Below are 71,463 nucleotides of genomic sequence, written 5' to 3'. Positions count from 1 at the left end.
CCACCATCTTCAGCTCTAGCTGCAGCTCATCCTCCTGCACCTTCCGCCATCTCTGCACCGCCTCCAACATCACCCCACCCCGTCCCTCCCCCAGCTTTAGCTGCAGCTCATCCTCCTGCACCTTCCGCCCTCTCTGCACCGCCTCCAACATCACCCCACCCTGTCCCTCCATCATCTTCAGCTCTAGCTGCAGCTCATCCTCCTGCACCTTCCACCCTCTCTGCACCGCCTCCAACGTCACCCCACCCCATCCCTCCACGATCTTCAGCTCTAGCTGCAGCACATCCTCCTGAACCTTCCGCCCTCTCTGCACCGCCTCCAACATCACCCCGCCCTGTCCCTCCATCATCTTCAGCTCTAGCAGCAGCTCATCCTCCTGCACCTTCCGCCCTCTCTGCACCGCCTCCAACGTCACCCCGCCCCGTCCCTCCACCATCTTCAGCTCTAGCTGCAGCTCATCCTCCTGCACCTTCTGCCCTCTCTGCACCGCCTCCAACATCACCCCTCCCCGTCCCTCCACCATCTTCAGCTCTAACTGCAGTTCATCCTCCTGCACCTTCCGCCCTCTCTGCACCGCCTCCAACATCACCCCACCCTGTCCCTCCACCATCTTCAGCTCTAGCTACAGCTCATCCTCCTGCACCTTCCGCCCTCTCTGCACCGCCTCCAACATCACCCCACCCCGTCCCTCCCCCATCTTCAGCTTTAGCTACAGCTCATCCTCCTGCACCTTCCGCCCTCTCTGCACCGCCTCCAACATCACCCCACCCCGTCCCTCCCCCATCTTCAGCTTTAGCTGCAGCTCATCCTCCTGCACCTTCCGCCCTCTCTGCACCGCCTCCAACATCACCCCACCCCGTCCCTCCACCATCTTCAGCTGTAGCTGCAGCTCCTCGTCCTGCACCTTCTGCCCTCTCTGCACCGCCTCCAACGTCACCCCGCCCCGTCCCTCCACCATCTTCAGCTCTAGCTGCAGCTCATCCTCCTGCACCTTCCGCCCTCTCTGCACCGCCTCCAACATCACCCCACCCCGTCCCTCCACCATCTTCAGCTGTAGCTGCAGCTCCTCGTCCTGCACCTTCCGCCCTCTCTGCACCGCCTCCAATGCCACTGCACTCCGTCCCTCAACCATCTTCAGCTTGAACTGCAGCTCATCCTCCTGCACCTTCCGCCCTCTCTGCACCGCCTCCAACGTCACACCACCTCATCCCTCCACCATCTTCAGCTCTAGCTGCAGCTCATCCTCCTGCACCTTCCGCCCTCTCTGCACCGCCTCCAACATCACCCCTCCCCGTCCCTCCACCATCTTCAGCTCTAGCTGCAGCTCATCCTCCTGCACCTTCCGCCCTCTCTGCACCGCCTCCAATGCCACTGCACTCCGTCCCTCAACCATCTTCAGCTTTAGCTGCAGCTCATCCTCCTGCACCTTCCGCCCTCTCTGTACCGCCTCCATCACCCCACCTTGTCCCATCTTCAGCTCCAGCTGCAGCTCATCCTCCTGCACCTTCCCCCCTCTCTGCACCGCCTCCAACGTCACTCCGCCCCATCCCTCAACCATCTTCAGCTCTAGCTGCAGCTCATCCCCCTGCACCTTCCGCCCTCTCTGCACCGCCTCCAACATCACCCCTCCCCGTCCCTCCACCATCTTCAGCTCTAGCTGCAGCTCATCCTTCTGCCCCTTCCGCCCTCTCTGCACCGCCTCCAACGTCACCCCGCCCCGTCCCTCTCCCATCTTCAGCTCGAGCTGCAGGTCATCCTCCTGCACCTTCCGCCCTCTCTGCACCGCCTCCAACATCACCCCTCCCCGTCCCTCCGCCATCTTCAGCTCTCGCTGCAGCTCATCCTCCTGCACCTTCTGCCCTCTCTGCACCGCCTCCAACGTCTCCCCGCCCCGTCCCTCCGCCATCTTCAGCTGTAGCTGCAGCTCATCCTCCTGCACCTTCCGCCCTCTCTGCACCGCCTCCAACGTCACCCCACCCCGTCCCTCCACCATCTTCAGCTCTAGCTGCAGCTCATCCTCCTGCACCTTCCGCCCTCTTTGCACCGCCTCCAACATCACCCCACCCCGTCCCTCCACCATCTTCAGCTCTAGCTGCAGCTCATCCTCCTGCACCTTCCGCCCTCTCTGCACTGCCTTCAAAATCACCCCACCCTGTCCCTCCACCATTTTCAGCTCTAGCTGCAGCTCATCCTCCTGCACCTTCCGCCCTCTCTGCACCGCCTCCAATGCCACTGCACTCCGTCCCTCAACCATCTTCAGCTCGAGCTGCAGCTCATCCTCCTGCACCTTCTGCCTTCTCTGCACAGCCTCCAACGTCACCCCGCCCCGTCCCTCTGCCATCTTCAGCTCTAGCTGCAGCTCATCCCCCTGCACCTTCTGCCCTCTCTGCACCGCCTCCAACATCACCACACCCCGTCCCTCCACCATCTTCAGCTCTCGCTGCAACTCATCCTTCTGCCCCTTCTGCCCTCTCTGCACCGCCTCCAACGTCTCCCCGCCCCGTCCCTCCGCCATCTTCAGCTCTAGCTGCAGCTCATCCTCCTGCACCTTCTGCCCTCTCTGCACCGCCTCCAATGCCACTGCACTCCGTCCCTCCACCATCTTCAGCTCTAGCTGCAGCTCATCCTCCTGCACCTTCCGCCCTCTCTGCACCGCCTCCAAGGTCACCCCACCCCATCCCTCCACCATCTTCAGCTCTAGCTGCAGCTCATCCTCCTGCACCTTCTGCTCTCTCTGCACCGCCTCCAACATCACCCCACCTGTCCCTCCACCATCTTCAGCTCTAGCTGCAGCTCATCCTCCTGCACCTTCCACCCTCTCTGCACCGCCTCCAATGCCACTGCACTCCGTCCCTCCACCATCTTCAGCTTGAGCTGCAGCTCATCCTCCTGCACCTTCTGCTCTCTCTGCACCGCCTCCAACGTCACCCCGCCCCGTCCCTCCGCCATCTTCAGCTCTAGCTGCAGCTCATCCCCCTGCACCTTCTGCCCTCTCTGCACCGCCTCCAACGTCACCCCGCCCAGTCCCTCCACCATCTTCAGCTCTAGCTGCAGCTCATCCTCCTGCACCTTCCGCCCTCTCTGCACCGCCTCCAACATCACCCCACCCTGTCCCTCCACCATCTTCAGCTCTAGCTGCAGCTCATCCACCTGCACCTTCTGCTCTCTCTGCACCGCCTCCAACGCCACCATACCCCGTTCTCCACCATCTTCAGCTGTAGCTGCAGCTCATCGTCCTGCACCTTCCGCCCTCTCTAAACCGCCTCCAATGCCACTGCACTCCGTCCCTCAGCCATCTTCAGCTCGAGCTGCAGCTCATCCTCCTGCACCTTCCGCCCTCTCTGCACCGCCTCCAACATCACCCCACCTCGTCCCTCCACCATCTTCAGCTCTAGCTGCAGCTCATCCTCCTGCACCTTCCCCCCTCTCTGCACCGCTCCAACTTCACTCCGCCCCGTCCCTCCACCACCTTCAGCTCTAGCTGCAGCTCACCCCCCTGCACCTTCCGCCCTCTCTGCACCGCCTCCAACGTCACCCCACCCTGTCCCTCCACCATCTTCAGCTCTAGCTGCAGCTCATCCTCCTGCACCTTCCGTCCTCTCTGCACCGCCTCCAACGCCACCATACCCCGTCCCTCCACCATCTTCAGCTCTAGCTGCAGCTCATCCTCCTGAACCTTCCGCCCTCTCTGCACCGCCTCCAACGTCACCCCACCCCGTCCCTCCCCATCTTCAGCTCTAGCTGCAGCTCATCCTCCTGCACCTTCTGCCCTCTCTGCACCGCCTCCAACATCACCCCGCCATCTTCAACTCTAGCTGCAGCTCATCCCCCTGCACCTTCCGCCCTCTCTGCACCGCCTCCAACGTCACCCCACCCCGTCCCTCCCCCAGCTTTAGCTGCAGCTCATCCTCCTGCACCTTCTGCCCTCTCTGCACCGCCTCCAACATCACCCCACCCTGTCCCTCCATCATCTTCAGCTCTAGCAGCAGCTCATCCTCCTGCACCTTCCGCCCTCTCTGCACCGCCTCCAACATCACCCCACCCTGTCCCTCCACCATCTTCAGCTCTAGCTACAGCTCATCCACCTGCACCTTCTGCTCTCTCTGCACCGCCTCCAACGCCACCATACCCCGTCCCTCCACCATCTTCAGCTGTAGCTGCAGCTCATCCTCCTGCACCTTCCGCCCTCTCTGCACCGCCTCCAACATCACCCCACTCCGTCCCTCCACCATCTTCAGCTCTAGCTGCAGCTCATCCTCCTGCACCTTCAGCCCTCTCTGCATCGCCTCCAACGTCACCCCGCCCAGTCCCTCCACCATCTTCAGCTCTAGCTGCAGCTCATCATCCTGCACCTTCCGCCCTCTCTGCATTGCCCCCAATGTCACCCCTCCCTGTCCGTCCGCCATCTTCAGCTCCAGCTGCAGCTCATCCTCCTGCACCTTCTGCCCTCTCTGCACCGCCTCCAACGTCACCCCACCCCGTCCCTCCACCATCTTCAGCTCTAGCTGCAGCTCATCCTCCTGCACCTTCTGCTCTCTCTGCACCGCCTCCGTCACCCCACCCCGTCCCTCCCCCATCTTCAGCTCTAGCAGCAGCTCATCCTCCTGCACCTTCCGCCCTCTCTGCACCGCCTCCAACGTCACCACACCCCGTCCCTCCTGCACCTCCCGCCCTCTCTGCACCACCTCCAACGTCACCCCACCCCATCCCTCCACCATCTTCAGCTCTAGCTGCAGCTCATCCTCCTGCACCTTCCGCCATCTCTGCACCGCCTCCAACATCACCCCACCCCGTCCCTCCCCCAGCTTTAGCTGCAGCTCATCCTTCTGCACCTTCTGCCCTCTCTGCACCGCCTCCAACATCACCCCACACTGTCCAACCATCATCTTCAGCTCTAGCAGCAGCTCATCCTCCTGCACCTTCCGCCCTCTCTGCACCGCCTCCAACATCACCCCACCCTGTCCCTCCACCATCTTCAGCTCTAGCTACAGCTCATCCACCTGCACCTTCTGCTCTCTCTGCACCGCCTCCAACGCCACCATACCCCGTCCCTCCACCATCTTCAGCTGTAGCTGCAGCTCATCCTCATGCACCTTCCGCCCTCTCTGCACCGCCTCCAACGTCACCCCACCCCTTCCCTTCGCCATCTTCAGCGCTAGCTGCAGCTCATCCTCCTGCACCTTCCGCCCTCTCTGCACCGCCTCCAACATCACCCCACCCCGTCCCTCCACCATCTTCAGCTCTAGCTGCAGCTCATCCTCCTGCACCTTCCGCCCTCTCTGCACCGCCTCCAACATCACCCCACCCCGTCCCTCCCCCATCTTCAGCTCTAGCTGCAGCTCATCCTCCTGCACCTTCCGCCTTCTCTGCACCGCCTCCAACGTCACCACACCCCGTCCCTCCACCATCTTCAGCTCTAGCTGCAGCTCATCCTCCTGCACCTTCCGCCCTCTCTGCATTGCCCCCAATGTCACCCCTCCCTGTCCGTCCGCCATCTTCAGCTCCAGCTGCAGCTCATCCTCCTGCACCTTCCGCCCTCTCTGCACCGCCTCCAATGCCACTGCACTCCGTCCCTCTGCCATCTTCAGCTCTAGCTGCAGCTCATCCTCCTGCACCTTCCGCCCACTCTGCACCGCCACCAACGTCACCCCTCCCCGTCCCTCCACCATCTTCACTCTAGCTGCAGCTCATCCTCCTGCACCTTCCGCCCTCTCTGCACCGCCTCCAACATCACCCCACCCCGTCCCTCCACCATCTTCAGCTCTAGCTGCAGCTCATCCTCCTGCACCTTCTGCTCTCTCTGCACCGCCTCCAACATCACCCCACCCCGTCCCTCCACCATCTTCAGCTCTAGCTGCAGCTCATCCTCCTGCACCTTCAGCCCTCTCTGCACCGCCTCCAACGTCACCCCGCCCCACCCTCCACCATCTTCAGCTCTAGCTGCAGCTCATCCTCCTGCACCTTCCACCCTCTCTGCACCGCCTCCAACGTCACTCCGCCCCGTCCCTCCTCAGCTCTAGCTGCAGCTCATCCTCCTGCACCTTCCCCCCTCTCTGCACCGCCTCCAACGTCACCATATCCCGTCCCTCCACCATCTTCAGCTCTAGCTGCAGCTCATCTCCTGCACCTTCCGCCCTCTCTGCACCGCCTCCAACGTCACCACACCCCGTCCCTCCTGCACCTCCCGCCCTCTCTGCACCGCCTCCAACGTCACCCCACCCCATCCCTCCACCATCTTCAGCTCTAGCTGCAGCTCATCCTCCTGCACCTTCCGCCATCTCTGCACCGCCTCCAACATCACCCCACCCCGTCCCTCCCCCAGCTTTAGCTGCAGCTCATCCTCCTGCACCTTCCGCCCTCTCTGCACCGCCTCCAACATCACCCCACCCTGTCCCTCCATCATCTTCAGCTCTAGCTGCAGCTCATCCTCCTGCACCTTCCACCCTCTCTGCACCGCCTCCAACGTCACCCCACCCCATCCCTCCACGATCTTCAGCTCTAGCTGCAGCGCATCCCCCTGAACCTTCCGCCCTCTCTGCACCGCCTCCAACATCACCCCGCCCTGTCCCTCCATCATCTTCAGCTCTAGCAGCAGCTCATCCTCCTGCACCTTCCGCCCTCTCTGCACCGCCTCCAACGTCACCCTGCCCCGTCCCTCCACCATCTTCAGCTCTAGCTGCAGCTCATCCTCCTGCACTTTCCGCCCTCTCTGCACCGCCTCCAATGCCACTGCACTCCGTCCCTCCACCATCTTCAGCTCTAGCTGCAGCTCATCCTCCTGCACCTTCCGCCATCTCTGCACCGCCTCGAACATCACCCCACCCCGTCCCTCCCCCAGCTTTAGCTGCAGCTCATCCTCCTGCACCTTCCGCCCTCTCTGCACCGCCTCCAACATCACCCCACCCTGTCCCTCCATCATCTTCAGCTCTAGCTGCAGCTCATCCTCCTGCACCTTCCACCCTCTCTGCACCGCCTCCAACGTCACCCCACCCCATCCCTCCACGATCTTCAGCTCTAGCTGCAGCGCATCCCCCTGAACCTTCCGCCCTCTCTGCACCGCCTCCAACATCACCCCGCCCTGTCCCTCCATCATCTTCAGCTCTAGCAGCAGCTCATCCTCCTGCACCTTCCGCCCTCTCTGCACCGCCTCCAACGTCACCCTGCCCCGTCCCTCCACCATCTTCAGCTCTAGCTGCAGCTCATCCTCCTGCACCTTCCGCCCTCTCTGCACCGCCTCCAATGCCACTGCACTCCGTCCCTCCACCATCTTCAGCTCTAGCTGCAGCTCATCCTCCTGCACCTTCCGCCATCTCTGCACCGCCTCGAACATCACCCCACCCCGTCCCTCCCCCAGCTTTAGCTGCAGCTCATCCTCCTGCACCTTCCGCCCTCTCTGCACCGCCTCCAACATCACCCCACCCTGTCCCTCCATCATCTTCAGCTCTAGCTGCAGCTCATCCTCCTGCACCTTCCGCCCTCTCTGCACCGCCTCCAATGCCACTGCACTCCGTCCCTCCACCATCTTCAGCTCTAGCTGCAGCTCATCCTCCTGCACCTTCCGCCATCTCTGCACCGCCTCGAACATCACCCCACCCCGTCCCTCCCCCAGCTTTAGCTGCAGCTCATCCTCCTGCACCTTCCGCCCTCTCTGCACCGCCTCCAACATCACCCCACCCTGTCCCTCCATCATCTTCAGCTCTAGCAGCAGCTCATCCTCCTGCACCTTCCGCCCTCTCTGCACCGCCTCCAACGTCACCCTGCCCCGTCCCTCCACCATCTTCAGCTCTAGCTGCAGCTCATCCTCCTGCACCTTCTGCTCTCTCTGCACCGCCTCCAACGCCACCATACCCCGTCCCTCCACCATCTTCAGCTGTAGCTGAAGCTCATCGTCCTGCACCTTCCGCCCTCTCTGCACCGCCTCCAACATCACCCCACCCCGTCCCTCTCCCATCTTCAGCTCTAGCTGCAGCTCATCCTCCTGCACCTTCCGCCCTCTCTGCACCGCCTCCAACGTCACCCCGCCCCATCCCTCCACCATCTTCAGCTCTAGCTGCAGCTCATCCTCCTGCACCTTCTGCCCTCTCTGCACCGCCTCCAACATCACCCCACCCCGTTCCCCAACATCTTCAGCTCTAGCTGCAGCTCATCCTCCTGCACCTTCCGCCCTCTCTGCACCGCCTCCAACGTCACCCCTCCCCATCACTCAACCATCTTCAGCTCTAGCTGCAGCTCATCCTCATGCACCTTCCGCCCTCTCTGCACCGCCTCCAACGTCACCCCACCTCATCCCTCCACCATCTTCAGCTCTAGCTGCAGCTCATCCTCCTGCACCTTCCGCCCTCTCTGCACCGCCTCCAACATCACCCCTCCCCGTCCCTCCACCATCTTCTGCTCTAGCTGCAGCTCATCCTCCTGCACCTTCCGCCCTCTCTGCATTGCCCCCAATGTCACCCCTCCCTGTCCGTCCGCCATCTTCAGCTCCAGCTGCAGCTCATCCTCCTGCACCTCCCGCCCTCTCTGCACCGCCTCCAATGCCACTGCACTCCGTCCCTCTGCCATCTTCAGCTCTAGCTGCAGCTCATCCTCCTGCACCTTCCGCCCTCTCTGCACCGCCTCCAATGCCACTGCACTCCGTCCCTCTGCCATCTTCAGCTCTAGCTGCAGCTCATCCTCCTGCACCTTCCGCCCTCTCTGCACCGCCACCAACGTCACCCCTCCCCGTCCCTCCACCATCTTCAACTCTAGCTGCAGCTCATCCTCATGCACCTTCCGCCCTCTCTGCACCGCCTCCAACATCACCCCACCCCGTCCCTCCACCATCTTCAGCTCTAGCTGCAGCTCATCCTCCTGCACCTTCTGCTCTCTCTGCACCGCCTCCAACATCACCCCACCCCGTCCCTCCACCATCTTCAGCTCTAGCTGCAGCTCATCCTCCTGCACCTTCAGCCCTCTCTGCACCGCCTCCAACGTCACTCCGCCCCGTCCCTCCTCAGCTCTAGCTGCAGCTCATCCTCCTGCACCTTCCCCCCTCTCTGCACCGCCTCCAACGTCACCCCACCCCGTCCGTCCACCATCTTCAGCTCTAGCTGCAGCTCATCCTCCTGCACCTTCCGCCCTCTCTGCACCGCCTCCAACATCACCACACCCCGTCCCTCCTGCACCTCCCGCCCTCTCTGCACCGCCTCCAACGTCACCCCACCCCATCCCTCCACCATCTTCAGCTCTAGCTGCAGCTCATCCTCCTGCACCTTCCGCCATCTCTGCACCGCCTCCAACATCACCCCACCCCGTCCCTCCCCCAGCTTTAGCTGCAGCTCATCCTCCTGCACCTTCCGCCCTCTCTGCACCGCCTCCAACATCACCCCACCCTGTCCCTCCATCATCTTCAGCTCTAGCTGCAGCTCATCCTCCTGCACCTTCCACCCTCTCTGCACCGCCTCCAACGTCACCCCACCCCATCCCTCCACGATCTTCAGCTCTAGCTGCAGCACATCCTCCTGAACCTTCCGCCCTCTCTGCACCGCCTCCAACATCACCCCGCCCTGTCCCTCCATCATCTTCAGCTCTAGCAGCAGCTCATCCTCCTGCACCTTCCGCCCTCTCTGCACCGCCTCCAACGTCACCCCGCCCCGTCCCTCCACCATCTTCAGCTCTAGCTGCAGCTCATCCTCCTGCACCTTCTGCCCTCTCTGCACCGCCTCCAACATCACCCCTCCCCGTCCCTCCACCATCTTCAGCTCTAACTGCAGTTCATCCTCCTGCACCTTCCGCCCTCTCTGCACCGCCTCCAACATCACCCCACCCTGTCCCTCCACCATCTTCAGCTCTAGCTACAGCTCATCCTCCTGCACCTTCCGCCCTCTCTGCACCGCCTCCAACATCACCCCACCCCGTCCCTCCCCCATCTTCAGCTTTAGCTACAGCTCATCCTCCTGCACCTTCCGCCCTCTCTGCACCGCCTCCAACATCACCCCACCCCGTCCCTCCCCCATCTTCAGCTTTAGCTGCAGCTCATCCTCCTGCACCTTCCGCCCTCTCTGCACCGCCTCCAACATCACCCCACCCCGTCCCTCCACCATCTTCAGCTGTAGCTGCAGCTCCTCGTCCTGCACCTTCTGCTCTCTCTGCACCGCCTCCAACGTCACCCCGCCCCGTCCCTCCACCATCTTCAGCTCTAGCTGCAGCTCATCCTCCTACACCTTCCGCCCTCTCTGCACCGCCTCCAACGTCACCCCGCCCCGTCCCTCCGCCATCTTCAGATTTAGCTGCAGCTCATCCTCCTGCACCTTCCACCCTCTCTGCACCGCCTCCAACGTCACACCACCTCATCCCTCCACCATCTTCAGCTCTAGCTGCAGCTCATCCTCCTGCACCTTCCGCCCTCTCTGCACCGCCTCCAACATCACCCCTCCCCGTCCCTCCACCATCTTCAGCTCTAGCTGCAGCTCATCCTCCTGCACCTTCCGCCCTCTCTGCACCGCCTCCAATGCCACTGCACTCCGTCCCTCAACCATCTTCAGCTTGAACTGCAGCTCATCCTCCTGCACCTTCCGCCCTCTCTGCACCGCCTCCAACGTCACACCACCTCATCCCTCCACCATCTTCAGCTCTAGCTGCAGCTCATCCTCCTGCACCTTCCGCCCTCTCTGCACCGCCTCCAACATCACCCCTCCCCGTCCCTCCACCATCTTCAGCTCTAGCTGCAGCTCATCCTCCTGCACCTTCCGCCCTCTCTGCACCGCCTCCAATGCCACTGCACTCCATCCCTCAACCATCTTCAGCTTTAGCTGCAGCTCATCCTCCTGCACCTTCCGCCCTCTCTGTACCGCCTCCATCACCCCACCCTGTCCCATCTTCAGCTCCAGCTGCAGCTCATCCTCCTGCACCTTCCCCCCTCTCTGCACCGCCTCCAACGTCACCCCGCCCCGTCCCTCTCCCATCTTCAGCTCGAGCTGCAGGTCATCCTCCTGCACCTTCCGCCCTCTCTGCACCGCCTCCAACATCACCACACCCCGTCCCTCCACCATCTTCAGCTCTAGCTGCAGCTCATCCTCCTGCACCTTCCGCCCTCTCTGCACCGCCTCCAACGTCACCCCACCCCGTCCCTCCCCATCTTCAGCTCCAGCTGCAGCTCATCCTCCTGCACCTTCCGCCCTCTCTGCACCGCCTCCAACGTCACCCCACCTCATCCCTCCACCATCTTCAGCTCTAGCTGCAGCTCATCCTCCTGCACCTTCCGCCCTCTCTGCACCGCCTCCAACATCACCCCTCCCCGTCCCTCCACCATCTTCAGCTCTAGCTCATGCTCCTGCACCTTCCGCCCTCTCTGCATTGCCCCCAATGTCACCCCTCCCTGTCCGTCCGCCATCTTCAGCTCCAGCTGCAGCTCATCCTCCTGCACCTCCCGCCCTCTCTGCACCGCCTCCAATGCCACTGCACTCCGTCCCTCTGCCATCTTCAGCTCTAGCTGCAGCTCATCCTCCTGCACCTTCCGCCCTCTCTGCACCGCCTCCAATGCCACTGCACTCCGTCCCTCTGCCATCTTCAGCTCTAGCTGCAGCTCATCCTCCTGCACCTTCCGCCCTCTCTGCACCGCCACCAACGTCACCCCTCCCCGTCCCTCCACCATCTTCAACTCTAGCTGCAGCTCATCCTCATGCACCTTTCGCCCTCTCTGCACCGCCTCCAACATCACCCCACCCGTCCCTCCACCATCTTCAGCTCTAGCTGCAGCTCATCCTCCTGCACCTTCTGCTCTCTCTGCACCGCCTCCAACATCACCCCACCCCGTCCCTCCACCATCTTCAGCTCTAGCTGCAGCTCATCCTCCTGCACCTTCAGCCCTCTCTGCACCGCCTCCAACGTCACTCCGCCCGTCCCTCCTCAGCTCTAGCTGCAGCTCATCCTCCTGCACCTTCCCCCCTCTCTGCACCGCCTCCAACGTCACCCCACCCCGTCCGTCCACCATCTTCAGCTCTAGCTGCAGCTCATCCTCCTGCACCTTCCGCCCTCTCTGCACCGCCTCCAACATCACCACACCCCGTCCCTCCTGCACCTCCCGCCCTCTCTGCACCGCCTCCAACGTCACCCCACCCCATCCCTCCACCATCTTCAGCTCTAGCTGCAGCTCATCCTCCTGCACCTTCCGCCATCTCTGCACCACCTCCAACATCACCCCACCCCGTCCCTCCCCCAGCTTTAGCTGCAGCTCATCCTCCTGCACCTTCCGCCCTCTCTGCACCGCCTCCAACATCACCCCACCCTGTCCCTCCATCATCTTCAGCTCTAGCTGCAGCTCATCCTCCTGCACCTTCCACCCTCTCTGCACCGCCTCCAACGTCACCCCACCCCATCCCTCCACGATCTTCAGCTCTAGCTGCAGCACATCCTCCTGAACCTTCCGCCCTCTCTGCACCGCCTCCAACGTCACCCCGCCCTGTCCCTCCATCATCTTCAGCTCTAGCAGCAGCTCATCCTCCTGCACCTTCCGCCCTCTCTGCACCGCCTCCAACGTCACCCCGCCCCGTCCCTCCACCATCTTCAGCTCTAGCTGCAGCTCATCCTCCTGCACCTTCTGCCCTCTCTGCACCGCCTCCAACATCACCCCTCCCCGTCCCTCCACCATCTTCAGCTCTAACTGCAGTTCATCCTCCTGCACCTTCCGCCCTCTCTGCACCGCCTCCAACATCACCCCACCCCGTCCCTCCACCATCTTCAGCTCTAACTGCAGTTCATCCTCCTGCACCTTCCGCCCTCTCTGCACCGCCTCCAACATCACCCCACCCTGTCCCTCCACCATCTTCAGCTCTAGCTACAGCTCATCCTCCTGCACCTTCCGCCCTCTCTGCACCGCCTCCAACATCACCCCACCCCGTCCCTCCCCCATCTTCAGCTTTAGCTGCAGCTCATCCTCCTGCACCTTCCGCCCTCTCTGCACCGCCTCCAACGTCACCCCACCCCGTCCCTCCCCCATCTTCAGCTTTAGCTGCAGCTCATCCTCCTGCACCTTCCGCCCTCTCTGCACCGCCTCCAACATCACCCCACCCCGTCCCTCCACCATCTTCAGCTGTAGCTGCAGCTCCTCGTCCTGCACCTTCTGCTCTCTCTGCACCGCCTCCAACGTCACCCCGCCCCGTCCCTCCACCATCTTCAGCTCTAGCTGCAGCTCATCCTCCTACACCTTCCGCCCTCTCTGCACCGCCTCCAACGTCACCCCGCCCCGTCCCTCCGCCATCTTCAGATTTAGCTGCAGCTCATCCTCCTGCACCTTCCACCCTCTCTGCACCGCCTCCAACGTCACACCACCTCATCCCTCCACCATCTTCAGCTCTAGCTGCAGCTCATCCTCCTGCACCTTCCGCCCTCTCTGCACCGCCTCCAACATCACCCCTCCCCGTCCCTCCACCATCTTCAGCTCTAGCTGCAGCTCATCCTCCTGCACCTTCCGCCCTCTCTGCACCGCCTCCAATGCCACTGCACTCCGTCCCTCAACCATCTTCAGCTTGAACTGCAGCTCATCCTCCTGCACCTTCCGCCCTCTCTGCACCGCCTCCAACGTCACACCACCTCATCCCTCCACCATCTTCAGCTCTAGCTGCAGCTCATCCTCCTGCACCTTCCGCCCTCTCTGCACCGCCTCCAACATCACCCCTCCCCGTCCCTCCACCATCTTCAGCTCTAGCTGCAGCTCATCCTCCTGCACCTTCCGCCCTCTCTGCACCGCCTCCAATGCCACTGCACTCCGTCCCTCAACCATCTTCAGCTTTAGCTGCAGCTCATCCTCCTGCACCTTCCGCCCTCTCTGTACCGCCTCCATCACCCCACCCTGTCCCATCTTCAGCTCCAGCTGCAGCTCATCCTCCTGCACCTTCCCCCCTCTCTGCACCGCCTCCAACGTCACTCCGCCCCATCCCTCAACCATCTTCAGCTCTAGCTGCAGCTCATCCCCCTGCACCTTCCGCCCTCTCTGCACCGCCTCCAACATCACCCCTCCCCGTCCCTCCACCATCTTCAGCTCTAGCTGCAGCTCATCCTTCTGCCCCTTCCGCCCTCTCTGCACCGCCTCCAACGTCACCCCGCCCCGTCCCTCTCCCATCTTCAGCTCGAGCTGCAGGTCATCCTCCTGCACCTTCCGCCCTCTCTGCACCGCCTCCAACATCACCCCTCCCCGTCCCTCCGCCATCTTCAGCTCTCGCTGCAGCTCATCCTCCTGCACCTTCTGCCCTCTCTGCACCGCCTCCAACGTCTCCCCGCCACGTCCCTCCGCCATCTTCAGCTGTAGCTGCAGCTCATCCTCCTGCACCTTCCGCCCTCTCTGCACCGCCTCCAACGTCACCCCACCCCGTCCCTCCACCATCTTCAGCTCTAGCTGCAGCTCATCCTCCTGCACCTTCCGCCCTCTTTGCACCGCCTCCAACATCACCCCACCCCGTCCCTCCACCATCTTCAGCTCTAGCTGCAGCTCATCCTCCTGCACCTTCCGCCCTCTCTGCACTGCCTCCAAAATCACCCCACCCTGTCCCTCCACCATTTTCAGCTCTAGCTGCAGCTCATCCTCCTGCACCTTCCGCCCTCTCTGCACCGCCTCCAATGCCACTGCACTCCGTCCCTCAACCATCTTCAGCTCGAGCTGCAGCTCATCCTCCTGCACCTTCTGCCTTCTCTGCACAGCCTCCAACGTCACCCCGCCCCGTCCCTCTGCCATCTTCAGCTCTAGCTGCAGCTCATCCCCCTGCACCTTCTGCCCTCTCTGCACCGCCTCCAACATCACCACACCCCGTCCCTCCACCATCTTCAGCTCTCGCTGCAACTCATCCTTCTGCCCCTTCTGCCCTGTCTGCACCGCCTCCAACGTCTCCCCGCCCCGTCCCTCCGCCATCTTCAGCTCTAGCTGCAGCTCATCCTCCTGCACCTTCTGCCCTCTCTGCACCGCCTCCAATGCCACTGCACTCCGTCCCTCCACCATCTTCAGCTCTAGCTGCAGCTCATCCTCCTGCACCTTCCGCCCTCTCTGCACCGCCTCCAAGGTCACCCCACCCCATCCCTCCACCATCTTCAGCTCTAGCTGCAGCTCATCCTCCTGCACCTTCTGCTCTCTCTGCACCGCCTCCAACATCACCCCACCCTGTCCCTCCACCATCTTCAGCTCTAGCTGCAGCTCATCCTCCTGCACCTTCCACCCTCTCTGCACCGCCTCCAATGCCACTGCACTCCGTCCCTCCACCATCTTCAGCTTGAGCTGCAGCTCATCCTCCTGCACCTTCTGCTCTCTCTGCACCGCCTCCAACGTCACCCCGTCCCTCCGCCATCTTCAGCTCTAGCTGCAGCTCATCCCCCTGCACCTTCTGCCCTCTCTGCACCGCCTCCAACGTCACCCCGCCCAGTCCCTCCACCATCTTCAGCTCTAGCTGCAGCTCATCCTCCTGCACCTTCCGCCCTCTCTGCACCGCCTCCAACATCACCCCACCCTGTCCCTCCACCATCTTCAGCTCTAGCTGCAGCTCATCCACCTGCACCTTCTGCTCTCTCTGCACCGCCTCCAACGCCACCATACCCCGTTCTCCACCATCTTCAGCTGTAGCTGCAGCTCATCGTCCTGCACCTTCCGCCCTCTCTAAACCGCCTCCAATGCCACTGCACTCCGTCCCTCAGCCATCTTCAGCTCGAGCTGCAGCTCATCCTCCTGCACCTTCCGCCCTCTCTGCACCGCCTCCAACATCACCCCACCTCGTCCCTCCACCATCTTCAGCTCTAGCTGCAGCTCATCCTCCTGCACCTTCCCCCCTCTCTGCACCGCTCCAACTTCACTCCGCCCCGTCCCTCCACCACCTTCAGTTCTAGCTGCAGCTCACCCCCCTGCACCTTCCGCCCTCTCTGCACCGCCTCCAACGTCACCCCACCCTGTCCCTCCACCATCTTCAGCTCTAGCTGCAGCTCATCCTCCTGCACCTTCCGCCCTCTCTGCACCGCCTCCAACGCCACCATACCCCGTCCCTCCACCATCTTCAGCTCTAGCTGCAGCTCATCCTCCTGAACCTTCCGCCCTCTCTGCACCGCCTCCAACGTCACCCCACCCCGTCCCTCCCCATCTTCAGCTCTAGCTGCAGCTCATCCTCCTGCACCTTCCGCCCTCTCTGCACCGCCTCCAACATCACCCCGCCATCTTCAACTCTAGCTGCAGCTCATCCCCCTGCACCTTCCGCCCTCTCTGCACCGCCTCCAACGTCACCCCACCCCGTCCCTCCCCCAGCTTTAGCTGCAGCTCATCCTCCTGCACCTTCTGCCCTCTCTGCACCGCCTCCAACATCACCCCACCCTGTCCCTCCATCATCTTCAGCTCTAGCAGCAGCTCATCCTCCTGCACCTTCCGCCCTCTCTGCACCGCCTCCAACATCACCCCACCCTGTCCCTCCACCATCTTCAGCTCTAGCTACAGCTCATCCACCTGCACCTTCTGCTCTCTCTGCACCGCCTCCAACGCCACCATACCCCGTCCCTCCACCATCTTCAGCTGTAGCTGCAGCTCATCCTCCTGCACCTTCCGCCCTCTCTGCACCGCCTCCAACATCACCCCACTCCGTCCCTCCACCATCTTCAGCTCTAGCTGCAGCTCATCCTCCTGCACCTTCAGCCCTCTCTGCATCGCCTCCAACGTCACCCCGCCCAGTCCCTCCACCATCTTCAGCTCTAGCTGCAGCTCATCATCCTGCACCTTCCGCCCTCTCTGCATTGCCCCCAATGTCACCCCTCCCTGTCCGTCCGCCATCTTCAGCTCCAGCTGCAGCTCATCCTCCTGCACCTTCTGCCCTCTCTGCACCGCCTCCAACGTCACCCCACCCCGTCCCTCCACCATCTTCAGCTCTAGCTGCAGCTCATCCTCCTGCACCTTCTGCTCTCTCTGCACCGCCTCCAACGTCACCCCACCCCGTCCCTCCCCCATCTTCAGCTCTAGCAGCAGCTCATCCTCCTGCACCTTCCGCCCTCTCTGCACCGCCTCCAACGTCACCACACCCCGTCCCTCCTGCACCTCCCGCCCTCTCTGCACCACCTCCAACGTCACCCCACCCCATCCCTCCACCATCTTCAGCTCTAGCTGCAGCTCATCCTCCTGCACCTTCCGCCATCTCTGCACCGCCTCCAACATCACCCCACCCCGTCCCTCCCCCAGCTTTAGCTGCAGCTCATCCTTCTGCACCTTCTGCCCTCTCTGCACCGCCTCCAACATCACCCCACACTGTCCAACCATCATCTTCAGCTCTAGCAGCAGCTCATCCTCCTGCACCTTCCGCCCTCTCTGCACCGCCTCCAACATCACCCCACCCTGTCCCTCCACCATCTTCAGCTCTAGCTACAGCTCATCCACCTGCACCTTCTGCTCTCTCTGCACCGCCTCCAACGCCACCATACCCCGTCCCTCCACCATCTTCAGCTGTAGCTGCAGCTCATCCTCATGCACCTTCCGCCCTCTCTGCACCGCCTCCAACGTCACCCCACCCCTTCCCTTCGCCATCTTCAGCGCTAGCTGCAGCTCATCCTCCTGCACCTTCCGCCCTCTCTGCACCGCCTCCAACATCACCCCACCCCGTCCCTCCACCATCTTCAGCTCTAGCTGCAGCTCATCCTCCTGCACCTTCCGCCCTCTCTGCACCGCCTCCAACATCACCCCACCCCGTCCCTCCCCCATCTTCAGCTCTAGCTGCAGCTCATCCTCCTGCACCTTCCGCCTTCTCTGCACCGCCTCCAACGTCACCACACCCCGTCCCTCCACCATCTTCAGCTCTAGCTGCAGCTCATCCTCCTGCACCTTCCGCCCTCTCTGCATTGCCCCCAATGTCACCCCTCCCTGTCCGTCCGCCATCTTCAGCTCCAGCTGCAGCTCATCCTCCTGCACCTTCCGCCCTCTCTGCACCGCCTCCAATGCCACTGCACTCCGTCCCTCTGCCATCTTCAGCTCTAGCTGCAGCTCATCCTCCTGCACCTTCCGCCCACTCTGCACCGCCACCAACGTCACCCCTCCCCGTCCCTCCACCATCTTCACTCTAGCTGCAGCTCATCCTCCTGCACCTTCCGCCCTCTCTGCACCGCCTCCAACATCACCCCACCCCGTCCCTCCACCATCTTCAGCTCTAGCTGCAGCTCATCCTCCTGCACCTTCTGCTCTCTCTGCACCGCCTCCAACATCACCCCACCCCGTCCCTCCACCATCTTCAGCTCTAGCTGCAGCTCATCCTCCTGCACCTTCAGCCCTCTCTGCACCGCCTCCAACGTCACCCCGCCCCACCCTCCACCATCTTCAGCTCTAGCTGCAGCTCATCCTCCTGCACCTTCCACCCTCTCTGCACCGCCTCCAACGTCACTCCGCCCCGTCCCTCCTCAGCTCTAGCTGCAGCTCATCCTCCTGCACCTTCCCCCCTCTCTGCACCGCCTCCAACGTCACCATATCCCGTCCCTCCACCATCTTCAGCTCTAGCTGCAGCTCATCCTCCTGCACCTTCCGCCCTCTCTGCACCGCCTCCAACGTCACCACACCCCGTCCCTCCTGCACCTCCCGCCCTCTCTGCACCGCCTCCAACGTCACCCCACCCCATCCCTCCACCATCTTCAGCTCTAGCTGCAGCTCATCCTCCTGCACCTTCCGCCATCTCTGCACCGCCTCCAACATCACCCCACCCCGTCCCTCCCCCAGCTTTAGCTGCAGCTCATCCTCCTGCACCTTCCGCCCTCTCTGCACCGCCTCCAACATCACCCCACCCTGTCCCTCCATCATCTTCAGCTCTAGCTGCAGCTCATCCTCCTGCACCTTCCACCCTCTCTGCACCGCCTCCAACGTCACCCCACCCCATCCCTCCACGATCTTCAGCTCTAGCTGCAGCGCATCCTCCTGAACCTTCCGCCCTCTCTGCACCGCCTCCAACATCACCCCGCCCTGTCCCTCCATCATCTTCAGCTCTAGCAGCAGCTCATCCTCCTGCACCTTCCGCCCTCTCTGCACCGCCTCCAACGTCACCCTGCCCCGTCCCTCCACCATCTTCAGCTCTAGCTGCAGCTCATCCTCCTGCACCTTCCGCCCTCTCTGCACCGCCTCCAACGTCACCCTGCCCCGTCCCTCCACCATCTTCAGCTCTAGCTGCAGCTCATCCTCCTGCACCTTCCGCCCTCTCTGCACCGCCTCCAATGCCACTGCACTCCGTCCCTCCACCATCTTCAGCTCTAGCTGCAGCTCATCCTCCTGCACCTTCCGCCATCTCTGCACCGCCTCCAACATCACCCCACCCCGTCCCTCCCCCAGCTTTAGCTGCAGCTCATCCTCCTGCACCTTCCGCCCTCTCTGCACCGCCTCCAACATCACCCCACCCTGTCCCTCCATCATCTTCAGCTCTAGCTGCAGCTCATCCTCCTGCACCTTCCACCCTCTCTGCACCGCCTCCAACGTCACCCCACCCCATCCCTCCACGATCTTCAGCTCTAGCTGCAGCGCATCCTCCTGAACCTTCCGCCCTCTCTGCACCGCCTCCAACATCACCCCGCCCTGTCCCTCCATCATCTTCAGCTCTAGGAGCAGCTCATCCTCCTGCACCTTCCGCCCTCTCTGCACCGCCTCCAACGTCACCCTGCCCCGTCCCTCCACCATCTTCAGCTCTAGCTGCAGCTCATCCTCCTGCACCTTCTGCTCTCTCTGCACCGCCTCCAACGCCACCATACCCCGTCCCTCCACCATCTTCAGCTGTAGCTGAAGCTCATCGTCCTGCACCTTCCGCCCTCTCTGCACCGCCTCCAACATCACCCCACCCCGTCCCTCTCCCATCTTCAGCTCTAGCTGCAGCTCATCCTCCTGCACCTTCCGCCCTCTCTGCACCGCCTCCAACGTCACCCCGCCCCATCCCTCCACCATCTTCAGCTCTAGCTGCAGCTCATCCTCCTGCACCTTCTGCCCTCTCTGCACCGCCTCCAACATCACCCCACCCCGTTCCCCAACATCTTCAGCTCTAGCTGCAGCTCATCCTCCTGCACCTTCCGCCCTCTCTGCACCGCCTCCAACGTCACCCCTCCCCATCACTCAACCATCTTCAGCTCTAGCTGCAGCTCATCCTCATGCACCTTCCGCCCTCTCTGCACCGCCTCCAACGTCACCCCACCCCTTCCCTTCGCCATCTTCAGCGCTAGCTGCAGCTCATCCTCCTGCACCTTCCGCCCTCTCTGCACTGCCTCCAACATCACCCCACCCCGTCCCTCCACCATCTTCAGCTCTAGCTGCAGCTCATCCTCCTGCACCTTCCGCCCTCTCTGTACCGCCTCCGTCACCCCACCCTGTCCCATCTTCAGCTCTAGCTGTAGCTCATCCTCCTGCACCTTCTGCCCTCTCTGCACCGCCTCCAACGTCACCCCGCCCGTCCCTCCGCCATCTTCAGCTCTAGCTGCAGCTCATCCTCCTGCACCTTCAGCCCTCTCTGCACCGCCTCCAACGTCACCCCGCCCGTCCCTCCGCCATCTTCAGATCTAGCTGCAGCTCATCCTCCTGCACCTTTCGCCCTCTCTGCACCGCCTCCAACGTCAACACACCCCGTCCCTCCACCATCTTCAGCTCTCGCTGCAGCTCATCCTTCTGCCCCTTCTGCCCTCTCTGCACCGCCTCCAACGTCACCCCGCCCAGTCCCTCCACCATCTTCAGCTCTAGCTGCAGCTCATCCTCCTGCACCTTCCGCCCTCTCTGCACCGCCTCCAACATCACCCCACCCTGTCCCTCCGCCATCTTCAGCTCTAGCTGCAGCTCATCCTCCTGCACCTTCCGCCCACTCTGCACCGCCTCCAACGTCACCCCGCCCAGTCCCTCCACCATCTTCAGCTCTAGCTGCAGCTCATCCTCCTGCACCTTCTGCCCTCTCTGCACCGCCTCCAACATCACCCCACCCCGTCCCTCTACCATCTTCAGCTCTAGCTGCAGCTCATCCTCCTGCACCTTCTGCTCTCTCTGCACCGCCTCCAACGTCACCCCACCCCGTCCCTCCACCATCTTCAGCTCTAGCTGCAGCTCATCCTCCTGCACCTTCCGCCCTCTCTGCACCGCCTCCAACGTCACCACACCCCGTCCCTCCTGCACCTCCCGCCCTCTCTGCACCGCCTCCAACGTCACCCCACCCCATCCCTCCACCATCTTCAGCTCTAGCTGCAGCTCATCCTCCTGCACCTTCCGCCATCTCTGCACCGCCTCCAACATCACCCCACCCCGTCCCTCCCCCAGCATTAGCTGCAGCTCATCCTCCTGCACCTTCTGCCCTCTCTGCACCGCCTCCAACATCACCCCACCCTGTCCCTCCATCATCTTCAGCTCTAGCAGCAGCTCATCCTCCTGCACCTTCCGCCCTCTCTGCACCGCCTCCAACATCACCCCACCCTGTCCCTCCACCATCTTCAGCTCTAGCTACAGCTCATCCTCCTGCACCTTCTGCTCTCTCTGCACCGCCTCCAACGCCACCATACCCCGTCCCTCCACCATCTTCAGCTGTAGCTGCAGCTCATCGTCCTGCACCTTCCGCCCTCTCTGCACCGCCTCCAACATCACCCCACCCTGTCCCTCCATCATCTTCAGCTCTAGCAGCAGCTCATCCTCCTGCACCTTCCGCCCTCTCTGCACCGCCTCCAACATCACCCCACCCTGTCCCTCCACCATCTTCAGCTCTAGCTACAGCTCATCCACCTGCACCTTCTGCTCTCTCTGCACCGCCTCCAACGCCACCATACCCCGTCCCTCCACCATCTTCAGCTGTAGCTGCAGCTCATCCTCATGCACCTTCCGCCCTCTCTGCACCGCCTCCAACGTCACCCCACCCCTTCCCTTCGCCATCTTCAGCGCTAACTGCAGCTCATCCTCCTGCACCTTCCGCCCTCTCTGCACCGCCTCCAACATCACCCCACCCCGTCCCTCCACCATCTTCAGCTCTAGCTGCAGCTCATCCTCCTGCACCTTCCGCCCTCTCTGCACCGCCTCCAACGTCACCCCGCCCCGTCCCTCCGCCATCTTCAGCTCTAGCTGCAGCTCATCCTCCTGCACCTTCCGCCCTCTCTGCACCGCCTCCAACGTCTCCCCGCCCCATCCCTCCACCATCTTCAGCTGTAGATGCAGCTCATCATCCTACACATTCTGCTCTCTCTGCACCGCCTCCAACGTCACCCCGCCTCGTCCCTCCACCATCTTCAGCTCTAGCTGCAGCTCATCCTCCTGCACCTTCCGCCCTCTCTGCACCGCCTCCAACGTCACCCCACCCCATCCCTCCACCATCTTCAGCTGTAGCTGCAGCTCATCCTCCTGCACCTTCCGCCCTCTCTGCACCGCCTCCAACATCACCCCACCCCGTCCCTCCACCATCTTCAGCTCATCCTCCTGCACCTTCCGCCCTCTCTGCACCGCCTCCAACATCACCCCACCCCGTCCCTCCACCATCTTCAGCTCTAGCTGCAGCTCATCCTCCTGCACCTCCCGCCCTCTCTGTACCGCCTCCGTCACCCCTCCCTGTCCCTCCGCCATCTTCAGCTCTAGCTGCAGCTCATCCTCCTGCACCTTCCGCCCTCTCTGCACCGCCTCCAATGTCACCCCTCCCTGTCCCTCCGCCATCTTCAGCTCCAGCTGTAGCTCATCCTCCCGCACCTTCTGCCCTCTCTGCACCGCCTCCAACGTCACCCCTCCCTGTCCCTCCGCCATCTTCAGCTCGAGCTGTAGCTCATCCTCCCGCACTTTCTGCCCTCTCTGCACCGCCTCCAACGTCACCCCACCCCGTCACCATCTTCAGCTCTAGCTGCAGCTCATCCTCCTGCACCTTCCGCCCTCTCTCCACCGCCTCCAACGTCACCCCACCCCGTCCCTCCACCATCTTCAGCTGTAGCTGCAGCTCATCGTCCTGCACCTTCCGCTTTCTCTGCACCGCCTCCAACATCACCCCGCCCCGTCCCTCCACCATCTTCAGTTGTAGCTGCAGCTCATCGTCCTGCACCTTCCGCTCTCTCTGCACCGCCTCCAGTGTCGCTCTGTCCCTCCACCATCTTCAGCTCTAGCTGCAGCTCATCCTCCTGCACCTTCCGCCCTCTCTGCACCGCCTCCAACATCACCCCTCCCCGTCCCTCCACCATCTTCAGCTTTAGCTGCAGCTCATCCTCCTGCACCTTCTGCCCTCTCTGCACCGCCTCCAACATCACCCCACCCCGTTCCCCAACATCTTCAGCTCTAGCTGCAGCTCATCCTTCTGCACCTTCCGCCCTCTCTGTACCGCCTCCAACGTCACCCCGATCTATCCGTCCGCCATCTTCAGCTCCCGTCGCAGCTCATCCTTCTGCACCTTCTGCCCTCTCTGCACCGTCCCTCCGCCATCTTCAGCTGTAGCTGCAACTCATCGTCCTGCACCTCCGCCCTCTCTGCACCGCCTCCAACATCACCCCACCCTACCCCTCCACCATCTTCAGCTCTAGCTGCAGCTCATCCTCCTGCACCTTCCGCCCTCTCTGCACCGCCTCCAACATCACCCCACCCTACCCCTCCACCATCTTCAGCTCTAGCTGCAGCTCATCCTCCTGCACCTTCCGCCCTCTCTGCACCGCCTCCAACGTCACCATACCCCGTCCCTCCACCATCTTCAGCTCTAGCTGCAGCTCATCCTCCTGCACCTTCCGCCCTCTCTGCACCGCCTCCAACATCACCCCACCCTACCCCTCCACCATCTTCAGCTCTAGCTGCAGCTCATCCTCCTGCACCTTCCGCCCTCTCTGCACCGCCTCCAACATCACCCCACCCTACCCCTCCACCATCTTCAGCTCTAGCTGCAGCTCATCCTCCTGCACCTTCCGCCCTCTCTGCACCGCCTCCCACGTCACCCCGCCCAGTCCCTCCACCATCTTCAGCTCTAGCTGCAGCTCATCCTCCTGCACCTTCCGCCCTCTCTGCACCGCCTCCAACGTCACCCCACCCTGTCCCTCCACCATCTTCAGCTCTAGCTGCAGCTCATCCTCCTGCATCTTCTGCCCTCTCTGCACCGCCTCCAACGTCACCCCACCCTGTCCCTCCACCATCTTCAGCTCTAGCTGCAGCTCATCCTCCTGCACCTTCCGCCCTCTCTGCACCGCCTCCAACGTCACCACACCCCGTCCCTCCACCATCTTCAGCTCTAGCTGCAGCTCATCCTCCTGCACCTTCCCCCTCTCTGCACCGCCTACAACGTCACTCCGCCCCGTCCCTCAACCATCTTCAGCTCTAGCTGCAGCTCATCCCCCTGCACCTTCCGCCCTCTCTGCACTGCCTCCAACGTCACCCCGCCATCTTCAGCTCTAGCTGCAGCTCATCCTCCTGCACCTTCCGCCCTCTCTACACCACCTCCAACGTCACCCCACCCCGTACCTCCACCATCTTCAGCTCTAGCTGCAGCTCATCCTCCTGCACCTTCCGCCCTCTCTACACCACCTCCAACGTCACCCCACCCCGTACCTCCACCATCTTCAGCTCTAGCTGCAGCTCATCCCCCTGCACCTTCCGCCCTCTCTACACCACCTCCAACGTCACATCACCCCGTACCTCCACCATCTTCAGCTCTAGCTGCAGCTCATCCTTCTGCCCCTTCCGCCCTCTCTGAACCTACTCCAACGTCTCCCCGCCCCGTACCTCCGCCATCTTCAGCTCTAGCTGCAGCTCATCCTCCTGCACCTTCTGCCCTCTATGCACCGCCTCCAACATCACCCCACCCCGTCCCTCCACCATCTTCAGCTCTAGCTGCAGCTCATCCTCCTGCACCTTCTGCTCTCTCTGCACCGCCTCCAACATCACCCCACCCCGTCCCTCCACCATCTTCAGCTCTAGCTGCAGCTCATCCTCCTGCACCTTCAGCCCTCTCTGCACCGCATCCAACATCACCCCACCCCGTCCCTCTCCCATCTTCAGCTCTAGCTGCAGCTCATCCTCCTGCACCTTCCGCCCTCTCTGCACCGCCTCCAACGTCACCCCGCCCCATCCCTCCACCATCTTCTGCTCTAGCTGCAGCTCATCCTCCTGCACCTTCCGCCCTCTCTGTACCGCCTCCGTCACCCCACCCTCTCCCATCTTCAGCTCTAGCTGCAGCTCATCCTCCTGCACCTTCCGCCCTCTCTGCACCGCCTCCAACGTCACCCCACCCCGTCCCTCCACCATCTTCAGCTCTAGCTGCAGCTCATCCTCCTGCACCTTCGCCCTCTCTACACCGCCTCCAACATCACCCCACCCCGTCCCTCCACCATCTTCAGCCCTAGCTGCAGCTCATCCTCCTGCACCTTCCCCCCTCTCTGCACCGCCTCCAACATCACCCCACCCCATCCCTCCACCATCTTCAGCTCTAGCTGCAGCTCATCCTCCTGAACCTTCTGCCCTCTCTGCACCGCCTCCAACATCACCCCACCCCGTTCCCCAACATCTTCAGCTCTAGCTGCAGCTCATCCTCCTGCACCTCCGCCCTCTCTGCACCGCCTCCAACATCACCCCACCCCGCCCCTCCACCATCTTCAGCTCCAGCTCATCCTCCTGCACCTTACGCCCTCTCTGCACCACCTCCAACGTCACCCCACCCCTTCCCTCCGCCATCTTCAGCTCTAGCTGCAGCTCATCCTCCTGCACCTTCCGCCCTCTCTGCACCGCCTCCAACGTCACCCCGCCCCGTCCCTCCGCCATCTTCAGCTCTAGCTGCAGCTCATCCTCCTGCACCTTCCGCCCTCTCTGCACCGCCTCCAACGTCACCCCGCCCCGTCCCTCCGCCATCTTCAGCTCTAGCTGCAGCTCATCCTCCTGCACCTCCCGCCCTCTCTGCACCGCCCCCAACATCACCCCACCCCGTCCCTCCACCATCTTCAGCTCTCGCTGCAGCTCATCCTCCTGCACCTTCCGCCCTCTCTGCACCGCCTCCAACGTCTCCCCGCCCCATCCCTCCACCATCTTCAGCTGTAGATGCAGCTCATCATCCTACACATTCTGCTCTCTCTGCACCGCCTCCAACGTCACCCCGCCTCGTCCCTCCACCATCTTCAGCTCTAGCTGCAGCTCATCCTCCTGCACCTTCCGCCCTCTCTGCACCGCCTCCAACGTCACCCCACCCCATCCCTCCACCATCTTCAGCTCTAGCTGCAGCTCATCCTCCTGCACCTTCCGCCCTCTCTGCACCGCCTCCAACATCACCCCACCCCGTCCCTCCACCATCTTCAGCTCTAGCTACAGCTCATCCACCTGCACCTTCTGCTCTCTCTTCACCGCCTCCAACGCCACCATACCCCGTCCCTCCACCATCTTCAGCTGTAGCTGCAGCTCATCCTCCTGCACCTTCCGCCCTCTCTGCACCGCCTCCAACATCACCCCACCCCGTCCCTCCACCATCTTCAGCTCATCCTCCTGCACCTTCCGCCCTCTCTGCACCGCCTCCAACATCACCACACCCCGTCCCTCCACCATCTTCAGCTCTAGCTGCAGCTCATCCTCCTGCACCTCCCGCCCTCTCTGTACCGCCTCCGTCACCCCTCCCTGTCCCTCCGCCATCTTCAGCTCTAGCTGCAGCTCATCCTCCTGCACCTTCCGCCCTCTCTGCACCGCCTCCAATGTCACCCCTCCCTGTCCCTCCGCCATCTTCAGCTCCAGCTGTAGCTCATCCTCCCGCACCTTCTGCCCTCTCTGCACCGCCTCCAACGTCACCCCGCCCCGTCCCTCCACCATCTTCAGCTCTAGCTGCAGCTCATCCTCCTGCACCGTCCACCCTCTCTGCACCGCCTCCAACGTCACCCCACCCCGTCACCATCTTCACCTCTAGCTGCAGCTCATCCTCCTGCACCTTCTGCCCTCTCTGCACCGCCTCCAACGTCACCCCACCCCGTCCCTCCACCATCTTCAGCTCTAGCTGCAGCTCATCCTCCTGCACCTTCCGCCCTCTCTGCACCGCCACCAACATCACCCCACCCCGTCCCTCCACCATCTTCAGCTGTAGCTGCAGCTCGTCGTCCTGCACCTTCCGCTTTCTCTGCACCGCCTCCAACATCACCCCGCCCCGTCCCTCCACCATCTTCAGTTGTAGCTGCAGCTCATCGTCCTGCACCTTCCGCTCTCTCTGCACCGCCTCCAACATCACCCCGCCCCGTCCCTCCACCATCTTCAGTTGTAGCTGCAGCTCATCGTCCTGCACCTTCCGCTCTCTCTGCACCGCCTCCAACATCACCCCGCCCCGTCCCTCCACCATCTTCAGTTGTAGCTGCAGCTCATCGTCCTGCACCTTCCGCTCTCTCTGCACCGCCTCCAGTGTCGCTCTGTCCCTCCACCATCTTCAGCCCTAGCTGCAGCTCATCCTCCTGCACCTTCCCCCCTCTCTGCACCGCCTCCAACATCACCCCACCCCATCCCTCCACCATCTTCAGCTCTAGCTGCAGCTCATCCTCCTGAACCTTCTGCCCTCTCTGCACCGCCTCCAACATCACGCCACCCCGTTCCCCAACATCTTCAGCTCTAGCTGCAGCTCATCCTCCTGCACCTCCGCCCTCTCTGCACCGCCTCCAACATCACCCCACCCCGCCCCTCCACCATCTTCAGCTCATCCTCCTGCACCTTACGCCCTCTCTGCACCACCTCCAACGTCACCCCACCCCTTCCCTCCGCCATCTTCAGCTCTAGCTGCAGCTCATCCTCCTGCACCTTCTGCCCTCTCTGCACCGCCTCCAACGTCACCCCGCCCCGTCCCTCCGCCATCTTCAGCTCTAGCTGCAGCTCATCCTCCTGCACCTTCCGCCCTCTCTGCACCGCCTCCAACGTCACCCCGCCCCGTCCCTCCGCCATCTTCAGCTCTAGCTGCAGCTCATCCTCCTGCACCTCCCGCCCTCTCTGCACCGCCCCCAACATCACCCCACCCCGTCCCTCCACCATCTTCAGCTCTCGCTGCAGCTCATCCTCCTGCACCTTCCGCCCTCTCTGCACCGCCTCCAACGTCTCCCCGCCCCATCCCTCCACCATCTTCAGCTGTAGATGCAGCTCATCATCCTACACATTCTGCTCTCTCTGCACCGCCTCCAACGTCACCCCGCCTCGTCCCTCCACCATCTTCAGCTCTAGCTGCAGCTCATCCTCCTGCACCTTCCGCCCTCTCTGCACCGCCTCCAACGTCACCCCACCCCATCCCTCCACCATCTTCAGCTCTAGCTGCAGCTCATCCTCCTGCACCTTCCGCCCTCTCTGCACCGCCTCCAACATCACCCCACCCCGTCCCTCCACCATCTTCAGCTCTAGCTACAGCTCATCCACCTGCACCTTCTGCTCTCTCTGCACCGCCTCCAACGCCACCATACCCCGTCCCTCCACCATCTTCAGCTGTAGCTGCAGCTCATCCTCCTGCACCTTCCGCCCTCTCTGCACCGCCTCCAACATCACCCCACCCCGTCCCTCCACCATCTTCAGCTCATCCTCCTGCACCTTCCGCCCTCTCTGCACCGCCTCCAACATCACCCCACCCCGTCCCTCCACCATCTTCAGCTCTAGCTGCAGCTCATCCTCCTGCACCTCCCGCCCTCTCTGTACCGCCTCCGTCACCCCTCCCTGTCCCTCCGCCATCTTCAGCTCTAGCTGCAGCTCATCCTCCTGCACCTTCCGCCCTCTCTGCACCGCCTCCAATGTCACCCCTCCCTGTCCCTCCGCCATCTTCAGCTCCAGCTGTAGCTCATCCTCCCGCACCTTCTGCCCTCTCTGCACCGCCTCCAACGTCACCCCGCCCCGTCCCTCCACCATCTTCAGCTCTAGCTGCAGCTCATCCTCCTGCACCGTCCACCCTCTCTGCACCGCCTCCAACGTCACCCCACCCCGTCACCATCTTCAGCTCTAGCTGCAGCTCATCCTCCTGCACCTTCCGCCCTCTCTGCATTGCCTCCAACGTCACCCCACCCCGTCCCTCCACCATCTTCAGCTGTAGCTGCAGCTCATCGTCCTGCACCTTCCGCTTTCTCTGCACCGCCTCCAACATCACCCCGCCCCGTCCCTCCACCATCTTCAGTTGTAGCTGCAGCTCATCGTCCTGCACCTTCCGCTCTCTCTGCACCGCCTCCAACATCACCCCGCCCCGTCCCTCCACCATCTTCAGTTGTAGCTGCAGCTCATCGTCCTGCACCTTCCGCTCTCTCTGCACCGCCTCCAGTGTCGCTCTGTCCCTCCACCATCTTCAGCTCTAGCTGCAGCTCATCCTCCTGCACCTTCCGCCCTCTCTGCACCGCCTCCAACATCACCCCTCCCCGTCCCTCCACCATCTTCAGCTTTAGCTGCAGCTCATCCTCCTGCACCTTCTGCCCTCTCTGCACCGCCTCCAACATCACCCCACCCCGTTCCCCAACATCTTCAGCTCTAGCTGCAGCTCATCCTTCTGCACCTTCCGCCCTCTCTGTACCGCCTCCAACGTCACCCCGATCTATCCGTCCGCCATCTTCAGCTCCCGTCGCAGCTCATCCTTCTGCACCTTCTGCCCTCTCTGCACCGTCCCTCCGCCATCTTCAGCTGTAGCTGCAACTCATCGTCCTGCACCTCCGCCCTCTCTGCACCGCCTCCAACATCACCCCACCCTACCCCTCCACCATCTTCAGCTCTAGCTGCAGCTCATCCTCCTGCACCTTCCGCCCTCTCTGCACCGCCTCCAACGTCACCATACCCCGTCCCTCCACCATCTTCAGCTCTAGCTGCAGCTCATCCTGCTGCACCTTCCGCCCTCTCTGCACCGCCTCCCACGTCACCCCGCCCAGTCCCTCCACCATCTTCAGCTCTAGCTGCAGCTCATCCTCCTGCACCTTCCGCCCTCTCTGCACCGCCTCCAACGTCACCCCACCCTGTCCCTCCACCATCTTCAGCTCTAGCTGCAGCTCATCCTCCTGCATCTTCTGCCCTCTCTGCACCGCCTCCAACGTCACCCCACCCTGTCCCTCCACCATCTTCAGCTCTAGCTGCAGCTCATCCTCCTGCACCTTCCGCCCTCTCTGCACCGCCTCCAACGTCACCACACCCCGTCCCTCCACCATCTTCAGCTCTAGCTGCAGCTCATCCTCCTGCACCTTCCCCCTCTCTGCACCGCCTACAACGTCACTCCGCCCCGTCCCTCAACCATCTTCAGCTCTAGCTGCAGCTCATCCCCCTGCACCTTCCGCCCTCTCTGCACTGCCTCCAACGTCACCCCGCCATCTTCAGCTCTAGCTGCAGCTCATCCTCCTGCACCTTCCGCCCTCTCTACACCACCTCCAACGTCACCCCACCCCGTACCTCCACCATCTTCAGCTCTAGCTGCAGCTCATCCTCCTGCACCTTCCGCCCTCTCTACACCACCTCCAACGTCACCCCACCCCGTACCTCCACCATCTTCAGCTCTAGCTGCAGCTCATCCCCCTGCACCTTCCGCCCTCTCTACACCACCTCCAACGTCACATCACCCCGTACCTCCACCATCTTCAGCTCTAGCTGCAGCTCATCCTTCTGCCCCTTCCGCCCTCTCTGAACCTACTCCAACGTCTCCCCGCCCCGTACCTCCGCCATCTTCAGCTCTAGCTGCAGCTCATCCTCCTGCACCTTCTGCCCTCTATGCACCGCCTCCAACATCACCCCACCCCGTCCCTCCACCATCTTCAGCTCTAGCTGCAGCTCATCCTCCTGCACCTTCTGCTCTCTCTGCACCGCCTCCAACATCACCCCACCCCGTCCCTCCACCATCTTCAGCTCTAGCTGCAGCTCATCCTCCTGCACCTTCAGCCCTCTCTGCACCGCATCCAACATCACCCCACCCCGTCCCTCTCCCATCTTCAGCTCTAGCTGCAGCTCATCCTCCTGCACCTTCCGCCCTCTCTGCACCGCCTCCAACGTCACCCCGCCCCATCCCTCCACCATCTTCTGCTCTAGCTGCAGCTCATCCTCCTGCACCTTCCGCCCTCTCTGTACCGCCTCCGTCACCCCACCCTCTCCCATCTTCAGCTCTAGCTGCAGCTCATCCTCCTGCACCTTCCGCCCTCTCTGCACCGCCTCCAACGTCACCCCACCCCGTCCCTCCACCATCTTCAGCTCTAGCTGCAGCTCATCCTCCTGCACCTTCGCCCTCTCTACACCGCCTCCAACATCACCCCACCCCGTCCCTCCACCATCTTCAGCCCTAGCTGCAGCTCATCCTCCTGCACCTTCCCCCCTCTCTGCACCGCCTCCAACATCACCCCACCCCATCCCTCCACCATCTTCAGCTCTAGCTGCAGCTCATCCTCCTGAACCTTCTGCCCTCTCTGCACCGCCTCCAACATCACCCCACCCCGTTCCCCAACATCTTCAGCTCTAGCTGCAGCTCATCCTCCTGCACCTCCGCCCTCTCTGCACCGCCTCCAACATCACCCCACCCCGCCCCTCCACCATCTTCAGCTCCAGCTCATCCTCCTGCACCTTACGCCCTCTCTGCACCACCTCCAACGTCACCCCACCCCTTCCCTCCGCCATCTTCAGCTCTAGCTGCAGCTCATCCTCCTGCACCTTCCGCCCTCTCTGCACCGCCTCCAACGTCACCCCGCCCCGTCCCTCCGCCATCTTCAGCTCTAGCTGCAGCTCATCCTCCTGCACCTTCCGCCCTCTCTGCACCGCCTCCAACGTCACCCCGCCCCGTCCCTCCGCCATCTTCAGCTCTAGCTGCAGCTCATCCTCCTGCACCTCCCGCCCTCTCTGCACCGCCCCCAACATCACCCCACCCCGTCCCTCCACCATCTTCAGCTCTCGCTGCAGCTCATCCTCCTGCACCTTCCGCCCTCTCTGCACCGCCTCCAACGTCTCCCCGCCCCATCCCTCCACCATCTTCAGCTGTAGATGCAGCTCATCATCCTACACATTCTGCTCTCTCTGCACCGCCTCCAACGTCACCCCGCCTCGTCCCTCCACCATCTTCAGCTCTAGCTGCAGCTCATCCTCCTGCACCTTCCGCCCTCTCTGCACCGCCTCCAACGTCACCCCACCCCATCCCTCCACCATCTTCAGCTCTAGCTGCAGCTCATCCTCCTGCACCTTCCGCCCTCTCTGCACCGCCTCCAACATCACCCCACCCCGTCCCTCCACCATCTTCAGCTCTAGCTACAGCTCATCCACCTGCACCTTCTGCTCTCTCTGCACCGCCTCCAACGCCACCATACCCCGTCCCTCCACCATCTTCAGCTGTAGCTGCAGCTCATCCTCCTGCACCTTCCGCCCTCTCTGCACCGCCTCCAACATCACCCCACCCCGTCCCTCCACCATCTTCAGCTCATCCTCCTGCACCTTCCGCCCTCTCTGCACCGCCTCCAACATCACCCCACCCCGTCCCTCCACCATCTTCAGCTCTAGCTGCAGCTCATCCTCCTGCACCTCCCGCCCTCTCTGTACCGCCTCCGTCACCCCTCCCTGTCCCTCCGCCATCTTCAGCTCTAGCTGCAGCTCATCCTCCTGCACCTTCCGCCCTCTCTGCACCGCCTCCAATGTCACCCCTCCCTGTCCCTCCGCCATCTTCAGCTCCAGCTGTAGCTCATCCTCCCGCACCTTCTGCCCTCTCTGCACCGCCTCCAACGTCACCCCGCCCCGTCCCTCCACCATCTTCAGCTCTAGCTGCAGCTCATCCTCCTGCACCGTCCACCCTCTCTGCACCGCCTCCAACGTCACCCCACCCCGTCACCATCTTCAGCTCTAGCTGCAGCTCATCCTCCTGCACCTTCTGCCCTCTCTGCACCGCCTCCAACGTCACCCCACCCCGTCCCTCTCCCATCTTCAGCTCTAGCTGCAGCTCATCCTCCTGCACCTTCCGCCCTCTCTGCACCGCCTCCAACGTCACCCCGCCCCGTCCCTCCGCCATCTTCAGCTCTAGCTGCAGCTCATCCTCCTGCACCTTCCGCCCTCTCTGCACCGCCTCCAACGTCACCCCACCCCGTCCCTCCACCATCTTCAGCTGTAGCTGCAGCTCATCGTCCTGCACCTTCCGCTTTCTCTGCACCGCCTCCAACATCACCCCGCCCCGTCCCTCCACCATCTTCAGTTGTAGCTGCAGCTCATCGTCCTGCACCTTCCGCTCTCTCTGCACCGCCTCCAACATCACCCCGCCCCGTCCCTCCACCATCTTCAGTTGTAGCTGCAGCTCATCGTCCTGCACCTTCCGCTCTCTCTGCACCGCCTCCAACATCACCCCGCCCCGTCCCTCCACCATCTTCAGTTGTAGCTGCAGCTCATCGTCCTGCACCTTCCGCTCTCTCTGCACCGCCTCCAGTGTCGCTCTGTCCCTCCACCATCTTCAGCCCTAGCTGCAGCTCATCCTCCTGCACCTTCCCCCCTCTCTGCACCGCCTCCAACATCACCCCACCCCATCCCTCCACCATCTTCAGCTCTAGCTGCAGCTCATCCTCCTGAACCTTCTGCCCTCTCTGCACCGCCTCCAACATCACCCCACCCCGTTCCCCAACATCTTCAGCTCTAGCTGCAGCTCATCCTCCTGCACCTCCGCCCTCTCTGCACCGCCTCCAACATCACCCCACCCCGCCCCTCCACCATCTTCAGCTCCAGCTCATCCTCCTGCACCTTACGCCCTCTCTGCACCACCTCCAACGTCACCCCACCCCTTCCCTCCGCCATCTTCAGCTCTAGCTGCAGCTCATCCTCCTGCACCTTCCGCCCTCTCTGCACCGCCTCCAACGTCACCCCGCCCCGTCCCTCCGCCATCTTCAGCTCTAGCTGCAGCTCATCCTCCTGCACCTTCCGCCCTCTCTGCACCGCCTCCAACGTCACCCCGCCCCGTCCCTCCGCCATCTTCAGCTCTAGCTGCAGCTCATCCTCCTGCACCTCCCGCCCTCTCTGCACCGCCCCCAACATCACCCCACCCCGTCCCTCCACCATCTTCAGCTCTCGCTGCAGCTCATCCTCCTGCACCTTCCGCCCTCTCTGCACCGCCTCCAACGTCTCCCCGCCCCATCCCTCCACCATCTTCAGCTGTAGATGCAGCTCATCATCCTACACATTCTGCTCTCTCTGCACCGCCTCCAACGTCACCCCGCCTCGTCCCTCCACTGTGGGTGCGATTTCTCGCCGTCCATAACCAGTACAAGAGGGACCCTGCAATAACTCAGACAGAAAAGAGCCAAGTTAACATTACTTTATTAATGCACAAGCATTCGCGAATGGGCAGCAAGTTCAAACGTCTCGCAAAGCAAGTCGTCAAAGTGCCGCCCTTTGCCCTGCACATCGTGGTCCTTTTATACCCATCTGTTTTACATTGTCATACATTGCTGCACATAGATTATGTCCACCACAAGGCGGTTCCTCCCAGTCATGACTTTGCATCAAGGTCAACAGTTCAACATCTGCTATTGTGGTTTCCTGTTATCTGTTATTCGCTCTCTCTCGTGCCCTTCTGTGTATCTCTGTGCACGAGGCTGTGCTTACTCATTCCTTCCCCACCCGTAATCTGCAGATAGTTTTAGCAGGCTCAACATGCTTCGACATACAGTGACCAAACACAATTCTTCTGTTAAAACAAGTTCTTGCCAGGTCAGCAGGTCTTAAATGTCGCTGTATAAAGAGAAGGCCTCTTCTTTTAACAAAGGGTACATTCTTTTAACACATATGGTGATTAGTACAAACTCCAAGTGTGAGCACAACATTACATATGTATGCGTACCTTCAATCCACCCTTTGCTCACACTTGAGCATCAATCTAAACCTTCCTAGCATAAGCAGATGGCAGGAAAGCAACATCATCACATACTGTATGTACCATAATCTTCTCCAGGCCTCCCATGTCAAAAAATTCCTGTTGTACGTGGCTTTTATCCATTGGATTTAGGCGCGTTATGCTGGAAGAACACATGGAAACACAGCACGACACACATACCGGGAAACATTGGATGCAGAGACAAATTCCTACAACTATTGCCGCTAGAACCAGTATAGGCGTAAGAAGTTGCCATCCAATTTCTTTCAGGAGCTTCATCCACCAGCTATCTCCTGACCCTTCCTCCTGGTGGATGCTATCCGCCACTTTATGCAGTTTGTTTACTCCATCCAGGATTCCTGTACTCCCTTCTGGTATGTAAACACAGCATTGGGATCCCACCAAAAAACAGACTCCGCCCCTTTCTGCAGTGAGTATGTCTAAGACATACCTATTTTGGAGAGCCACTAGCCGAATTGCTTTCATTTCATAAGTGATGTTTTCCATTAGGTCTGCAGATTCTTCGATTACGAACTCAAGGGCCCTGCTTAGCTTTTGGATTTCTTGACTGTTCATAAAGATGCCCGCTGGAGGAACCAGGACCCCCATCAGATCTATAAACGTTTCCCATCCTGTAGGTTGATACGTAGGAATTTTTGGGTTTACTGCTCGTTTATTTCTGCTGTGTATTTCTTTATGCAGAGTAGACGGGGCATATACCATCACAGCCGGCATTATTCTGGCTATGTAACATACCCCAACAAAATCTTTGGCTAACCACAAATAAGCCCTCTTGTTACAGACGTAGGCATGTCCTTCAATCTGTAACAATCCCTTTGTGTAGTTATTTAGATTCACCATTTGACTGCACCCCGAGATCATTCTTTGATTACCTCTTGCGCTCCTCTTAAAACATATATTCTTTGGCCTAAACTCTTGTGTGATGGTGATAGGGGGAGGAGGTTCTCTTACTATCTGTACCATAGCAGGTGCAAGCCCGATTCCCTCAGTTTTGATTTTATAGCGTATCTTTTCCTTTAGAAGGGTTTTGTTCTCTCCTCTAACATAACAAGCGGTATTTGGTATCATGTATTGCTGTGCTGACACTATTCTCATGTAAATTAATGTACACCCGGCATCCTCAGTAACTGGCGATGCGTACACTGGGATGCCTTCACTGCTATGTCGGGGCATGTGGGTGCAGATCCAGCAATCAGTTTTATTCACTACCCCATATGTTGTGTTTATTATCTTCACGTATTCATTTTTAGCATAGTCTTCCGGGTCGTGTTGGTCATAGGCATCTCGATTCCTGCTCTTGACCCAATCTGTTCTCCCTGTTTCATTTGACTCGGGCAATAGGTTCTTTAATTCATATCTAGATGGATGTTCCAGATACCAGAATATTATGGCAAATGCTATTAGTACTACTATCGTGCATACAGAAAACAAAATTTTGCCTCTTGTGGTACAAACTGGTATTTTCCTCTTACCTTCTGTGTTTGAGGAGCATACACTTATCCGTTCAGGGACTAAACCAGCATACACGGGTGTAGACATAGTTCAGTATATGGCTCAGTATACAGCGTATATCAGTTGCAACCTAGCGATATAGCAATATCCCCTATTTAAAGCACCAGTGTCCTTATTACTCTAATAGTGGTAGGTCTCACTGAAAACCTTCATCCGATCTGTCCCACGTCTCGCAGTGCCTGTCCCAGGAGGGGAACGCCGAAGGCCCTTCAGGCTACAAGCCCGTCGTCTTCAGTAAGGCACAATTCTGCTAAAACCAACAAGAGAGTCCAAATGTTCATCTCCCTAATGATCAAAGTTCAAAACAGTGTCCTTACACGTTGCTTGGCACATACACGTCACGGGATCGGAGGCGATGGGCACACCTGTCACTGGCATCTGGCAGTACACTTGCAACCTGCGGTTTGTCGGTTCCCTTTTCTGGAGGAATCAATAGTGGCAGCGTCTTCTTGACGTGATTCACGTGGTACCAGTGCGGTTTGCCATCAACTTTTACCGCAGTTTGTGTTGCGAGGAGCACCTGAAACGGGCCTCTCCATCTGGGTTGCAGTCCGCTGGTGTGATCGAAGGCTTTTATAACAACCCAGTCACCGGGCTGCACGTCGTGACCTTCTCCTATCAGAGGAGATGGAGCTACTGCGTTCACCTGTGCATTAATAGAAATCAGTCTATTAGTTAACCCAATACAGTACTGTTGTAATGCAGGCCATGCTTGCTCAGACAATCTCTTAGGTGATTTGGGGGTCCCAATACTTGGTGGGCGCCCCATAACAATTTCGAAAGGAGATAAACCATGTGTACGCTTAGGCATAGTACGCATACTCAATAATGCAATAGACAATGCATCCGGCCATTTCAGTCAAGGGCATCCAGTGTTTCAATATGCATTGTGCTGTGGAGGTGGCACTATTGTCCCGCAGGGGATATGCTTCCACCCATCCTGAGAACCCACATTTCATCACCAAACAGTAGGAATGTTTATTTACAGGCTCCAGCTGTATAAAGTCCATATACACCACCTCAAAAGGGCAGGTGGGTAACTTACTGTGGCCCGCCGGGGCCGGTACACCTTTCCCCACATTATATAAAACACATATTTCACATTGTTTTGCCCATTGGCGACAATACATTCCCAATCTTTTGTTGTACCACACAGTACTTAAAACTTCTTCCATAGTTCTTGCGTTAACGTGGGTTGGACCATGAGCCACGCTCACTATCACAGGTAAGTATGCGTCAGGTAGTACCCAGGTGTTCGTTTTGGTATGTGCCCATAGCCCATCTACCGTCTCCTCATATTGATCATCCTTGTGCCAAGATAGTCTTTCTTCAATGGTTGCATCTGCTTGGATTTCCTTTACGCGCTCCTTCGTCCCTTCCATAGTCACATCCCTCCCCACTATGAGCTGTCGGGCTTCCCACCGAGTGTCCCTTGTGGCAGCTAGTTTAGCCATCTGGTCAGCCAAAGAATTTCCCTGCGTGACATAATCCAGTGTTTTTTTATGCGCTGAGCACTTCACTACGGCCACCATTTTGGGCAGCGTAAGGGCTTGCAATAATTCAGCAATCAATCGGGCATGTTTAATAGTATCACCTTGAGAGGTTAAGAAGCCACGCTCTCCCCAGAGTTTACCAAAACTGGAAACCACCCCGTGCGCGTAGGCTGAATCAGTATAAATTGTCACTTTCATGCCGCTGCTTAACACTAATGCTCTAGTTAGCGCAATCAATTCTGCCGCCTGCGCCGATTTCTCACACACTTTCCCACTCTCAATCAACTGTTCCCCTGTAGTTACTGCATACCCTGCTGTTGTCTCCCCATTTGGCAGTTTGAAACAGGAACCATCACAGAATAATATACCCTCATTATCAACCAGCGGGGTGTCTTGCAGGTCTGCTCTACCCTTAGTGTGTTCTTCCATTTGAATCACACAATCATGCCTAATGTCATCAGGTGAGGTGGGCAAAGGAAGCAGTGTCGCTGGATTCAAAGTGTTACACCGTTCAATTTTTACATTACTGGCAAACAGGATCATCTCATACTGTGTGAGTCTAGCTGTAGTCAAATGCTGTGTATGCACTCTATTCAGAAGAACATCTACCGTATGTGGAACCTTTACTGTTACTTCACTCCCTAGGATGAAACCTGCACTTTGTTTTAGGGCTGTCGCTGCTGCAACTACTGCTCTCATGCATGGGGGTAGGCCTCGAGCTACTGAGTCCAGAGTGCTAGAAAAATATGCACATGGTCTCTGTTTACCCCCTTGTTCCTGTGTCAAGACTGACACAGCGCAACCTTCCTGTTCATCAACAAAAAGGCAAAATCTCTTAGTATAATCAGGTGTGCCTGTTTCCAGCTCCCGTGTCTACCAGACATCTCAAGTTTCGGTGGGGGCCGATCCTAATAGAGGCATAAGGCCCCCTTTGGTCTATAGGAACCTGCACCACTCCCGCTATCTCATTCCGGCATCCTCAGGACATATCGCTTGTGTTATCCTGAAAATCATTGTTATAGTATACCCCTTCTCCACATTCTTCACCCTGGCATACACCTTGTACTTGTGTCGTTTGTTGTGGCTGATACAGTAGATTGGGGGGAGGCGGGGCCGGCCAGGGAACATCCCCTCTTGCTTGTCCGTCAAAGGCATTGGGTTGAGGGGGTTTAAACATTCTATTGTCTTGGTTGCCGTACCCACCAGTCCTATTTCCTGGGGCAAATGTTGTCTGTGAAGGGGGCCGTACGCCCCTTCCTCTCCCACCACTCTGGGGACACTGGGATTTCCAGTGTCCGGGTCTCTTGCAGAAGGCACATACATCTTGGGGTAGCCCATCCCTCCTCCCATATAGCGCACCTCCTTGCACTGTACCTCTTCCTGTCCCTTGGCCCCCTATCATGTTGCTGCTATAGCCCTGTGACGGGCCGTTATTATTGTAGTTATACCTGCCTTGGGGCCCTTGATGCAACTGTTGCATCAACACTTTGGTTTTTAAATCCTTCTCTTGTCGTGCCTTTTGTTGTCCCTTCACTCTTTCCCCTCTTTCGTAATACCTAGCCATTTCGAGGAGATCCCGGGGGTTCCTAGTCATCCATGTACTTTCTGCCCTCCTAATGTTCTCCTGAATTGGCCCGTGGAGCCCCTCTACAAAGTTTGTGGCAAAGTACCGTTGGCCCGTTTCAGACCCTATCTCTAGCCCACTGTGCGCTTTGAATGCTGCTTCATAACGCAGAAAGTACTGTGCTACTTCCTCACTTGCACCCTGTATCACAGCGGACAGTTTCTCCACATTCACATCAAATGGGGGTAACACCTTTTCTAGAGCCCTCAGGACTGCCATGCCATGCCCCCTTAGGGGTTCAGGATATTCCTCATGCAGTTTTCTATTTTTGCTCGCATCCATTACATCTTTCCATTTTATTGTTTCATTGTCTTTGGCACGAAAGGGGGTCCATATTTCTTCTGGGACAATGGCTAACAATATGTTATCTACATCCTCTACGGTAAATAACCCTGGTCTGAATAACTTTCCCACTTCTTTGTAGAATCCTGCCGGGTCTATACGGGGGTCGGGGATGGACTTGGTGATATGCATTAATTCAATTCGGGATAAAGGGACATACACATAGGTGCGCATCATGTTACCAGTGGCTGCCTCTATGGTGGGTTGGCACTCTCTCATTGGCATTAATAGTAACTTTTCCATGTCTGTTTGTTCACTTACAAGGGCCTGCGCTGGTGGCGAAACAGAGGATTGATGACTAAGAGCTTTCTCTTTTATTTTTTTATAATCTTTTAATAGTTTCTCCACCTTAGCCATCCTCCATTCTTCCGCCCCTGAATCATCCACTCTTATATTAGGTAGCAGTTTCTTATCCAATTCAGTCCTAATCCTATTCCACTGGGACACATACCTAGGCTCCTTTTCCTCTTCTATATCATCCACCCTAATAAGAAGATATTTAATTACGTTTACTTGTATAGGCCAGCCAAGGCCCTCCATCAGACTCACCAGGGTGGACATGGACTGCGAGTGTATGGATGCTATCATACGATTAGCTACGTTTTGGCCCGCCTGGTCTGCATCTTTGAGTTTAGCCTCTCTTTCCCTCACCTCTCTTTCCCATGCCCTCTTTTCCTTCTCCCATTCAACACCGCCCCTTATGACTTCCGCTATTATGTCGGACATACATCCCCATAACTGAACACTGGACGCAGTCACTGGTAGTAACGCGACAGCGTCCTGATATGCTGAGGGCAGATCCGCAGTACTCTGTCCTCTCAATTTACAGTTACCCTCATGAAAGGTATATAGTTTAGTGGCCACTGTCCTAAATTCCAAAGGTGTCAAACGCCCCAATTGGTCCCGTAGGCTGTCATTGAGGGGTGTGCCATACAGCCCGGTCATAAGGATTTGCAAGTCTCCATCTCTATCCTTTTCTACAGTAGTCGTTCTCCTATGGTCTATCAACCTATCTGGGTCCCCATACTTCATTGGGAATTCCACCCTTTCACCCTCACTGTCTGCCGGTGGAGCTGTAGCTCCTGGAAACAATAATTCAGTCGTTGTTTGTTCTGCTTCTAGCCCTATCACATCTTCATATCGAGGCACCGGCACGGCAGGATACATACCCCCACTGTTCTTAATCATCATATGTCTATCCAACTGATCTAGCCTCTCACCCTTCTCTTTTATCTCTAGATCATGTAATTTTTGATTTACCGTTCTCTTCTGCTCCTTTGCTTTTTGTTTATTCTGAGCATTGCGCCTGCGCATTGCTTCTACCCTCCATAGTCGTATAGCCTCAAACTGTGCGGGTCTAACCCGTCTTTTTACTAACTCTATTTCTACTTTGGATATGCGGTCCACATCAAAGGACCCGGTGTCTGGCCATTTATGCTCAATCAAATCTTTTGTGTATTCGGACCATTCTTTTAAGAACAATGTTGAATTCAATCCATGTTTAATCAACATATCAAATGCAGGGGTTCCTTCAAGAGGGGCATAGTGTCTCTTGCCTATACCACTCTTGCTGGAAGCCGCTTGACCCATTTTGTTGGTATACCGCAATTGCCTAAAACACTCACCTTTCCCAAATATGCACCTATTGGCTAACAATAATAATACATCCTCCTGGCGTATCTAACATATCATATCATCATTTCAACATTACTTCTTCATAGACGGGCTTACCACCGTCCTCTTCACAAACCCTGAATCATTATTCCCTTATTCCATCATGCATCCGTCCATACCACTTATCTTAAGGGTCCCGCCAGAGTGTTCCGGACCCGAAGGGCGACAGCCTGCTGTTCCACCGCCGACGGAGCCGGAAAAACAAGGATGACGCGTTGGTTGCAATCAAAGGTGCGGATTCAGTTGTTGGGGCCCCGTGATCAATTCCTTCTCCGGTTCCGCCGCGGCGTTCCTCACCCAGTGACGGACTGTCGCTCCTTCGCGTCCCACTTCTGACACCAAAATTGTGGGTGCGATTTCTCGCCGTCCATAACCAGTACAAGAGGGACCCTGCAATAACTCAGACAGAAAAGAGCCAAGTTAACATTACTTTATTAATGCACAAGCATTCGCGAATGGGCAGCAAGTTCAAACGTCTCGCAAAGCAAGTCGTCAAAGTGCCGCCCTTTGCCCTGCACATCGTGGTCCTTTTATACCCATCTGTTTTACATTGTCATACATTGCTGCACATAGATTATGTCCACCACAAGGCGGTTCCTCCCAGTCATGACTTTGCATCAAGGTCAACAGTTCAACATCTGCTATTGTGGTTTCCTGTTATCTGTTATTCGCTCTCTCTCGTGCCCCTCTGTGTATCTCTGTGCACGAGGCTGTGCTTACTCATTCCTTCCCCACCCGTAATCTGCAGATAGTTTTAGCAGGCTCAACATGCTTCGACATACAGTGACCAAACACAATTCTTCTGTTAAAAACAAGTTCTTGCCAGGTCAGCAGGTCTCTTTCTAGTTTGCAATTGCTATTCATATATGGCCATTAAACGCCACCGTATAAAAGAGAAGGCCTCTTCTTTTAGCAAAAAGTACATTCTTTTAACGCATATGATGATTAGTACAAACTCCAAGTGTGAGCACAACATTACATATGTATGCGTACCTTCAATCCCCCATCTTCAGCTTTAGCTGCAGCTCATCCTCCTGCACCTTCCGCCCTCTCTGCACCGCCTCCAACGTCACCCCACCCCGTCCCTCCACCATCTTCAGCTGTAGCTGCAGCTCCTCGTCCTGCACCTTCCGCTCTCTCTGCACCGCCTCCAACGTCACCCCGCCCCGTCCCTCCACCATCTTCAGCTCTAGCTGCAGCTCATCCTCCTACACCTTCCGCCCTCTCTGCACCGCCTCCAACGTCACCCCGCCCCGTCCCTCCGCCATCTTCAGATTTAGCTGCAGCTCATCCTCCTGCACCTTCCACCCTCTCTGCACCGCCTCCAACGTCACACCACCTCGTCCCTCCACCATCTTCAGCTCTAGCTGCAGCTCATCCTCCTGCACCTTCCGCCCTCTCTGCACCGCCTCCAACATCACCCCTCCCCGTCCCTCCACCATCTTCAGCTCTAGCTGCAGCTCATCCTCCTGCACCTTCCGGCCTCTCTGCACCGCCTCCAATGCCACTGCACTCCGTCCCTCAACCATCTTCAGCTTGAACTGCAGCTCATCCTCCTGCACCTTCCGCCCTCTCTGCACCGCCTCCAACGTCACACCACCTCATCCCTCCACCATCTTCAGCTCTAGCTGCAGCTCATCCTCCTGCACCTTCCGCCCTCTCTGCTCCGCCTCCAACATCACCCCTCCCCGTCCCTCCACCATCTTCAGCTCTAGCTGCAGCTCATCCTCCTGCACCTTCCGCCCTCTCTGCACCGCCTCCAATGCCACTGCACTCCGTCCCTCAACCATCTTCAGCTTTAGCTGCAGCTCATCCTCCTGCACCTTCCGCCCTCTCTGTACCGCCTCCATCACCCCACCCTGTCCCATCTTCAGCTCCAGCTGCAGCTCATCCTCCTGCACCTTCCCCCCTCTCTGCACCGCCTCCAACGTCACTCCGCCCCATCCCTCAACCATCTTCAGCTCTAGCTGCAGCTCATCCCCCTGCACCTTCCGCCCTCTCTGCACCGCCTCCAACATCACCCCTCCCCGTCCCTCCACCATCTTCAGCTCTAGCTGCAGCTCATCCTTCTGCCCCTTCCGCCCTCTCTGCACCGCCTCCAACGTCACCCCGCCCCGTCCCTCTCCCATCTTCAGCTCGAGCTGCAGGTCATCCTCCTGCACCTTCCGCCCTCTCTGCACCGCCTCCAACATCACCCCTCCCCGTCCCTCCGCCATCTTCAGCTCTCGCTGCAGCTCATCCTCCTGCACCTTCTGCCCTCTCTGCACCGCCTCCAACGTCTCCCCGCCCCGTCCCTCCGCCATCTTCAGCTGTAGCTGCAGCTCATCCTCCTGCACCTTCCGCCCTCTCTGCACCGCCTCCAACGTCACCCCACCCCGTCCCTCCACCATCTTCAGCTCTAGCTGCAGCTCATCCTCCTGCACCTTCCGCCCTCTTTGCACCGCCTCCAACATCACCCCACCCCGTCCCTCCACCATCTTCAGCTCTAGCTGCAGCTCATCCTCCTGCACCTTCCGCCCTCTCTGCACTGCCTCCAAAATCACCCCACCCTGTCCCTCCACCATTTTCAGCTCTAGCTGCAGCTCATCCTCCTGCACCTTCCGCCCTCTCTGCACCGCCTCCAATGCCACTGCACTCCGTCCCTCAACCATCTTCAGCTCGAGCTGCAGCTCATCCTCCTGCACCTTCTGCCTTCTCTGCACAGCCTCCAACGTCACCCCGCCCCGTCCCTCCCCCAGCTTTAGCTGCAGCTCATCCTCCTGCACCTTCCGCCCTCTCTGCACCGCCTCCAACATCACCCCACCCTGTCCCTCCATCATCTTCAGCTCTAGCAGCAGCTCATCCTCCTGCACCTTCCGCCCTCTCTGCACCGCCTCCAACGTCACCCTGCCCCGTCCCTCCACCATCTTCAGCTCTAGCTGCAGCTCATCCTCCTGCACCTTCTGCTCTCTCTGCACCGCCTCCAACGCCACCATACCCCGTCCCTCCACCATCTTCAGCTGTAGCTGAAGCTCATCGTCCTGCACCTTCCGCCCTCTCTGCACCGCCTCCAACATCACCCCACCCCGTCCCTCTCCCATCTTCAGCTCTAGCTGCAGCTCATCCTCCTGCACCTTCCGCCCTCTCTGCACCGCCTCCAACGTCACCCCGCCCCATCCCTCCACCATCTTCAGCTCTAGCTGCAGCTCATCCTCCTGCACCTTCTGCCCTCTCTGCACCGCCTCCAACATCACCCCACCCCGTTCCCCAACATCTTCAGCTCTAGCTGCAGCTCATCCTCCTGCACCTTCCGCCCTCTCTGCACCGCCTCCAACGTCACCCCTCCCCATCACTCAACCATCTTCAGCTCTAGCTGCAGCTCATCCTCATGCACCTTCCGCCCTCTCTGCACCGCCTCCAACGTCACCCCACCCCTTCCCTTCGCCATCTTCAGCGCTAGCTGCAGCTCATCCTCCTGCACCTTCCGCCCTCTCTGCACTGCCTCCAACATCACCCCACCCCGTCCCTCCACCATCTTCAGCTCTAGCTGCAGCTCATCCTCCTGCACCTTCCGCCCTCTCTGTACCGCCTCCGTCACCCCACCCTGTCCCATCTTCAGCTCTAGCTGTAGCTCATCCTCCTGCACCTTCTGCCCTCTCTGCACCGCCTCCAACGTCACCCCGCCCGTCCCTCCGCCATCTTCAGCTCTAGCTGCAGCTCATCCTCCTGCACCTTCAGCCCTCTCTGCACCGCCTCCAACGTCACCCCGCCCGTCCCTCCGCCATCTTCAGATCTAGCTGCAGCTCATCCTCCTGCACCTTTCGCCCTCTCTGCACCGCCTCCAACGTCAACACACCCCGTCCCTCCACCATCTTCAGCTCTCGCTGCAGCTCATCCTTCTGCCCCTTCTGCCCTCTCTGCACCGCCTCCAACGTCACCCCGCCCAGTCCCTCCACCATCTTCAGCTCTAGCTGCAGCTCATCCTCCTGCACCTTCCGCCCTCTCTGCACCGCCTCCAACATCACCCCACCCTGTCCCTCCGCCATCTTCAGCTCTAGCTGCAGCTCATCCTCCTGCACCTTCCGCCCACTCTGCACCGCCTCCAACGTCACCCCGCCCAGTCCCTCCACCATCTTCAGCTCTAGCTGCAGCTCATCCTCCTGCACCTTCTGCCCTCTCTGCACCGCCTCCAACATCACCCCACCCCGTCCCTCTACCATCTTCAGCTCTAGCTGCAGCTCATCCTCCTGCACCTTCTGCTCTCTCTGCACCGCCTCCAACGTCACCCCACCCCGTCCCTCCACCATCTTCAGCTCTAGCTGCAGCTCATCCTCCTGCACCTTCCGCCCTCTCTGCACCGCCTCCAACGTCACCACACCCCGTCCCTCCTGCACCTCCCGCCCTCTCTGCACCGCCTCCAACGTCACCCCACCCCATCCCTCCACCATCTTCAGCTCTAGCTGCAGCTCATCCTCCTGCACCTTCCGCCATCTCTGCACCGCCTCCAACATCACCCCACCCCGTCCCTCCCCCAGCATTAGCTGCAGCTCATCCTCCTGCACCTTCTGCCCTCTCTGCACCGCCTCCAACATCACCCCACCCTGTCCCTCCATCATCTTCAGCTCTAGCAGCAGCTCATCCTCCTGCACCTTCCGCCCTCTCTGCACCGCCTCCAACATCACCCCACCCTGTCCCTCCACCATCTTCAGCTCTAGCTACAGCTCATCCTCCTGCACCTTCTGCTCTCTCTGCACCGCCTCCAACGCCACCATACCCCGTCCCTCCACCATCTTCAGCTGTAGCTGCAGCTCATCGTCCTGCACCTTCCGCCCTCTCTGCACCGCCTCCAACATCACCCCACCCTGTCCCTCCATCATCTTCAGCTCTAGCAGCAGCTCATCCTCCTGCACCTTCCGCCCTCTCTGCACCGCCTCCAACATCACCCCACCCTGTCCCTCCACCATCTTCAGCTCTAGCTACAGCTCATCCACCTGCACCTTCTGCTCTCTCTGCACCGCCTCCAACGCCACCATACCCCGTCCCTCCACCATCTTCAGCTGTAGCTGCAGCTCATCCTCATGCACCTTCCGCCCTCTCTGCACCGCCTCCAACGTCACCCCACCCCTTCCCTTCGCCATCTTCAGCGCTAACTGCAGCTCATCCTCCTGCACCTTCCGCCCTCTCTGCACCGCCTCCAACATCACCCCACCCCGTCCCTCCACCATCTTCAGCTCTAGCTGCAGCTCATCCTCCTGCACCTTCCGCCCTCTCTGCACCGCCTCCAACGTCACCCCGCCCCGTCCCTCCGCCATCTTCAGCTCTAGCTGCAGCTCATCCTCCTGCACCTCCCGCCCTCTCTGCACCGCCCCCAACATCACCCCACCCCGTCCCTCCACCATCTTCAGCTCTCGCTGCAGCTCATCCTCCTGCACCTTCCGCCCTCTCTGCACCGCCTCCAACGTCTCCCCGCCCCATCCCTCCACCATCTTCAGCTGTAGATGCAGCTCATCATCCTACACATTCTGCTCTCTCTGCACCGCCTCCAACGTCACCCCGCCTCGTCCCTCCACCATCTTCAGCTCTAGCTGCAGCTCATCCTCCTGCACCTTCCGCCCTCTCTGCACCGCCTCCAACGTCACCCCACCCCATCCCTCCACCATCTTCAGCTGTAGCTGCAGCTCATCCTCCTGCACCTTCCGCCCTCTCTGCACCGCCTCCAACATCACCCCACCCCGTCCCTCCACCATCTTCAGCTCATCCTCCTGCACCTTCCGCCCTCTCTGCACCGCCTCCAACATCACCCCACCCCGTCCCTCCACCATCTTCAGCTCTAGCTGCAGCTCATCCTCCTGCACCTCCCGCCCTCTCTGTACCGCCTCCGTCACCCCTCCCTGTCCCTCCGCCATCTTCAGCTCTAGCTGCAGCTCATCCTCCTGCACCTTCCGCCCTCTCTGCACCGCCTCCAATGTCACCCCTCCCTGTCCCTCCGCCATCTTCAGCTCCAGCTGTAGCTCATCCTCCCGCACCTTCTGCCCTCTCTGCACCGCCTCCAACGTCACCCCTCCCTGTCCCTCCGCCATCTTCAGCTCGAGCTGTAGCTCATCCTCCCGCACTTTCTGCCCTCTCTGCACCGCCTCCAACGTCACCCCACCCCGTCACCATCTTCAGCTCTAGCTGCAGCTCATCCTCCTGCACCTTCCGCCCTCTCTCCACCGCCTCCAACGTCACCCCACCCCGTCCCTCCACCATCTTCAGCTGTAGCTGCAGCTCATCGTCCTGCACCTTCCGCTTTCTCTGCACCGCCTCCAACATCACCCCGCCCCGTCCCTCCACCATCTTCAGTTGTAGCTGCAGCTCATCGTCCTGCACCTTCCGCTCTCTCTGCACCGCCTCCAGTGTCGCTCTGTCCCTCCACCATCTTCAGCTCTAGCTGCAGCTCATCCTCCTGCACCTTCCGCCCTCTCTGCACCGCCTCCAACATCACCCCTCCCCGTCCCTCCACCATCTTCAGCTTTAGCTGCAGCTCATCCTCCTGCACCTTCTGCCCTCTCTGCACCGCCTCCAACATCACCCCACCCCGTTCCCCAACATCTTCAGCTCTAGCTGCAGCTCATCCTTCTGCACCTTCCGCCCTCTCTGTACCGCCTCCAACGTCACCCCGATCTATCCGTCCGCCATCTTCAGCTCCCGTCGCAGCTCATCCTTCTGCACCTTCTGCCCTCTCTGCACCGTCCCTCCGCCATCTTCAGCTGTAGCTGCAACTCATCGTCCTGCACCTCCGCCCTCTCTGCACCGCCTCCAACATCACCCCACCCTACCCCTCCACCATCTTCAGCTCTAGCTGCAGCTCATCCTCCTGCACCTTCCGCCCTCTCTGCACCGCCTCCAACATCACCCCACCCTACCCCTCCACCATCTTCAGCTCTAGCTGCAGCTCATCCTCCTGCACCTTCCGCCCTCTCTGCACCGCCTCCAACGTCACCATACCCCGTCCCTCCACCATCTTCAGCTCTAGCTGCAGCTCATCCTCCTGCACCTTCCGCCCTCTCTGCACCGCCTCCAACATCACCCCACCCTACCCCTCCACCATCTTCAGCTCTAGCTGCAGCTCATCCTCCTGCACCTTCCGCCCTCTCTGCACCGCCTCCAACATCACCCCACCCTACCCCTCCACCATCTTCAGCTCTAGCTGCAGCTCATCCTCCTGCACCTTCCGCCCTCTCTGCACCGCCTCCCACGTCACCCCGCCCAGTCCCTCCACCATCTTCAGCTCTAGCTGCAGCTCATCCTCCTGCACCTTCCGCCCTCTCTGCACCGCCTCCAACGTCACCCCACCCTGTCCCTCCACCATCTTCAGCTCTAGCTGCAGCTCATCCTCCTGCATCTTCTGCCCTCTCTGCACCGCCTCCAACGTCACCCCACCCTGTCCCTCCACCATCTTCAGCTCTAGCTGCAGCTCATCCTCCTGCACCTTCCGCCCTCTCTGCACCGCCTCCAACGTCACCACACCCCGTCCCTCCACCATCTTCAGCTCTAGCTGCAGCTCATCCTCCTGCACCTTCCCCCTCTCTGCACCGCCTACAACGTCACTCCGCCCCGTCCCTCAACCATCTTCAGCTCTAGCTGCAGCTCATCCCCCTGCACCTTCCGCCCTCTCTGCACTGCCTCCAACGTCACCCCGCCATCTTCAGCTCTAGCTGCAGCTCATCCTCCTGCACCTTCCGCCCTCTCTACACCACCTCCAACGTCACCCCACCCCGTACCTCCACCATCTTCAGCTCTAGCTGCAGCTCATCCTCCTGCACCTTCCGCCCTCTCTACACCACCTCCAACGTCACCCCACCCCGTACCTCCACCATCTTCAGCTCTAGCTGCAGCTCATCCCCCTGCACCTTCCGCCCTCTCTACACCACCTCCAACGTCACATCACCCCGTACCTCCACCATCTTCAGCTCTAGCTGCAGCTCATCCTTCTGCCCCTTCCGCCCTCTCTGAACCTACTCCAACGTCTCCCCGCCCCGTACCTCCGCCATCTTCAGCTCTAGCTGCAGCTCATCCTCCTGCACCTTCTGCCCTCTATGCACCGCCTCCAACATCACCCCACCCCGTCCCTCCACCATCTTCAGCTCTAGCTGCAGCTCATCCTCCTGCACCTTCTGCTCTCTCTGCACCGCCTCCAACATCACCCCACCCCGTCCCTCCACCATCTTCAGCTCTAGCTGCAGCTCATCCTCCTGCACCTTCAGCCCTCTCTGCACCGCATCCAACATCACCCCACCCCGTCCCTCTCCCATCTTCAGCTCTAGCTGCAGCTCATCCTCCTGCACCTTCCGCCCTCTCTGCACCGCCTCCAACGTCACCCCGCCCCATCCCTCCACCATCTTCTGCTCTAGCTGCAGCTCATCCTCCTGCACCTTCCGCCCTCTCTGTACCGCCTCCGTCACCCCACCCTCTCCCATCTTCAGCTCTAGCTGCAGCTCATCCTCCTGCACCTTCCGCCCTCTCTGCACCGCCTCCAACGTCACCCCACCCCGTCCCTCCACCATCTTCAGCTCTAGCTGCAGCTCATCCTCCTGCACCTTCGCCCTCTCTACACCGCCTCCAACATCACCCCACCCCGTCCCTCCACCATCTTCAGCCCTAGCTGCAGCTCATCCTCCTGCACCTTCCCCCCTCTCTGCACCGCCTCCAACATCACCCCACCCCATCCCTCCACCATCTTCAGCTCTAGCTGCAGCTCATCCTCCTGAACCTTCTGCCCTCTCTGCACCGCCTCCAACATCACCCCACCCCGTTCCCCAACATCTTCAGCTCTAGCTGCAGCTCATCCTCCTGCACCTCCGCCCTCTCTGCACCGCCTCCAACATCACCCCACCCCGCCCCTCCACCATCTTCAGCTCCAGCTCATCCTCCTGCACCTTACGCCCTCTCTGCACCACCTCCAACGTCACCCCACCCCTTCCCTCCGCCATCTTCAGCTCTAGCTGCAGCTCATCCTCCTGCACCTTCCGCCCTCTCTGCACCGCCTCCAACGTCACCCCGCCCCGTCCCTCCGCCATCTTCAGCTCTAGCTGCAGCTCATCCTCCTGCACCTTCCGCCCTCTCTGCACCGCCTCCAACGTCACCCCGCCCCGTCCCTCCGCCATCTTCAGCTCTAGCTGCAGCTCATCCTCCTGCACCTCCCGCCCTCTCTGCACCGCCCCCAACATCACCCCACCCCGTCCCTCCACCATCTTCAGCTCTCGCTGCAGCTCATCCTCCTGCACCTTCCGCCCTCTCTGCACCGCCTCCAACGTCTCCCCGCCCCATCCCTCCACCATCTTCAGCTGTAGATGCAGCTCATCATCCTACACATTCTGCTCTCTCTGCACCGCCTCCAACGTCACCCCGCCTCGTCCCTCCACCATCTTCAGCTCTAGCTGCAGCTCATCCTCCTGCACCTTCCGCCCTCTCTGCACCGCCTCCAACGTCACCCCACCCCATCCCTCCACCATCTTCAGCTCTAGCTGCAGCTCATCCTCCTGCACCTTCCGCCCTCTCTGCACCGCCTCCAACATCACCCCACCCCGTCCCTCCACCATCTTCAGCTCTAGCTACAGCTCATCCACCTGCACCTTCTGCTCTCTCTTCACCGCCTCCAACGCCACCATACCCCGTCCCTCCACCATCTTCAGCTGTAGCTGCAGCTCATCCTCCTGCACCTTCCGCCCTCTCTGCACCGCCTCCAACATCACCCCACCCCGTCCCTCCACCATCTTCAGCTCATCCTCCTGCACCTTCCGCCCTCTCTGCACCGCCTCCAACATCACCACACCCCGTCCCTCCACCATCTTCAGCTCTAGCTGCAGCTCATCCTCCTGCACCTCCCGCCCTCTCTGTACCGCCTCCGTCACCCCTCCCTGTCCCTCCGCCATCTTCAGCTCCAGCTGTAGCTCATCCTCCCGCACCTTCTGCCCTCTCTGCACCGCCTCCAACGTCACCCCGCCCCGTCCCTCCACCATCTTCAGCTCTAGCTGCAGCTCATCCTCCTGCACCGTCCACCCTCTCTGCACCGCCTCCAACGTCACCCCACCCCGTCACCATCTTCACCTCTAGCTGCAGCTCATCCTCCTGCACCTTCTGCCCTCTCTGCACCGCCTCCAACGTCACCCCACCCCGTCCCTCCACCATCTTCAGCTCTAGCTGCAGCTCATCCTCCTGCACCTTCCGCCCTCTCTGCACCGCCACCAACATCACCCCACCCCGTCCCTCCACCATCTTCAGCTGTAGCTGCAGCTCGTCGTCCTGCACCTTCCGCTTTCTCTGCACCGCCTCCAACATCACCCCGCCCCGTCCCTCCACCATCTTCAGTTGTAGCTGCAGCTCATCGTCCTGCACCTTCCGCTCTCTCTGCACCGCCTCCAACATCACCCCGCCCCGTCCCTCCACCATCTTCAGTTGTAGCTGCAGCTCATCGTCCTGCACCTTCCGCTCTCTCTGCACCGCCTCCAACATCACCCCGCCCCGTCCCTCCACCATCTTCAGTTGTAGCTGCAGCTCATCGTCCTGCACCTTCCGCTCTCTCTGCACCGCCTCCAGTGTCGCTCTGTCCCTCCACCATCTTCAGCCCTAGCTGCAGCTCATCCTCCTGCACCTTCCCCCCTCTCTGCACCGCCTCCAACATCACCCCACCCCATCCCTCCACCATCTTCAGCTCTAGCTGCAGCTCATCCTCCTGAACCTTCTGCCCTCTCTGCACCGCCTCCAACATCACGCCACCCCGTTCCCCAACATCTTCAGCTCTAGCTGCAGCTCATCCTCCTGCACCTCCGCCCTCTCTGCACCGCCTCCAACATCACCCCACCCCGCCCCTCCACCATCTTCAGCTCATCCTCCTGCACCTTACGCCCTCTCTGCACCACCTCCAACGTCACCCCACCCCTTCCCTCCGCCATCTTCAGCTCTAGCTGCAGCTCATCCTCCTGCACCTTCCGCCCTCTCTGCACCGCCTCCAACGTCACCCCGCCCCGTCCCTCCGCCATCTTCAGCTCTAGCTGCAGCTCATCCTCCTGCACCTTCCGCCCTCTCTGCACCGCCTCCAACGTCACCCCGCCCCGTCCCTCCGCCATCTTCAGCTCTAGCTGCAGCTCATCCTCCTGCACCTCCCGCCCTCTCTGCACCGCCCCCAACATCACCCCACCCCGTCCCTCCACCATCTTCAGCTCTCGCTGCAGCTCATCCTCCTGCACCTTCCGCCCTCTCTGCACCGCCTCCAACGTCTCCCCGCCCCATCCCTCCACCATCTTCAGCTGTAGATGCAGCTCATCATCCTACACATTCTGCTCTCTCTGCACCGCCTCCAACGTCACCCCGCCTCGTCCCTCCACCATCTTCAGCTCTAGCTGCAGCTCATCCTCCTGCACCTTCCGCCCTCTCTGCACCGCCTCCAACGTCACCCCACCCCATCCCTCCACCATCTTCAGCTCTAGCTGCAGCTCATCCTCCTGCACCTTCCGCCCTCTCTGCACCGCCTCCAACATCACCCCACCCCGTCCCTCCACCATCTTCAGCTCTAGCTACAGCTCATCCACCTGCACCTTCTGCTCTCTCTGCACCGCCTCCAACGCCACCATACCCCGTCCCTCCACCATCTTCAGCTGTAGCTGCAGCTCATCCTCCTGCACCTTCCGCCCTCTCTGCACCGCCTCCAACATCACCCCACCCCGTCCCTCCACCATCTTCAGCTCATCCTCCTGCACCTTCCGCCCTCTCTGCACCGCCTCCAACATCACCCCACCCCGTCCCTCCACCATCTTCAGCTCTAGCTGCAGCTCATCCTCCTGCACCTCCCGCCCTCTCTGTACCGCCTCCGTCACCCCTCCCTGTCCCTCCGCCATCTTCAGCTCTAGCTGCAGCTCATCCTCCTGCACCTTCCGCCCTCTCTGCACCGCCTCCAATGTCACCCCTCCCTGTCCCTCCGCCATCTTCAGCTCCAGCTGTAGCTCATCCTCCCGCACCTTCTGCCCTCTCTGCACCGCCTCCAACGTCACCCCGCCCCGTCCCTCCACCATCTTCAGCTCTAGCTGCAGCTCATCCTCCTGCACCGTCCACCCTCTCTGCACCGCCTCCAACGTCACCCCACCCCGTCACCATCTTCAGCTCTAGCTGCAGCTCATCCTCCTGCACCTTCCGCCCTCTCTGCATTGCCTCCAACGTCACCCCACCCCGTCCCTCCACCATCTTCAGCTGTAGCTGCAGCTCATCGTCCTGCACCTTCCGCTTTCTCTGCACCGCCTCCAACATCACCCCGCCCCGTCCCTCCACCATCTTCAGTTGTAGCTGCAGCTCATCGTCCTGCACCTTCCGCTCTCTCTGCACCGCCTCCAACATCACCCCGCCCCGTCCCTCCACCATCTTCAGTTGTAGCTGCAGCTCATCGTCCTGCACCTTCCGCTCTCTCTGCACCGCCTCCAGTGTCGCTCTGTCCCTCCACCATCTTCAGCTCTAGCTGCAGCTCATCCTCCTGCACCTTCCGCCCTCTCTGCACCGCCTCCAACATCACCCCTCCCCGTCCCTCCACCATCTTCAGCTTTAGCTGCAGCTCATCCTCCTGCACCTTCTGCCCTCTCTGCACCGCCTCCAACATCACCCCACCCCGTTCCCCAACATCTTCAGCTCTAGCTGCAGCTCATCCTTCTGCACCTTCCGCCCTCTCTGTACCGCCTCCAACGTCACCCCGATCTATCCGTCCGCCATCTTCAGCTCCCGTCGCAGCTCATCCTTCTGCACCTTCTGCCCTCTCTGCACCGTCCCTCCGCCATCTTCAGCTGTAGCTGCAACTCATCGTCCTGCACCTCCGCCCTCTCTGCACCGCCTCCAACATCACCCCACCCTACCCCTCCACCATCTTCAGCTCTAGCTGCAGCTCATCCTCCTGCACCTTCCGCCCTCTCTGCACCGCCTCCAACGTCACCATACCCCGTCCCTCCACCATCTTCAGCTCTAGCTGCAGCTCATCCTGCTGCACCTTCCGCCCTCTCTGCACCGCCTCCCACGTCACCCCGCCCAGTCCCTCCACCATCTTCAGCTCTAGCTGCAGCTCATCCTCCTGCACCTTCCGCCCTCTCTGCACCGCCTCCAACGTCACCCCACCCTGTCCCTCCACCATCTTCAGCTCTAGCTGCAGCTCATCCTCCTGCATCTTCTGCCCTCTCTGCACCGCCTCCAACGTCACCCCACCCTGTCCCTCCACCATCTTCAGCTCTAGCTGCAGCTCATCCTCCTGCACCTTCCGCCCTCTCTGCACCGCCTCCAACGTCACCACACCCCGTCCATCCACCATCTTCAGCTCTAGCTGCAGCTCATCCTGCTGCACCTTCCGCCCTCTCTGCACCGCCTCCCACGTCACCCCGCCCAGTCCCTCCACCATCTTCAGCTCTAGCTGCAGCTCATCCTCCTGCACCTTCCGCCCTCTCTGCACCGCCTCCAACGTCACCCCACCCTGTCCCTCCACCATCTTCAGCTCTAGCTGCAGCTCATCCTCCTGCATCTTCTGCCCTCTCTGCACCGCCTCCAACGTCACCCCACCCTGTCCCTCCACCATCTTCAGCTCTAGCTGCAGCTCATCCTCCTGCACCTTCCGCCCTCTCTGCACCGCCTCCAACGTCACCACACCCCGTCCATCCACCATCTTCAGCTCTAGCTGCAGCTCATCCTCCTGCACCTTCCCCCTCTCTGCACCGCCTACAACGTCACTCCGCCCCGTCCCTCAACCATCTTCAGCTCTAGCTGCAGCTCATCCCCCTGCACCTTCCGCCCTCTCTGCACTGCCTCCAACGTCACCCCGCCATCTTCAGCTCTAGCTGCAGCTCATCCTCCTGCACCTTCCGCCCTCTCTACACCACCTCCAACGTCACCCCACCCCGTACCTCCACCATCTTCAGCTCTAGCTGCAGCTCATCCTCCTGCACCTTCCGCCCTCTCTACACCACCTCCAACGTCACCCCACCCCGTACCTCCACCATCTTCAGCTCTAGCTGCAGCTCATCCCCCTGCACCTTCCGCCCTCTCTACACCACCTCCAACGTCACATCACCCCGTACCTCCACCATCTTCAGCTCTAGCTGCAGCTCATCCTTCTGCCCCTTCCGCCCTCTCTGAACCTACTCCAACGTCTCCCCGCCCCGTACCTCCGCCATCTTCAGCTCTAGCTGCAGCTCATCCTCCTGCACCTTCTGCCCTCTATGCACCGCCTCCAACATCACCCCACCCCGTCCCTCCACCATCTTCAGCTCTAGCTGCAGCTCATCCTCCTGCACCTTCTGCTCTCTCTGCACCGCCTCCAACATCACCCCACCCCGTCCCTCCACCATCTTCAGCTCTAGCTGCAGCTCATCCTCCTGCACCTTCAGCCCTCTCTGCACCGCATCCAACATCACCCCACCCCGTCCCTCTCCCATCTTCAGCTCTAGCTGCAGCTCATCCTCCTGCACCTTCCGCCCTCTCTGCACCGCCTCCAACGTCACCCCGCCCCATCCCTCCACCATCTTCTGCTCTAGCTGCAGCTCATCCTCCTGCACCTTCCGCCCTCTCTGTACCGCCTCCGTCACCCCACCCTCTCCCATCTTCAGCTCTAGCTGCAGCTCATCCTCCTGCACCTTCCGCCCTCTCTGCACCGCCTCCAACGTCACCCCACCCCGTCCCTCCACCATCTTCAGCTCTAGCTGCAGCTCATCCTCCTGCACCTTCGCCCTCTCTACACCGCCTCCAACATCACCCCACCCCGTCCCTCCACCATCTTCAGCCCTAGCTGCAGCTCATCCTCCTGCACCTTCCCCCCTCTCTGCACCGCCTCCAACATCACCCCACCCCATCCCTCCACCATCTTCAGCTCTAGCTGCAGCTCATCCTCCTGAACCTTCTGCCCTCTCTGCACCGCCTCCAACATCACCCCACCCCGTTCCCCAACATCTTCAGCTCTAGCTGCAGCTCATCCTCCTGCACCTCCGCCCTCTCTGCACCGCCTCCAACATCACCCCACCCCGCCCCTCCACCATCTTCAGCTCCAGCTCATCCTCCTGCACCTTACGCCCTCTCTGCACCACCTCCAACGTCACCCCACCCCTTCCCTCCGCCATCTTCAGCTCTAGCTGCAGCTCATCCTCCTGCACCTTCCGCCCTCTCTGCACCGCCTCCAACGTCACCCCGCCCCGTCCCTCCGCCATCTTCAGCTCTAGCTGCAGCTCATCCTCCTGCACCTTCCGCCCTCTCTGCACCGCCTCCAACGTCACCCCGCCCCGTCCCTCCGCCATCTTCAGCTCTAGCTGCAGCTCATCCTCCTGCACCTCCCGCCCTCTCTGCACCGCCCCCAACATCACCCCACCCCGTCCCTCCACCATCTTCAGCTCTCGCTGCAGCTCATCCTCCTGCACCTTCCGCCCTCTCTGCACCGCCTCCAACGTCTCCCCGCCCCATCCCTCCACCATCTTCAGCTGTAGATGCAGCTCATCATCCTACACATTCTGCTCTCTCTGCACCGCCTCCAACGTCACCCCGCCTCGTCCCTCCACCATCTTCAGCTCTAGCTGCAGCTCATCCTCCTGCACCTTCCGCCCTCTCTGCACCGCCTCCAACGTCACCCCACCCCATCCCTCCACCATCTTCAGCTCTAGCTGCAGCTCATCCTCCTGCACCTTCCGCCCTCTCTGCACCGCCTCCAACATCACCCCACCCCGTCCCTCCACCATCTTCAGCTCTAGCTACAGCTCATCCACCTGCACCTTCTGCTCTCTCTGCACCGCCTCCAACGCCACCATACCCCGTCCCTCCACCATCTTCAGCTGTAGCTGCAGCTCATCCTCCTGCACCTTCCGCCCTCTCTGCACCGCCTCCAACATCACCCCACCCCGTCCCTCCACCATCTTCAGCTCATCCTCCTGCACCTTCCGCCCTCTCTGCACCGCCTCCAACATCACCCCACCCCGTCCCTCCACCATCTTCAGCTCTAGCTGCAGCTCATCCTCCTGCACCTCCCGCCCTCTCTGTACCGCCTCCGTCACCCCTCCCTGTCCCTCCGCCATCTTCAGCTCTAGCTGCAGCTCATCCTCCTGCACCTTCCGCCCTCTCTGCACCGCCTCCAATGTCACCCCTCCCTGTCCCTCCGCCATCTTCAGCTCCAGCTGTAGCTCATCCTCCCGCACCTTCTGCCCTCTCTGCACCGCCTCCAACGTCACCCCGCCCCGTCCCTCCACCATCTTCAGCTCTAGCTGCAGCTCATCCTCCTGCACCGTCCACCCTCTCTGCACCGCCTCCAACGTCACCCCACCCCGTCACCATCTTCAGCTCTAGCTGCAGCTCATCCTCCTGCACCTTCTGCCCTCTCTGCACCGCCTCCAACGTCACCCCACCCCGTCCCTCTCCCATCTTCAGCTCTAGCTGCAGCTCATCCTCCTGCACCTTCCGCCCTCTCTGCACCGCCTCCAACGTCACCCCGCCCCGTCCCTCCGCCATCTTCAGCTCTAGCTGCAGCTCATCCTCCTGCACCTTCCGCCCTCTCTGCACCGCCTCCAACGTCACCCCACCCCGTCCCTCCACCATCTTCAGCTGTAGCTGCAGCTCATCGTCCTGCACCTTCCGCTTTCTCTGCACCGCCTCCAACATCACCCCGCCCCGTCCCTCCACCATCTTCAGTTGTAGCTGCAGCTCATCGTCCTGCACCTTCCGCTCTCTCTGCACCGCCTCCAACATCACCCCGCCCCGTCCCTCCACCATCTTCAGTTGTAGCTGCAGCTCATCGTCCTGCACCTTCCGCTCTCTCTGCACCGCCTCCAACATCACCCCGCCCCGTCCCTCCACCATCTTCAGTTGTAGCTGCAGCTCATCGTCCTGCACCTTCCGCTCTCTCTGCACCGCCTCCAGTGTCGCTCTGTCCCTCCACCATCTTCAGCCCTAGCTGCAGCTCATCCTCCTGCACCTTCCCCCCTCTCTGCACCGCCTCCAACATCACCCCACCCCATCCCTCCACCATCTTCAGCTCTAGCTGCAGCTCATCCTCCTGAACCTTCTGCCCTCTCTGCACCGCCTCCAACATCACCCCACCCCGTTCCCCAACATCTTCAGCTCTAGCTGCAGCTCATCCTCCTGCACCTCCGCCCTCTCTGCACCGCCTCCAACATCACCCCACCCCGCCCCTCCACCATCTTCAGCTCCAGCTCATCCTCCTGCACCTTACGCCCTCTCTGCACCACCTCCAACGTCACCCCACCCCTTCCCTCCGCCATCTTCAGCTCTAGCTGCAGCTCATCCTCCTGCACCTTCCGCCCTCTCTGCACCGCCTCCAACGTCACCCCGCCCCGTCCCTCCGCCATCTTCAGCTCTAGCTGCAGCTCATCCTCCTGCACCTTCCGCCCTCTCTGCACCGCCTCCAACGTCACCCCGCCCCGTCCCTCCGCCATCTTCAGCTCTAGCTGCAGCTCATCCTCCTGCACCTCCCGCCCTCTCTGCACCGCCCCCAACATCACCCCACCCCGTCCCTCCACCATCTTCAGCTCTCGCTGCAGCTCATCCTCCTGCACCTTCCGCCCTCTCTGCACCGCCTCCAACGTCTCCCCGCCCCATCCCTCCACCATCTTCAGCTGTAGATGCAGCTCATCATCCTACACATTCTGCTCTCTCTGCACCGCCTCCAACGTCACCCCGCCTCGTCCCTCCACCATCTTCAGCTCTAGCTGCAGCTCATCCTCCTGCACCTTCCGCCCTCTCTGCACCGCCTCCAACGTCACCCCACCCCATCCCTCCACCATCTTCAGCTCTAGCTGCAGCTCATCCTCCTGCACCTTCCGCCCTCTCTGCACCGCCTCCAACATCACCCCACCCCGTCCCTCCACCATCTTCAGCTCTAGCTACAGCTCATCCACCTGCACCTTCTGCTCTCTCTGCACCGCCTCCAACGCCACCATACCCCGTCCCTCCACCATCTTCAGCTGTAGCTGCAGCTCATCCTCCTGCACCTTCCGCCCTCTCTGCACCGCCTCCAACATCACCCCACCCCGTCCCTCCACCATCTTCAGCTCATCCTCCTGCACCTTCCGCCCTCTCTGCACCGCCTCCAACATCACCCCACCCCGTCCCTCCACCATCTTCAGCTCTAGCTGCAGCTCATCCTCCTGCACCTCCCGCCCTCTCTGTACCGCCTCCGTCACCCCTCCCTGTCCCTCCGCCATCTTCAGCTCTAGCTGCAGCTCATCCTCCTGCACCTTCCGCCCTCTCTGCACCGCCTCCAATGTCACCCCTCCCTGTCCCTCCGCCATCTTCAGCTCCAGCTGTAGCTCATCCTCCGGCACCTTCTGCCCTCTCTGCACCGCCTCCAACGTCACCCCGCCCCGTCCCTCCACCATCTTCAGCTCTAGCTGCAGCTCATCCTCCTGCACCGTCCACCCTCTCTGCACCGCCTCCAACGTCACCCCACCCCGTCACCATCTTCAGCTCTAGCTGCAGCTCATCCTCCTGCACCTTCTGCCCTCTCTGCACCGCCTCCAACGTCACCCCACCCCGTCCCTCTCCCATCTTCAGCTCTAGCTGCAGCTCATCCTCCTGCACCTTCCGCCCTCTCTGCACCGCCTCCAACGTCACCCCGCCCCGTCCCTCCGCCATCTTCAGCTCTAGCTGCAGCTCATCCTCCTGCACCTTCCGCCCTCTCTGCACCGCCTCCAACGTCACCCCACCCCGTCCCTCCACCATCTTCAGCTCTAGCTGCAGCTCATCCTCCTGCACCGTCCACCCTCTCTGCACCGCCTCCAACGTCACCCCACCCCGTCACCATCTTCAGCTCTAGCTGCAGCTCATCCTCCTGCACCTTCTGCCCTCTCTGCACCGCCTCCAACGTCACCCCACCCCGTCCCTCCACCATCTTCAGCTCTAGCTGCAGCTCATCCTCCTGCACCTTCCGCCCTCTCTCCACCGCCTCCAACGTCACCCCACCCCGTCCCTCCACCATCTTCAGCTGTAGCTGCAGCTCATCGTCCTGCACCTTCCGCTTTCTCTGCACCGCCTCCAACATCACCCCGCCCCGTCCCTCCACCATCTTCAGTTGTAGCTGCAGCTCATCGTCCTGCACCTTCCGCTCTCTCTGCACCGCCTCCAACATCACCCCGCCCCGTCCCTCCACCATCTTCAGTTGTAGCTGCAGCTCATCGTCCTGCACCTTCCGCTCTCTCTGCACCGCCTCCAGTGTCGCTCTGTCCCTCCACCATCTTCAGCTCTAGCTGCAGCTCATCCTCCTGCACCTTCCGCCCTCTCTGCACCGCCTCCAACATCACCCCTCCCCGTCCCTCCACCATCTTCAGCTTTAGCTGCAGCTCATCCTCCTGCACCTTCTGCCCTCTCTGCACCGCCTCCAACATCACCCCACCCCGTTCCCCAACATCTTCAGCTCTAGCTGCAGCTCATCCTTCTGCACCTTCCGCCCTCTCTGTACCGCCTCCAACGTCACCCCGATCTATCCGTCCGCCATCTTCAGCTCCCGTCGCAGCTCATCCTTCTGCACCTTCTGCCCTCTCTGCACCGTCCCTCCGCCATCTTCAGCTGTAGCTGCAACTCATCGTCCTGCACCTCCGCCCTCTCTGCACCGCCTCCAACATCACCCCACCCTACCCCTCCACCATCTTCAGCTCTAGCTGCAGCTCATCCTCCTGCACCTTCCGCCCTCTCTGCACCGCCTCCAACGTCACCATACCCCGTCCCTCCACCATCTTCAGCTCTAGCTGCAGCTCATCCTGCTGCACCTTCCGCCCTCTCTGCACCGCCTCCCACGTCACCCCGCCCAGTCCCTCCACCATCTTCAGCTCTAGCTGCAGCTCATCCTCCTGCACCTTCCGCCCTCTCTGCACCGCCTCCAACGTCACCCCACCCTGTCCCTCCACCATCTTCAGCTCTAGCTGCAGCTCATCCTCCTGCATCTTCTGCCCTCTCTGCACCGCCTCCAACGTCACCCCACCCTGTCCCTCCACCATCTTCAGCTCTAGCTGCAGCTCATCCTCCTGCACCTTCCGCCCTCTCTGCACCGCCTCCAACGTCACCACACCCCGTCCCTCCACCATCTTCAGCTCTAGCTGCAGCTCATCCTCCTGCACCTTCCCCCTCTCTGCACCGCCTACAACGTCACTCCGCCCCGTCCCTCAACCATCTTCAGCTCTAGCTGCAGCTCATCCCCCTGCACCTTCCGCCCTCTCTGCACTGCCTCCAACGTCACCCCGCCATCTTCAGCTCTAGCTGCAGCTCATCCTCCTGCACCTTCCGCCCTCTCTACACCACCTCCAACGTCACCCCACCCCGTACCTCCACCATCTTCAGCTCTAGCTGCAGCTCATCCTCCTGCACCTTCCGCCCTCTCTACACCACCTCCAACGTCACCCCACCCCGTACCTCCACCATCTTCAGCTCTAGCTGCAGCTCACCCCCCTGCACCTTCCGCCCTCTCTACACCACCTCCAACGTCACATCACCCCGTACCTCCACCATCTTCAGCTCTAGCTGCAGCTCATCCTTCTGCCCCTTCCGCCCTCTCTGAACCTACTCCAACGTCTCCCCGCCCCGTACCTCCGCCATCTTCAGCTCTAGCTGCAGCTCATCCTCCTGCACCTTCTGCCCTCTATGCACCGCCTCCAACATCACCCCACCCCGTCCCTCCACCATCTTCAGCTCTAGCTGCAGCTCATCCTCCTGCACCTTCTGCTCTCTCTGCACCGCCTCCAACATCACCCCACCCCGTCCCTCCACCATCTTCAGCTCTAGCTGCAGCTCATCCTCCTGCACCTTCAGCCCTCTCTGCACCGCATCCAACATCACCCCACCCTGTCCCTCTCCCATCTTCAGCTCTAGCTGCAGCTCATCCTCCTGCACCTTCCGCCCTCTCTGCACCGCCTCCAACGTCACCCCGCCCCATCCCTCCACCATCTTCTGCTCTAGCTGCAGCTCATCCTCCTGCACCTTCCGCCCTCTCTGTACCGCCTCCGTCACCCCACCCTCTCCCATCTTCAGCTCTAGCTGCAGCTCATCCTCCTGCACCTTCCGCCCTCTCTGCACCGCCTCCAACGTCACCCCACCCCGTCCCTCCACCATCTTCAGCTCTAGCTGCAGCTCATCCTCCTGCACCTTCGCCCTCTCTACACCGCCTCCAACATCACCCCACCCCGTCCCTCCACCATCTTCAGCCCTAGCTGCAGCTCATCCTCCTGCACCTTCCCCCCTCTCTGCACCGCCTCCAACATCACCCCACCCCATCCCTCCACCATCTTCAGCTCTAGCTGCAGCTCATCCTCCTGAACCTTCTGCCCTCTCTGCACCGCCTCCAACATCACCCCACCCCGTTCCCCAACATCTTCAGCTCTAGCTGCAGCTCATCCTCCTGCACCTCCGCCCTCTCTGCACCGCCTCCAACATCACCCCACCCCGCCCCTCCACCATCTTCAGCTCCAGCTCATCCTCCTGCACCTTACGCCCTCTCTGCACCACCTCCAACGTCACCCCACCCCTTCCCTCCGCCATCTTCAGCTCTAGCTGCAGCTCTGCACCGCCTCCAATGTCGCTCTGTCCCTCCACCATCTTCAGCTCTAGCTGCAGCTCATCCCCCTGCACCTTCTGCCCTCTCTGCACCGCCTCCAACATCACCCTGCCCCGTCCCTCCGCCATCTTCAGCTCTCGCTGCAGCTCATCCTTCTGCCCCTTCTGCCCTCTCTGCACCGCCTCCAACGTCTCCCTGCCCCGTCCCTCCTCCATCTTCAGCTGTAGATGCAGCTCATCATCCTGCACCTTCTGCTCCCTCTGCACCGCCTCCAACGTCACCCCGCCCAGTCCCTCCACCATCTTCAGCTCTAGCTGCAGCTCATCCTCCTGCACCTTCTGCCCTCTCTGCACCGCCTCCAACGTCACCCCACCCCGTCCCTCCACCATCTTCAGCTCTAGCTGCAGCTCATCCCCCTGCACCTTCCGCCCTCTCTGCACCGCCTCCAACGTCACCCCGCCCCGTCCCTCCACCATCTTCAGCTCTAGCTGCAGCTCATCCCCCTGCACCTTCCGCCTTCTCTGCACCGCCTCCAACGTCACCCCGCCCCGTCCCTCCACCATCTTCAGCTCTAGCTGCAGCTCATCCTCCTGCACCTTCCGCCCTCTCTGCACCACCTCCAACGTCACCACACCCCGTCCCTCCACCATCTTCAGCTCTAGCTGCAGCTCATCCTCCTGCACAGGACAGCAGGAGAGGAAAGGAAGTTGATGAGGCGTGGGAAGCGTCTATCAAAGAGGTTAAGGTTGGCCTGAGGGCCTTGGACCAAGACGGTCCCATTAGCGTAGACATTAATGATGGCCTTAGAGGAGCAGAAGGGGGCCAAGAGGACATCCCAACGGGTGCCACCATTAATGGGAGAAGAGGAGAAAGGAGAGAGCACAGAGACCATATGAAGGGTCCATAGGTCAGGCGAAGGCACAAAAAAGAGGATGTCAGTAAGAGTTTCCTTGGAGCAGGCACTAGTGTAGGTGTCAGCGATAGGGAGGCCTGGGTTGGAGACCAGGATGTCCTTTTTAAACTTTTTCCTACCAGATTTAGTGAGGAGAGCAGGATAGTCAATGGAGAAGCAGTTAGAGAAGATAGGCGAGATAGAGAGCACCATGGAGTAGGAGGGAGTGGGGGGGGAGACATACGATATGAAAGCACAAACACAGGAAGTAAGCGGCAAGGCCAAGTTTACCACTTATCAGAAAAACAATGGTAAATGCGTATTAGGTACTCCCAGTGGAGAGGCCACCTAAGTTTGAGAAACCTGAGTTGCCACCCTTTCAAGATGCAAGTTTGGCTTGATATCAGTCTCAAGTGTGTTACAGAGAGGGATGGACAGGTTGTTAGGGAGGAGGAAAGGGTGAGGTGTTATCAAGATGACATCCTGATTTTGGGAAAGGATCAGGAAGAGCCTGATGCTTGGTTGAAGGGAGTGTTGAGTTTGTGTGAGGTGGAACTAACCATATCCTTGGAGAAGAGTCGGTTTTGGAAGGGTACCGTGGAACATTTGGGGCATGAATTGTCTGAACATGGAGTGAGACAAAAACATTATGTTATTCATGAGCTGGAAAAGATGAAGGCACCAAAGGATAATGGAGAGGTGTCATTCTTTCTTGGATTTAGTGGCTACTATGGGACATTCAATACAAATGTGGCCGGCAAAACAAAAACATGAGTCTGACCAAGAAGAATGTAGAGTTTCATTGGAGTCATGTGTGTGAGAGAGAGTCTAACGGGACCAAGCAGAGTCTAATCGAAGCCCCGGTGCTGACCGATTACAGGGATGAACTGCCAGAGTATTTGTATACCGACACGAGTCAGGGCTGAGGAGGCTGGAAAAGGAATGCAAATTGTGGCATGGATGTGACATCGAGAGGAAGTTGAAGGAATGTACAATTGTAGAGTTAGTGACAAGGTGTTGCAGATAAATAAGTGTCCTCTGAAGGTAGAGGTGGGTATATTGTGAGAAACCTAAGAGTGTACTCCCAATTAGACCTCAAGAATCCCTTATTCAGTTGGCCTGGGGAGGTCTGGCACTGCCAGATCAAGGGAGGATCACCTGAGTAGGGGAGCCCGGGGGTGTGCTCAGGGGAATGCCCCTGATGAGACACGGTATTACACCGGGGAAGAAGATGAGGAGGACGAAGTCCATGAGGCTTTTACAGGCTGTTCCAAATCAACCTCACTTCAACCCAATGAATCTCCCTTACCAAAAACCAACCCAAACCCAGTTGTGGTGAGAAACTACATCTCCCAGAATCCCTAGCTTCTGGTTGCCTACCCAAATAAGCTCAGTCATTCTTCCCTCCGTCCCTCTGATTATTATTTCCCCAACTCCCCATCTACTTTAACCAACCACCACATTCCCACAATCCCCCTTATTAATTTCACGGCTGTAATCCTGGTCCTTCCCTCGAGAAACCTTCAAACTATTAGTTTACAGATTTTTCCCATTCATTTTGCAATCCCTACAAATCACACCCCTCTGAGTTTACCAACCCCCCAAGGATGAGGGCTACTCAACTAGGAGGTAGACAGAATACCCAGGGGAATACAAGGGATATAATTCCTTATGAAAGCCCACCAGGGTGTCCCACTTTTGAAGCATGACGGACTAACACTAGACCCACATACCTGACATGTCCCAAAACAAGGGTCAGGCAGAGTCAGGCAATTGCCGATAACTACATACACCTGACTGCCCTTTTGCTTCCTTATATAGATAAAAGACAAAGCGCAAGAGCACACTCTGAACAAGGCCGAACGCACAAGGAAGCAGCCATTCGAGGAAGTCAGTGCAAACAGAGGAGAAAGGCGGCGAGACCTGAATGGATGTCAAGGAGAGAATTGCCATTGCCCTTTTAAACCCAGACCTGCAAAGCCTATGAAGAAAGATATGTAAGACCAGCAATCGTAGCTGGTGAATGGTATGACAAATGTCAGCGGTACATGGCACCCTCCCGCACTGATTGCGAGTGCGGGAAGGCGTGGTGGCCATCAAGGTACCATCCTTGATTCGAGCGAAAAAAGGAACAGAGCGAGCTCAACACAGCCGGTGAGTTGGAAGCATTTTATAGTCAACCGGCTTGTGTTAGGCTCAAGCTTGCAGTAGCAACAATAAGAAGATATAGTAGACAAGAGGTCTGTTATGAACAAACTTGGTACCAGAGTCAGAGTGGTCCGGCACCATGTGGGTGCTCAGTCGAAGGTCTCTAGCTGGTACCCCCTTTTCTGAACAAAATAGATTGTGTTGAACATTGAAATCAAAAGAAACCACAAATACCAAGAGGCCACAGGGAAGGCCAGTGTAAAATGTTGAGGTGGTCATACAAGGGTCAAGTCAAATGCCTTGTACAATCAAAAGTCCTTGACACATTGCAAAATAATGGCTATTGTGGAAGTGGCATTTGCACCCGACTGACCATGCGAACTGTGATGATAGGAAGCCGTGCTTGCCGTAGGCTAACACAGTGACCCTGTGAGATGTGATCGCACTTCAGAAGTCTGTTTAATGATCCAAGCATTTGAGTATTGTGCTACTGTTTAAAAAGACATTAAGACTCACAATGATTGTAGGGGAGAAAAAAAGCTAATCGAAGCAAACTGTGTAACTGGGGCAAATGTGAACTCGACTGAGGGATGCCTGCGAAATCATAGTGATGAAAGAACTATGTGAAACCTCACTGGGGGCTTAAGAAAAAGACTGACTGGGGGCTTGAGGGAAAGCCTGACTGGGAGATGGAAAACCAAGGGAAGTGAATCCTGTATAGTGTTAAAACACCTATGAATATTGTGATGACAAGTATGAACCCGACTGAGGGATGTCCACAGTGAGTGGTTGGTCTGAACTCGACTGAGGGTGGCTGACGATTGAGATAGAATCGAAGCCCGGCTGAGGGGAACCCAAGGGTGACAGGCATTCACCATGATAAAAACGTGGGAAAGGGAGCACCCAGCTACAACATCATGATTTATGATTTTGTTAATACATCTTTCTTTTCTTGTGAACATTATCCCACACTGTTTTGTAGCATGGCGGTAAGGATTGGAAATCGTTTTTATTAGTTGTAGGCCCTTTGTATTTGACTAGACACCAATAGGACTGTATTATTATTATTTGATGGTCATAGCTTGCTCCATTCTTAGAGTTAGGTGTAGCTGCGCCGGTTATCTCACCCATTTTACAGTTTAATAAACACCCTTGAGGCATATATGGTGGGACTGCCAGGGGGTCAAAGGATTTTGGTCGGAAATGATAACGGAAATGAAAAAGATGTTCCCAGAGGCGGATCAGCTGGGGGAGAAAGTGTGGTTATGAGGAATGAAAGAAGAACAGGACAAGAAGTACAATAAGGCGCAATGGAGAAGTTTCATGGGACTGGTCATTGCGGCGTGGGCAACGATCGCCCAAAACTGGAAGAAGCTCGACCCACCACTAATATACACGTGGCTGCAGGAGGTCTGGTCACAAATGGCCATGGAAAAGCTCACACACCACTTACAGGGCTCGAAGGGAACCTTCACGAAGGAATGGGGGGTGTTGGAATAGCTGCAATCTGACTATATGGAACAATGGTTCCCGCACAACATCAGAATTACTGATATATTTAGCTCATAGACATTCCTGAGAGCAACTGGACCTGGACCACGTCTTCCGGGAGGGTGGGCAAGGGAGGGGGGAGGGACATATGGGAAATTATGTTGCTAAAGTGCATTATGTGTTTACTGTAAAAACAATAAAAATATGTTTTAAATAAATAAATAAACGCCCTTGAACTGTGATCACTTGTGTCTGTCTTACCTTGATGCCATGCCTTCCTTACAATATCATATGACCTTAAGAGGAACTCAGGGGAGTTCCATTGTCGTGGCTGGTGATGTATTGTTAAAATGTCCGGAAGTGTGCGTGATGATCAACCAAGACTCGTGTTTCACTAACATTTATAGAAGTTGTATTTCTTTTGAACTGTGTCAAGTCTCTTGCATAACTGGAAGTGGTGACAAAGCATCATGGCTGGGAATAACATTGATGGTACTTTGAGGAAGTGGAAAGTCTTTATTTCACCAAGAAGAGTGTTGCTGTTGTTGGAACTATGGTTAACAACAAGTTTCTGTAACATTGAAACTTGAAGAACTGATTTGAGACTTTGCTACCTATGCAGATTTACTTATTTCTTTTGGTGAACATTGGTGCTGAATTTACCTTGAATCCTGGGGAAGGGAGTTGACACAGGTTCCTAAAAGGTTATCAAGAAATTGTCAATATAGTTGTTTCTGTCATCTGAATTGCCAAATATTTTCTTGTGGATTTGATGTTTAAGTGTTACGGCCACACAGCCTGTGTTAGAGTGTTTCCCTTTAGTTTTGTTAGGCAGGGAAATCATCAGCTGAGTATGGATAGTGAGGCATTTAATATCATATATACTTTAATAAAATGGCATGTTTTGAACAAAACGTTGTCCGCTTCGCATTGCTGACCCTTCACAAAACCTAAGGTACAAGTTAACTCTGGGGTGACATCATTAAAGTTAAATAACTGGTTTAAAGCCTGAGTGGCCATGTGGATTCACTGTGCATCTCCATCTCTCTAATGTACACAGAACTCGTATGTGGAGAGTAAATTGGCACTCGGCCATCTGAACAAAGAAGGGGTAAATGTATCCGTTCGCATTATGCTGTAGGGTGCCATTTTGTTAATGAAAGCTTAGTGTGGATGGTAGTGCAGGGATTTATTGGTTCAAAGTAGAACTCCCGCCTCCCCATACTCAATGCTTCGTACTAGTATGGAGGGGACCCAAAAAAGGAATCAAGGATGCATTCAATATATTAGTTTAGTTATCCCCACCGGGGATAAAGGAGCAAGAAGGTAAGTGGGGTGGGGAGGGCAGGGAGGAGGAGGGAAAGAGGAAGGGAAAAAAAGCCTTACCTGAGTCCCCGGCGGCGAGTGAAGGCAGCCTCTCAGCCGTGGGGAGGCTCGGAGCTGGGATGGCCCCGCTTTGAGCCTCCTAATTGGCTGACGGACTGCCACACCCCGCGGGGGGACAATGGCAGTGGAATCCCGACCGAGGGACTCCCGGCCGGGTAATGCCTCGGCGAGGGCCAATCAGGATGGTTCTTTCATTCTGATTTCGCCCTTGCCGGGTACTAATTAGCTTTAGATAACTCTCAAGAAGCCTCTGGATCTACCCACACACATTACCTCTGTTTTCATTACATTTAGCTTTAGATCACTCTCAGGAAGCCTCTGGCCCTACCCACACACATTACCTCTGTTTTCATTACATTTAGCTTTAGATCACTCTCAGGAAGCCTCTGGACCCATCAACACATGTTACCTGTGATTTAATTACTGTAAGGAAGACATGGTATCAAGAATAGACGGGCAGAAGTGATCATAGTTCAAGGGTGTTTAATAAACTGATTGTGGGATGGAAAGATGCCTAATCTAAACCTAAATCTAAGATGGGAGCGAGCTACGACCATCAAATGAAAAACAAGGCAGTCCTTGTAGTTTCTTGTCAAAATAAAGGGCCTATGCAAAAAAAACTATTGCCAAATCCTTACAACTAAATATAGAAAGAGTGTGGGATCGGGTTCTCAATAAAGAAAGAATTGTTCCTAAATAATAAGTCAGGATGCAGGTTTCCAGGGGTCTCCCTTCCCGACGTTTAGAGCATGGGATAAGGTGGGACTTCTGAGCACAGCACACTTCTTGAACTTTCCCCAGCACGAGACGACAGTTTCAGTTTAACTTCTGAGAAGCCTCGACGGCCAAGTCTATTTTCAACAAAAGTCTCTTGCCTTCGAGAGTCTGTAAAATAACAAACAAATGAACGTTCTTTCTGACTTGTATTTGGGATGAGGATTCTTCACCCCTGGATCCCCATCTTCCAGACGCAGACCCCTCTCCATTCTTAGCCTCCCTCTGCTAGCTTTACTATGGCTTTTCTCTTATTGACAAATCTTAATGTCTTTTTAAACAGTTCCCCCGTGGACACCCCTCTGCCGGGTTCACTTTTTTCAACACACTGGGCCTCATTACACGGACGGCGGTAAGGGTTAACGGTCACTGTTAATGGCAACGGTGACCGTTAACCCCTACCGCCGTACTACGAGGTCCCTTTGCGGGTTGGAGGATTTAACGCCTGCTTCTTGCAGGCGTTAAAATCCAACCCGCTAATGGACCTCGGAGCTAATTACGGCACCGCAAAATTGCGGTGCCGTAATTAGCGCCTTCCCCATTCCCATAGAGCCCTATGGGGCAGAAATGGGAATGTGGAAGGGCAATGGCGGAAAGGGGATTTACCACCCGTCCAACCTTGGAATGGGGCGGTAAATCCCCTTTCCGCCAAGCGGTGCCGGTATTTTACCGGCATGAGCCATGGCGCTAATAGCGCAATGGCTCACCGCCTACCGTGTAATGAGGCCCACTGTTTCTTAGGACTTTAGACTTCGCCCCTCTTTACTGGCATCCCTCCACCGGGTTCACTATTGACACTTCACAAATCCTTTTGCTTTCAATGATTGCAGGATTCTCTTCCCTTGCTTTACCTTGATGTGGGATTCAATTCCCTTGCTTTTTCAACAGTTCTTCGGTTAAAGATTTTCGACTGTACAGTGATTTTGCCCGACCCCTGTATGACCACTTTGACCTGTCTTGGCGGCTCTGCTGCAGTCTTCTGGTATCAGAAGTTTGCATCAACACGCGATTGACCACAGTTACTCGAGTCAGCACCCACGTGGTGCTGGTCCCCTCTGCAGCTGGTCTTCCCCTAAAAAATTACAGTTCTTTTGAACGTCTCTCAATACACCACTTTGCGACTTTCATTGAACACAGTTTGGTTTTTTATTGGTTCTCCTCGATTTACTGGCTGTGATGAACCGCTTGGCTTTCCTTGCACCTGTAGTCAAGGTCGGTACCATGGTAGCAGGAGTCTCCCTCGGTCCTGATTATCTGCGTAGGTACGCTCCGTGTACCGTTGACATCTGCTACTTGAGATAATGTTCTCGGGCTTACGTTTTCTTCCTTGAAGGTTTCACAGGGTTGGGTCAGTAGGGCAAGGTCGTATCTCTCCTTATCACCTTCTCGATTCTCGCTGCCTTTCTCCTTCTCTTGAACTGCGGGGTCTGGTTAGCTATCTCATTGTGTTGTCTGCCTTGTTCATACTGTGCTATATTGCTCCACCTTTTATCCCTGTAGGGAAAGGAAAGGGATGTCAGGTATGTGTGATTCTGGTCAATTGCCTAACTTTGTCTGACCATTGTAGTGGGACATGTCAGGTAAATGGCTGTGATGTTAGTCCATTCTTTTTCGTGTTGAGCGAAAGTGTTTGTGTCGGAAAAGGGATTGGGGGTGGAATAGTGTTTTTTAATGTCCTACGTGGTAGGATGGGGAAAAGGTGTTGAAAGAACGGGATACTGCGTATCACCCATCAGTGACCCACTCCCACAGGACCCCCCATCCAGGTGATCCTCCTTCATTGGTCCACCCCAAGGAACTAGATCCAACAGTGATTGCCGTGTCCTGGCCACCTGGATGACAGATCCCCGGGGACTAGCTAGGAAGACACCTTCTCGACTTACCCACAAGTTACCTGTGAT

At 58.9% G+C, this 71,463-nt stretch overlaps 1 long non-coding RNA gene across 1 annotated transcript; it reads right to left on the bottom strand.

The window, feature by feature from the left end:
- Nucleotides 1-34,116: 34,116 nt before the first annotated feature.
- LOC138528688 (uncharacterized) lies at nt 34,117-42,348 on the bottom strand. The gene is made up of 2 exons (XR_011284206.1): nt 41,785-42,348; nt 34,117-36,867 (listed from the first exon to the last, which is right to left on the bottom strand). It is a non-coding gene; the product is annotated as an uncharacterized lncRNA (long non-coding RNA).
- Nucleotides 42,349-71,463: the final 29,115 nt, after the last annotated feature.

Source organism: Ambystoma mexicanum, chromosome 7q (assembly GCF_040938575.1).
Source record: "Ambystoma mexicanum isolate Mex_15411 chromosome 7q, UKY_AmexF1_1, whole genome shotgun sequence".
Classification (NCBI taxonomy): domain Eukaryota; kingdom Metazoa; phylum Chordata; class Amphibia; order Caudata; family Ambystomatidae; genus Ambystoma; species Ambystoma mexicanum.
This window is presented reverse-complemented; position numbering and strand designations above follow the sequence as displayed.